This window comes from Hevea brasiliensis, chromosome 18, assembly GCF_030052815.1.
Source record: "Hevea brasiliensis isolate MT/VB/25A 57/8 chromosome 18, ASM3005281v1, whole genome shotgun sequence".
NCBI lineage: Eukaryota > Viridiplantae > Streptophyta > Magnoliopsida > Malpighiales > Euphorbiaceae > Hevea > Hevea brasiliensis.
Genome location: NC_079510.1, coordinates 39652839 through 39713532, shown reverse-complemented (window position 1 = coordinate 39713532; position 60694 = coordinate 39652839). Strand labels below are relative to the sequence as shown.

Genomic DNA, 60694 nt, shown 5'->3' with positions numbered 1-60694 from the left:
ATCTATTTATGTTAATTGTTTAATTATACTAAAAGAATATTATATAAATGTTCAAATTCAAAGTTAAATAAAAATAAAAAAATCTTTCTAAACTAAAGGCAGTAAAAGAATTAATACTGTTTTTCAAACGACAAAGCACACCGCAAAAGCAATAATTTATTTATCTTTAAATTTTTAAAATCTTCACGAATTTTTTATTTTTATTTTATTAAAATTAAACTATAATAACATGTTAAAAATGAAATAATTATAGACGATATTAAATATTTAGTTTTATTTACAAAATTCTCAAATATATATTTATGCATGATTGGTATTAATTGTTTAGTTATATTAAGAGAATAATTTCATATTCAAAGTTTTTTTTTAAAGAAATTTAAAAAATTTCAGTTCAAAGTTAAATTAAAAAAAAAACTAAAGGCAGTAAAAAATTAATAATTCAGCTCCATGAAAATCTGATACAAAAGCTGGCCAGTAAATTCCCAAACACAAGATTAATATTTGTTCCTTATTTCACGATTCACATAAAAAGATGAATTAGGATTGATAATTTAATATAATTAAAGTTATAATGTAATTATTATTATATTATATACTTAATTACGGTGTATGATATAAAAAATTAACAATTGCATAATATAATCAATAATTATTATATACAAAAATATATGTAATTATAATTACTTATTTTAATTTTTTTAATTTCTTGTCAATACTATATTTATCACCATTACCTGACTACCACTATTACCATTATCACTATCCCAACTTATCATCGCTACCACCATCACTATTACCACCACTACTATTATTAACATCATGACTTGAAACACAAGGCACAGTTCAATGACAAACTATAAAAATTATCCTTATTTTAGCTTTCCTTTAAAGGTATAATAACTTTTTTCTTCTGTCATGTAGCAACCAACCCCTAGCCCATCCAAGCATGAGACAAATTCTCCTTCCCTTAGCTAGAAGAGTGGGTTTCTCCCTCCTTATCTCTAGCCGGGATTGTATATAGTTTTGTCTTTTTTATGATTTTGACTATAGGCTTCATATTCATCGAAGAGAGATTCAGGAGACCTATTCGTGTTTCTACCCAGTATCTCGAAGCATCAAAGAGGGGTTAGGTTTTTTTTTTTTTAATGGTTTGTGCTTCTTGTGTTACCTTTTGACCAATAGGTTTTGTGTGGTTTGGTACCTCTAGGGTTACCAATGCCAGCAATAAGGCATCTAGTCTCATAATGGCTAAAAGATACTAAGAGTACCAAAAATTTTGCCTCACTGCCTATAGGTCCTTTGTACTTTAGTCCCATCTTTAGCTACATAGATGGCTTCCGATGATGACTAGTTATTGGGGCTAAGTCTTGATTGGGCTTCAGTTGCTCTTCTCATTTCTAATGGAGAGACTTCCCTTGCAACGTCTATAGATTGGCGGCACTATATTTTAAGGGTTTACTAATTGGGGCATTAGGCTTCTTGGTTTTTTGGGCTGGGTAATTTTTTTAAGATAGGATGTCACTTGTAATTGGACCTTGAGCCCTACAATGTAATATTTTTTTTAGCTCATTAATGATATTCTTTATCTTTGAAGAAAATAATAATAATGAAAATTAAAATACATATGCATATATGCATAATTATCACACCTTATCCCTCTATAAGGCATAACATGATCCCGTAGTATACCTAATGAATTACCGACTCCGTCTACCGATAATCCATTAAATATACTACAAGAGATTTTAAAACAATTTTCTTACTTTTTGAAAGTGGTGAGCATTTTTAGTAGGCCTTAAAAACATTTAATTGAAGTTTAAAAGCTATGTAAAATTTTTGTCCATTTTTATTTTTCCGTAAATTTTAAAAAAATTTCGGCAGAGTGCCAGCTGTATTTGAGAAAGCCAAAAATTTTACCTGTAGAAAACACTTCCAATATAACACTTCATCAAATCACAACTACTATCATAATTCAGATCAACACAATTTCCTCCAAACTTCACAATTCAATCAACATTTTACAACTCAAATTTTCAATTCAATTATTTCCAAAAATAGTAATAATTAATTTTATACACATTGCATTAAAGAAAAATTAATTTATATTTATCAGTCCAAAAATTTACACCAGAAAATCCAAAATAATATTATTACAAAATCTATACAACTGCTCATGGCTAATTTACAAATGTATATACAGTTACATACATCAAAATAAATATGTACAATTATGGTATAAAATTATACCCGATAAAAGGTTCAAAATAGCACCGAAATCCTCAGCAGCTCACTCCGCTGCTCTACTAATCTCTCTATCTGCGACAGCAATAAACAGTCATCGCTGAGTACTATAACTCAGCGGTGCACAACATACTCAAATAAAATCTTATGCATAAATCAATTCACGTTTATTCACATATGGTACTGAAAATGAAAAACAAATACAAAACACAATTTATAATTTTAGTCAAAACAGTCTCATTTCGGAAGTCCCAAAACAGATTTCATAAAAACTCACTGTTATATCATGCCATGAGCACAATGTTCATCTCAATAGCTGGAGGCTTATGAGGAATCTCAAGGCTAGCTAGCTCAAATTATGGGTATCCATTCAATTTCTTCCTCTACTGGTACACACCTCAACACTTCAGCCAGAGAGAGAATTATAAATTCAAAACTAATTCCTCCCACAAGGCATGCTAGTAATGCATTCAGATATATGGTCACGACATTGTGGTTTTAAAACTATCTTAACATTTTACTAACTATTTATTGACAATTCAAACACATACAATTAAATTTCCAACAATTTAAGTCAAAAGTATAATATTCATTTCAATCACAAATTTGCAGTAAAAATAAATCACAATTTATTCATCAAAATAAATTGTCAAGAGAATTTACAGAAAAATTTTTATATTGTGCACAAACCTTGTGCGAGTCGTCTCTAGGCCTTGACTCGATGTCTTGGGTTCTTTTTCGGTATTCTTTTCAACTGAAATACATAATTTTACAGTATTTCAATATCATAACGTATAATAAATTCAATAGTAAATTCACAATTACTTATGTCTAGCTCTAATATGCTTAATTTAACTTTCTTTGAATTTTGCATTTCGGGTTTACTATTCACGCACTATTTAAGTCAAATTGTTGACTTTCTTATGCTTAATATGTATGAAAATTTCAATTTCACCCACATACCACATTTTGGTTGCTTAATTTGTTGATATTGGTTGCCTCTTCAATTTTTAGGTATCCTAGGCACAATTTCAATTTTTCAATTTTGATGTCCTGTTTTGCACTGTTCCATTGGTCATGTTGTTGTGGGAATTTAGCTAAGTGTTCTTCATAGAAGTTGTTTCTTATTGTCTTAGCTTCATTCCTCTTTTTGAATCACTCCATTCAGAGTTTTGTACCTCAAGATATGGCCATTTGAACATGACTAGCTGGATTAGTTTAACCTAGATTTTCTGGGCACCTAATTAGTTCTAGCAGTTTTGGATCTCTAATTTTGGTTGGCAAAATGACTTAGTTATGAGTAGAATTTGGGTTGGTGTTCTTCATAAAAGTTGTAGTGCTATGTCATACCTTTCCAATGCCATAAAAATCAGGTCATTTGGACCTATATAGCCCAAGTTATGGCAAAATGAACAAACACTGTTTATTAGGTTATTTTAGTACAGTGGCAGTGCACTACACTCGGGTTTGACCTAATCGTTCACTATCCTAATGTCACTTTCTAGGCATAGTTTCTAAATGAAAAATGTGTAACACCCCAAAATTTCAAATTTTATTATTTTATGATCATTATTGGTATTTTAATTTTATTTAAATTTTAGAAATTTTTTTGAGATTTTTAGGATTTTAAAAATCGGGTTCGATTTTCTGAAAATATAAACTTTGATGATTTTTAAAAATTTATTTAAAGACCACGTGGCAAAACTAAAAATATATTTGGAGTCTACGTATTTTTCTGAGTTTTCTGAAATTTTTTTCGAAATTTTTGGACCTCGTTTTCGGTCCCGAGGCAGAGTAAAAATTCAAAATTTTGTATCCTGAATCGGACCGGCCGAATCGAACCGGACCGAATCGGACTGGCTCCCTTTTTCTTCTTCCCTTTTCTTCCGAGAGTCCCGACCTCCTCCCCTTTTTTCTTTCTTTTCTGTCTCCTCCTGCCCCTGCCGCCGGCCAGCCACCTCCCCCTGCCACCCTAGCTCACCGGCGCCGACCACCAGCCATCCCAGCCCACCGGCCGCCGCCCCGAACAGCCGGAAAACACGCGCAAACGCCCTCTCCTGCGCGCGCGACTCTTCGACTTCCCCGGCCAAAATTCGGCCGATCCGGCCACCAATTGGAACGGGTCATGTGTCTAAAATCATCTACTCGACGAGAGCTTTCTATAGACACCAAGAACACCGAAATCTATCGAGCGGTTTGTCCAATTTTTGCCCAGGAAGTTTTAGCCCATTTTGACTTTCGGGCTAGATTTCTCACAAACCGTGAATCCCACGAGAAAACCGAGAGTACCAGAGCTCTCCACTCGTCGAGAACTTCGCGGCAACATAAATTTCAAATTTTTCCTACACCGTTTTTCGGTGGGTCTCACGGAACTTCGCAGTGTCTTTTCGAGCATTAAATGAGCTTAGAAATTTCTAAAAAATTTATGTACTAACCCCCGTGTTGTGGGCTTCGTGTAGGTATCCTCAATTCTCGGAAATTCGACAGTTGACCGGGTCTACAAATTTCAGGTCAGACAGACCCGTTACCGGAAAAGTCTTCGAATTGAACCAAGGTTTTGGCTACCCCCCCATTGTCAGACGTCCCGAGCGCGTCCTAGAAGTCGGAATCGGCAAAGGTAGACCCGAACCTTGTTTTTTCGTAATTTTCTAGTGCTTAACTAGGATTAAAAATCCATAAAATATTCGTGATAGCTAATATTGCTAAGGACCGTGGGGCAAAGTTTTAGAATTTTTAGAGCTTGTTTGGGCAGTTTTTGCAAAAATGATTAATTATAAGGACTAAATTAAAATTTTACATATTGTGATGGATGACTGATTTGATGGGCCCAGGAGGGGCTGTGTGATGTGATTGAGTTGTGGATATATGGATTGTGAATATAAAAGTGTGTTTTGAGCCCTTTTACAGGTTGGGTAGGTCCTAGGTATAGGGGAGACTCTGCCGGATTTTCAGCACGACTTAGGACGTATTTGGTCTTTTCTTGATTGTATCGAGTCATTTATATTAAAAATTGTAATGTAATTGTCAGGTGAGCCGGGACAGCCTTCTTCCTCCTCCCAGCCGCCTCAGTGACCACCGTCAAGTTTGTGAGTAAAATATTAATTTTAACTGTAATTTCGATATTATTATATGTTCAAGCATGCCCATACATCACTTATATGCATATATTTATGTAGTTAAACTCTAGGCACGATTTATGTTGCATTGATAACTGTTAAAGTGCCATGGATGTTGTTGTGGTAATTTGGAGCAGTGTGCGTGCGTTGGCGTGCGTGTGATGTGGTGTGGACTATGGATAGGACGGGTAGTCACGGCTTGAGTTCTTCGCTGGGACCCGATCCTTCGAGAGGTAGTCACGGCTTGAGTTCTTCGCTGGCACCAGGTTGGATTTAAGAGAGCTGTATAGGGGATCAGCTCCCATATATTATGACTGATACTACAGGGTGTGTGAGTGCTCCAAATTACCTTTTTGATGTTATGATGTGAAAATATTGTTGATGTTGCATTTCACTCTACAGGGTGCATTAGTTTTAGATAGTTATAGAGATTATGGTTAAAATTGATATTTTACTCTCTGAGTCGAACGCTCACTCCTGTTCAATATTTTTCAGGCTACAGGAGGATTTTATTGTGGTTAACCTGCTTTTCTCCTTCGCAGGTTGTTTATCAATATTTGTGTAATTTTATTTACTCCTAGAATTTTCGCATGTGTTAGAAATGTTGATCTGATTTGGGTTTGTAAACTAAATTGTTATTTTGGACCTGTAAACTTAATATCCTATGTATGTTTGATGGATTGGATGAGGGAGCTGAGCTCCCATTTATTTTTATGCTGATGAGTATATGGAGGGTGAGCTGAGCTCCCCAATTGAGTATTTATTGTGTTTACAGGTCGGGTGAGTCAAAACTCCCCGTTGGTAGGTCCATTTTATGGCCGGACTCTGTCCGGTTGATTTCTTGAAATTGGGCCCAAATGGGCCTTAGAGTTGGGTTAAGTGAATAGTTGGGCTTACTACGGGCCCCAGGTCCTAGTGCCGGTCTGGCCCATAGGTTGGGTCGTGACAAAATGTGTCATTATGTGTCTACTTTTATTCCCAATTAGCCTCACACCAATTGGGTTGGTAAATTTTCAGTTTTTGTCCCTGAAAGAGACCTAAGTCAAGCTGCCAGAATAGTGACTCTAACCAATCCGAATTGCAATTTCATTCTACCAATTCAAACACACCACAATTGGTCCCAATTGACCATTTCTCACTTCAATTAGGGTCATTTGCACCAATTGACCATTTCCTCAATTTTTTAAGAGGCTTAAGAATCCTAATTACACAATTATGCAATCTAATAAAATTAAAGTTTATAATTAACCTCTATACACTCAATTCAACTTAACTAATACTTCAATTCCATCAAAATTATGAAATTTCAATACCCCTTAATGCTGGCCGAATTTCCCATCTAGTCTCCCATAATTGTTTTCTTTTAATTTTAAGTTAATTTATATGTTAAATGAACTAAAAGCACAAGTATTAAACTAGAATTTCAAATTAAACTACTAATCTCAACTTTGATTTTCCAATCATCAATTTTCTTCACTTTTCCTTCTTGGTTTCTTCTTCAATCTCCTTCTTAAGTTGAGATAACAAGCTTTTATGAAGTAATTAGGGGAAAAATTAGGGTTAAGTAAAGGATTTCAAGCTTGAAACAAGCTTTAATGGAGGTTTGCACATGAAGGAGCTATGGGAGATGGGGCTGCCGAAGTGAGTGGAGAAGAAAGAGTGAAATTTCTTTTAATTTGTTTGTATTTTATGTCTTATCAAATGTTTTTGACTTGGTCAAAAATGTAGAGAAATTAAAATTTCATTTATGATGTCACACATATGAGGTAAGGTGATGTAATAAAGTAGTTTTCCTCACTTTTTCTTTTTCTTTATTTTTCCTTGTTTTTTTAATTTAATTCCTGATTTCAAAAATTTTTTTTTTCAATTTTATTGGACAGTTAGGTCAGGAGTTACCTCTAGGGGTGAATTGACCAATTTGCCCCTCGCCGGTTCGACCCGATTTGCAAATAATCCAGTATTTCTTATGGAGTCCTGACCTAATTATTTGACCTACTTATCAACTCTTTTATGTGATTTTCTCTTTTCCACTAGGTTCACAATAGTCCTTAGGACTGCGGCGTCACATTTTCCAATTCAAAATTAGGGTTACAATGGCCTTCGTAGTCACTTTCCGAGAAGGTCACCCATCGCTGTGACTCCTGGCTCATTTAACCTTTTATGTTCTATTTTTCTATTTTATACTTAACTATCTAGCAATCACTAATTATTTACATTCAGGGCTTATCTAGGTGTCTTAGATGTGGTTCTAATTCCCTTAATTATCCGGACTGACACTGGTCACCGGAACAATAAAATATACCAGCTATGCATATAGGGGTGTTACAATTCTCCTCCCCCTAAAAATAAATTTTTTCTCGAAATTTTACTCGGTATTAGTCTCTGAATTGCTGTGGGTGCTGCCTCCTCATATCCTCCTCACGTTTCCAAGTAGCTTCCTGGCCTGAATGATGGTTCCATAGCACCTTTACCAACAGTATTTGCTTGTTAAGTAGCTGCTTCACCTCATAAGCCAGAATCTCTATGGATTCTTCTTCATATGTGAGGTCTGGATTTACTTCGATTTCTTCCACTGGTAACACATGAGATGGGTCAGATCTGTACCTCCTCAACATAGACACATGGAAGACGTTATGTATCTTCCCCAACTCTGGAGGTAGTGCCAAATGGTATGCTAAAGGACCCACTCTCTCCAGAACCTCATATGGCCCGATGAAACGAGGACTTAGTTTTCTCTTTCTGTCAAATCTCATAATTTTCTTCCAAGGGGAAACCTTGAGGAATACTTTTTCACCCACTGCATACTCAATATCCCTTCTCTTCAGATCAATATAGGACTTCTAACGGTCTGATGCAACTTTGAGTCGATCTCTGATCAATCAGATTTTCTTTTCAGTCTGCTAAATAATTTCGGGCCCAATCATCTTTCTTTCACCCACTTCATCCCAACACAGGGGAGTTCTACACTTCCTGTCATACAAAGCTTCATATGGAGGCATCCCAATGCTTGATTGGTAGCTATTGTTATAAGCAAACTCAATCAGAGGCAAGTGTGTGTCCCAACTGCCCTCAAACTCAATCACACAAGCTTGTAGCATGTCCTCCAATATCTGAATTACCCTCTCAGACTAGCTATCTGTTTGTGGGTGGAATGCCATGCTGAAGTTCAATCTAGTTTCTAGGGCTTTCTGAAGACTACCCCAGAATCTAGAAGTGAATCTAGGATCTCTGTTAGATACAATTGATATTGGCACTCCATGCAATCTCATTATCTCATCAATGTACAGCTTGGCCAACCTTTTCAGACTATAGTCCATCTGAACTGGCAGAAAATGAGTAGACTTGGTCAATCTGTCAACTATGACTCATACTGCATCATGACTCTTCTGTGTCCTCAGAAGTCCCATCACAAAATCCATCGTTAGTCGTTCCCATTTCCATTTCGATACTGGTAGTGGATGTAATAAACCAACTGGTACTTGATGTTCTGCCTTTACTTGCTGACAAGTTAGGCGTTTGGATACAAATTCAGCTACATCTCTTTTCATACCCATCCACCAGTAATGTTCTTTTAGTCCTTTGTACATTTTAATACCACCAGGATGCATAGCAAAAGGAGATTCATGTGCTTCCTTCATAATGATCTATCTCAAGTCAACATCATTAGGAACGCACATTCTGCCTTGGTGTAGCAGTAGGCCATCTTCTCGCACTAAAAATTCAGGTTTCTTGCCCTGCCAGACTTCTCCCACTAGCTTCTAATATTTCTAATCATTCTGAGTAGCCATTCTGATATGATCAATCAACACTGGCTGTACATGCCATGCAATTGCTATCTGCCCCTCATCATTAATCTCTAAGCTGGCATGCAATGCTCTCAACTCATGTACCATACACAAAGGAGAAACTCTCAGACTTGCCATAGTCTTGCGACTTAAGGCGTCAGCCACCACATTAGCTTTCCCTGGCTGATAGTCTATCAGACAATCATAGTCTTTTATCAACTCTAACCATCTCTTCTGTCTCAAATTCAACTCCTTATGAGTACCCAAATACTTCAAACTCTTATGATCTGTGTAGATGTAACACTTTTCCCCATATAAGTAGTGTCTCCAGATCTTAAGAGTGAATACAATAGCTGCAAGCTCCAAGTCATGTGTTGGCTAATTCCTCTCATGCGGTTTCAGCCGGCGTGATGCATATGCAATGACATTCCGATCTTGCATTAGTACACAGCCTAAACCATTATGAGAAGCATCACTATAAACTATATATTCTTTACCCGGGGTACGTAAAGTCAGGACTAGAGCTTCTGTCAAACATCTCTTCAACTCATCGAAAATCTGTTGGTATTTATCTATCCACTGAAATTTCACATCTTTCTGAAGCAGTTTGGTCAGTGGAGAAGCTAACATAGAGAACCCCTTCACAAAACGATGGTAGTATTCAGTTAGACCCAGAAAACTGCGAATCTCTGTGACATTTCTGGGTGGCTTCCAATTAAGGATAGCTTCTATTTTACTTGGATCTACCTTGATGCCCTCAGCTGATACTATGTGCCTCAAGAAGGATATTTTCTTTAGCCAAAATTCACACTTTGACAATTTTACATATAGTTGTTTCTCTCTTAAAGTCTGTAGTACAATCTGTAGATGTCTATCATGCTCCTCTGCACTGCTCGAATAGACCCATATATTATCAATGAATACCACCACAAACTGATCGAGGTATGGTCTAAAGATAGTGTTCATCAGATCCATAAATGCAGCTGGAGCATTAGTTAATCCGAATGGCATGATCAGGAACTCATAATGGCCATATCGAGTTCTAAAAATAGTTTTCAGGATACTTTGCTCTTGCACTTTTAGCTGATAATAACTCGATCTCAAGTCAATCTTGGAGAACACAACTGCACCCCTCAATTAATCAAACAAGTCATCAACGCGGAGCAATAGATATATGTTCTTTATTGTCACCTTATTCAACTGTCTATAGTCAATACATAAACGGAGAGTGCCATCTTTCTTCTCAACAAATAGCACTGGCACTCCCCAAGGTGACACACTAGGGCGGATAAAGCCCTTGTTAAGCAGCTCTTGCAACTGCCCTTTCAATTCTTTCAGTTCTACTGGTGCCATTCTGTATGGTGTTATAGAGATTGGGTCCACACCAGGCATGACATCAATCTCAAACTACACCTCTCTTTCTGGAGGTAATCCTGGCAACTCATCAGGGAACACATCCGAAAAGTTACATACTGTAGAGATGTCTCTCAATGTTGGACTCCCCACTTAGGTGTCTATCACATGTACCAAGTATGCTTCATACCCTTTTCTGATCATCTTCCTGGCTAATGTAGCCGAAATTATGTTTGATGGCATTAACTGCCTCTCCCCATGTATTACCACATCATCGTATAGAGGAAGACCAAAAGTGACTGTCTTCAGTCTACAGTCAATTATCACGTGATGCCTGGCTAGCCAATCCATACCCAAGATGATATCATAATCTCTGAAGGGCATTTCAATCAAATCTGACAGCAAAACATGTCCTTGGATCACTAAAGGACAATCTCTATAGATTTTGTTGACTCAGACCTCTTGTCCTAACGGACTAGTTGCTAGCACCTCAAACCCCATTTTAACACACAGAACAGCAAGGCAGCTGACTATGCTAGCACTAACATATGAGTGGGTAGAACCCGGATTAAACAAGATAAATACTTCTTAATCAGAGATTGAAAAAGTACCGGCCACAACATCAGAAGTCTCAGCCTCTTCACGCTGTCTCATAGTGTAGACTTTGGCTGGAGCACTCCCTTGTTCTGATTGGTTAACAGTACCCTGACTGCCAAAAGCATTGCCTCTTCATTTGCTAACCGGTTATTAACCTCTGGTAGCAGAACTCTGAATGGATCCTTTTGCAGTAATAGGAGCTGGCCCAAATCTATGGGCGCTGGTGCAGTCCTTAGCAAGATGGCCCATGCCCCTGTAGTTAAAATAGGCTCCTAAAGCCCAATAACATATCCCACTATGGGTCTTGCCACATGTCTCACAAGGGCGAGAAGGGTGAGAACTCTTAGACTTCTGCTGACCAGACTAAGGGGGTCTCTGTCCAGAAAATCTACCTCTACCAAACCTTCCATCTCTGCCTGATCCCCCAAAATTTCTTTCTTTTTTCAGTATTGCCACTGGAACTTGGATCCACTGCCTTTCCACTTTTCTCTTTTTCTGATTTCTCTGTCTTCTCTGTTTTCTCTTTCACTAGTGCCCCTTCTGACTCAATTCTTTCAAACTCAAGTGCTTAAAAAATGAGTTCAGAGAAGTTATTATGTCTGAATCCAACCACTTGCATCCTCAGATTGGGTTTCAAGCCGGTTTCAAACCTCTTACATCTTTCTCTGCTGGTAGATAGGAGACTCCCTGCATAGTGGCTTAAGCAGGAGAACTCCCTTTTATACTCTGCCACAGATCGATTCCCTTACTTCAGACTTAAAAATTCTTGCAATTTCTGATCTACATATGCATCTGGGACATATTTCTGTCTGAACTCTCTGAGAAAGTTGTCTCGGGTCAGTATTGGAGGTTCCACCAAGCTGTGGGGGATGGTTTTCCACCAGTCATACGCATCCCCTTGCAGCAAAGACACTGAATATTCAAACTTCAATTCATCCGAGTAGTGTAATTTCTTGAATACTGTGTTCATTCTCTCCAGCCACTACTCTACCTCTAGAGGGTCTACTGTACCTTGAATTCTGTAGCCCCATATTTCAGCAGTTTATCATACTGCTTGGCTAGAGCCTGAGATTGCACCACAGGTGTCTGAAGTGGAGCTTGAGCAGACATACTTCCAGCTATCTGTTGGAACATTGTAGCTATTTGCTGGGCAAATTGTGCAGGAAACTGCGCCATTTGTAGGGCTGGTGCCACTGAACCACTTACATTTTGAAGAGCTGGGGCTTCCTCTTGTGCCTCAGCCTCTACATATTGCTCAACTGAGCAGTCTCCTTCTTCCATTTCAAATCGGGGGTAGGATATCTCCTGAACAAATAACACAAGGAGATTTCTCTCTGTTAATTCATATTTATAATGTAATGCACTGTATGTAACAAATAAGGACATTGAGCAGTTGTACTTATCAAAGACATAGACAATTCACAAGTAAAAACATATGTTAAAAATTTGCTTTGATACCACTAAAACATGTCACACCTTCCCCCCTCTGTAAGGCATAACATGATCCCGTAGTATACCTAATGAATTACCGACTCCGTCTACCGATAACCCATTAAATACACTACAATGAATTTTTAAATAATTTTCTTACTTTTTGAAAGTGGTGAGCATTTCTAGCAGGCATTAAAAACATTTAATTGAAGTTTAAAAGTTATCTAAAATTTTTATCCATTTTTATTTTTCCACAAATTTTGGAAAAATTTCCGCAGAGTACCGGCTGTATTTGAGAAAATCGAAAATTTTACCTGTAGAAAATACTTTCAATATAACACTTCATCAAATCACAACCACCATCATAGTTCAGATCAGCACAATTTCCTCCAAACTCTACAATTCAATCAATATTTCACAACTCAAAATTTCAATTCAATTATTTCCAAAAATAGTAATAATTAATTTCATACATATTGCATTAAAGAAAAATTAATTGACATTTATCAGTCCAAAAATTTATATTAGAAAATTCAAAATAATATTATTACAAAATCTGTACAACTACTCATGGCCCATTTACAAATGTACATATAGTTACATATATCAAAATAAATCTGTACAATTAGGGTATAAAATTATACCCGATAAAAAGTTCAAAGTAGCACCGAAATCCTCAGCAGCTCACTTTACTGCTCTACTAATCTCTCTATCTGCGACAGCTATAAACAGCCATCGCTGAGTACTATGACTCAGTGGTGCACAACATACTCAAATAAAATGTTATTCATAAATCAATTCACGTTTATTCACATATGGTACTGAAAATGAAAAACAAACACAAAACACAATTTATAATTTTAGTCAAAACAGTCTCATTTCGGAAGTCCCAGAATAGATTTCATAAAAACTCACAGTTATATAATGCTATCAGCACAATATTCATCTCAATAGCCAGAGGCTTATAAGGAATCTGAAGGCTAGCTAGCTCAAACTATGGGTACCAATTCAATTTCTTCCTCTACTGGCATACACCTCAACACTTCAGCCAGAGAGGGAATTCAAAATTCAAAACTAATTCCTCCCACTAGGCATGCTAGTGAGGCATTCAGATATATGGTCATGACACTGTGGTTTAAAAACTATCTTAACATTTTACTAACCATTTATTGACAATTCAAACACATATAATTAAATTTTCAACAATTTAAGTCAAAAGCATAATATTCATTTCAGTCACAAATTTGTAGTAAAAATAAATCACAATTTATTCATCAAAACAAATTGTCAAGAGAATTTGCAAAAAATTTTTATGTTGTGCACAAACCTTGTGCGAGTAGCCTCTAGGCTTTGACTCGATGTCTCGAGTTCTTTCTCGGTATTCTTTTCAACTGAAACATATAATTTTACAGTATTTCAGTATCATAATGTATAATAAATTCAATAATAAATTCACAATTACTTATGTCTAGCTCTAATATGCTTAATTTAACGTTTTTTGAATTTTGCATTTCGGGTTTACTATTCACGATACTATTCAAGTCAAATTGTTGACTTTCTTATGCTTAATAGGTATGAGAATTTCAATTTCACCCACATACCACATTTTGATTGCTTAATTTGTTGATTTTGGTTGCCCCTTCAATTTTTAGGTCTCCTAGACACAATTTCAAATTTTCAATTTTGATGTCCTCTTTTGCATTGTTCCATTGGTTATGTTGCTGTGGAAATTTGGCTAAGTGTTCTTCATAGAAGTTGTTCTTTATTGTCTTATCTTTATTCTCCTTTTTAAATCACTCCATTCAGAGTTTTGTACCCCAATATATGACCATTTGAATATGGCTGGCGAGATTAATTTAACCCAGATTTTCTGAGTACCTAATTGATTCTGGCAGTTTTGGATCTTTAATTTTGGGACGCAAAATGACTTAGTTATGGGTAGAATTTGGGTTCATATTCTCCATGAAAGTTGTAGTGCTATGTCATACCTTTCCCATGCCATAAAAATCAGGTCATTTGGATCTGTATAGCCCAAGTTATGGCCATGTTCATTTGGTTATTTTGGTACAGTGGCAGTGCACTACACTCAGGTTTGACTTAATTGTTCACTATCCTAATGTCATTTTCTAGGCATGGTTCCTGGATGAAAAATGTGAATTATGTGTCTACTTTCATTCCCAATTGGCCTCACACCAATTGGGTTGGTAAATTTTAGTTTTAGTGCCTGAAAGAGACCTAGGTCAAGTTGCCAAAATAGTGACCCTAACCAATCCGAATTGCAATTTCATTCTACCAATTCAAACACACCACAAATGGTCCCAATTGACCATTTCTCACTTCAATTAGGGTCATTTGTACCAATTTACCATTTCCTCAATTTTTAAAGAGGCTTAAGAACCCTAATTACACTATTATGCAATCTAATGCAATTAAAGTTTATAATTAACCTCTATACACTCAATTCAACTTAACTAATACTTCAATTCCATCAAAATCATGAAATTTCAATACCCCTTAATGCTGGCCGAATTTCCCATCTAGTCCCCCATAATTGTTTTCTCTTAATTTTAAGTTAATTTCTAGGTTAAATGAACTAAAAGCATAAGTATTAAACTAGAATTTCAAATTAAACTACTAACCTCAACTTTGATTTTCCAATCACTAATTTTCTTCACTTTTCCTTCTTGGTTTCTTCTTCAATCTCCTTCTTAAGTTGAGATAACAAGCTTTTATGAAGTAATTAGGGGAAAAATTAGGGGTTAAGTGAAGGATTTCAAGCTTGAAACAAGCTTTAATGGAGGTTTACACATGGAGGAGCTATGGGAGATGGGGCGGCCGAAGTAAGTGGGGAAGAAAGAGTGAAATTTCTTTTAATTTGTTTGTATTTTATGTCTTATTAAATATTTTTGACTTGGTAAAAAATGTAGAGAAATTAAAATTTCATTTATGATGTCACATATAAGAGGTAAGGTGATATAATAAAGTAGTTTTTCTCACTTTTTCTTTTTCTTTATTTTTCCTTGTTTCTTTAATTTAATTTTCGATTTCGAAATTTTCGTTTCTCCTATTTTATTGGACAGTTAGGTTAGGACTTACCTCTAGGGGTGAATTGACCAATTTGCCCCTCGCTGGTTCGACCCGGTTTACAAATAATTCAGTATTTCTTCCGGAGTCCTGACCTAATTATTTGACCTACTTATCAACTCTTTTCCACTAGGTTCGCAATAGTCCTTAGGACCGCGGCGTCACATTTTTCTGTTCAAAATTAGGGTTACGATGGCATTCACAGTCACTTTTCGGGAATGTCACCCACCGCTGTGACTCCCGACTCATTGAACATTTTATGTTCTATTTTTCTTATTTATACTTAACTATCTAGCAATCACTAATTATTTATATTCAGGGCTTATCTAGGTGTGTTAGATGTGGTTCTAATTTCCTTAATTGTCTGGACCGACACTGATAATCGAAACAGTAAAATTATCAGGCTATGCATATAGGGGTGTTACTATAATATTATAAGATATTAATTGAATTAAAATTAAATTAGCATTATATCTAATTAGGAATGGCGACGAGGCCAGTCAGGGCAGAGATCGCTCCTCCGATCCCAGCCCCATAGGAGCTCTTGGTCGAAATGCGGGCAAGGGCAGGGCGGGTTTCCCTGTGTGGAATTTTCTTTTTATTTTTTTCACTTTAACTTATTAGTATATAATATAAATTTATTTATTAAAAAATATAATATAATTAGAAATGCAAGTCTTAAACATTATTTTAGCAATATATTTATTTATTTTGTTAAAATTATAATATTTAAATATATAAATATACAAAATAAATTATTTTTAATAAAAAAAATAATATATTACTATGCGGGAGAGGTTACGGGGTCTCGGAGTGGGGAAAAGATCTTCCCGTCCTTGCCTCACACAAATCAGGGTCTGGCGAGTTTAGGGCGAGTTGGTTCAGGTTCAGAAACTTTTATCATCCCTATGTCTTTCTAAATTTGAATAAATATATTTTAGAATACTTATTACATTTTGTTTACAGCTAGTATATTTTAACAAAATCAAATATGTTATTTTTCATGTAGGAAAAGAGTGGGTTAGCCCGCAATGCACACAATGGTGTGAATGAATTTTTACAATTAATTAAAGACTTAATTGCAACAAAATTTAAAAATTGACAAGAATTTATGATATAATTAAATTTTTAATTTTAATAATTTAGGTTAAATTAATTGTAATTTTATGTAATAAAATAAATTGATCAAAATTGAAATTAAAAAGTATTTTATTCATTAATTTTTCATTTATTATTATTTTTTAATTTTATCTGTTATCACCATCTTTTTTTTACTCCAAATTTTTTTATTTTCATTCATTAAAATTATTTTTAATTTAAAAATATAATATTATTTTCTTAATATCAGTTTTGATCAATTAATAAATTGGATAAAATTATAATTAATTTTAAATTTAGATCCCACTTACCTAAATTAAAAGAAAAAAAGATTAGAAGCTTCCTTTTTTATGTAATTAGGCCTTAATTAAAATAAAATTTTTATTTTATATAATTATTAAGAAGAAAAAATTTGGGTTAATAATACTAAATTAATGCGAAAGAAGAATCAAGGAAACTTGAACCAGAAATTTATGTGTTAGCGGTTAGCATTTCCACAACTAACTACGAACACCGTTACATTTGCCGCCAAAAGCTTGCCTCAGCAGCTTTGCTCTGAAAAACAGAAGCAAGAAAACCAAGAACATCTTTTGACAGCTCTTTCTTCCATGGCATTCTTGCTCATGCTTTTTCTCTTTATCCTTTTTATCTCTTGTTCTTATGCTCTTGCATCTTCTACTACTGCCTTTCTCAATGCCTTGGACCTCCTCTCATCCTCTGGATATCTCTCCATGGCATTAACCCTTCAAATCATTTCCAAATCTCTCAATCTTGATTCATCGGCTGCAACAATATTTGCTCCATGTGACCATGCTTTTGTAAGATCTGGCCAACCTTCCATTCTTAAGCTCCAATATCACATTTCACCAATGAGACTCACCAGGGATGGCCTCAATGCTCTTCCTATTGGCACAAGAATACCCACGTTGTTGCCAAATCATTCCTTGGTTGTTACATCTTCTTCTTGCGCCACTTTCAACACCAAGTTGTCCATTAATGGTGTTTCGATCCAAGAATTGGCCATTCTTGATAATAGGTCTGTGGTAATATATGGGATCAATCATTTCTTTAATGATTCTTTCGAGATTCCTCTTAATTTGGCACCAGCAATGGGTCCTAGTTCGATGACTGGTTTTAGTAATGAGTCCGAGAATGGATCATCTGTGCTTGGCGTTGATTCTTTTCGTCCCGCTTCAGAATTTCTAGTTTCTAGAGGTTATTCAATAATGGCCACATTTCTTGATTTGCAGCTGTTCGGGTTTAGGAATGAAACCAGATTGACAATTTTCACTCCAACTGATGAAGCAATTGAAGCATATGCGAGGAATATTAATGATTACTCGTTCATATTTCGAGGACATGTTGTTCCTGGATTGTTTTCATGGCAGGATCTGGTTTGGTTAAATGATGGAACAAGTTTGCAAACTTTTGCTGGAGGGTTTGTGATCAATGTTACTAGGTCTGGTGATGTGGTTGCTCCAAATGGGGTTTTAGTTATTTTTCCAGACATGTACTACAGTGAGGGGCTGATCATGCATGGCCTTAATGGGTTGCTTATGAAGCAGGAGAAGTTAGGAGATTCATTCTCAGCACTGAATGGGGAAGATAATCTTAATCAACCTGATTATGGTGAAAATGGAGCACTATGAATGAGCCGGTTCTTGGATGTAGCATTTGTGCACTTCTCTCTTAACATCTTGTTTACCTGCACCATCATGGGTACACGAACCATTTTCTCTGATGCAAGGATGCTGTAATTTTTGCATTAAATCTTGCTTTAACTCTTACTAGATTCAGTCTTTGTATTTCTGTGGTTAGCCACTTCAAAATTCCATCAACTTTTTGCTCATTTGTCTAGCTGATATGAAAGTCCTTCATTTAGTGTCTGCTGCTACCGACATCAATTCATTTCAAGCAGTCAATATGTTTGGCAGTAGAATTCATGTTTATATATACGTGTGGACATGCGTGTCAGAACTCGAACTCTGAGGATGGTAAGGAAATCTGCTCTTGTCACGACCCAAAATTCTGAACCGTGACCGGCGCATGATTTAAGTATTCTTAAATCATGCAAGCCTTATCAGAGTGTCTTGAATGAATATATTGTCACTTACTAATCCCAAAAATAGACAAAATCCAAATAAACAAAATGCTAAATAAACATCATAAATATCCCATAGGTAAAATGCAGAGTCTCTACAGATTTCAATAAAAACTTAAACTGTTCAATAAACTAAACTAATTAATAGCCCGAGAAAACATGAATTCGGGCATACCATGAAAATAAATCAAAGTTGTCCCTCTCCAGAAAATGGACTGAATATTTGGATTAGTTGCAGAATTCTACTGATCTGAAACAGATAACAGAGAGAGAAAAAAAACGTGGTTTGAGCTAGATGCTCAGTGAATGATAATTATAGTACACAACGGAATAGGAACAGGCAGACGCATGATTAATTTCACAATAATTTTCTATTCAATAAAATCATGCTCATGTTGTCAAAATCATTAATAAAATAACTTCATAAAACATATATATAAAAGAAATTCATTCAATAAAAATTTTATGGTAATTACGATTGCACGGTGATGATACCCACATCACCAAAGGCCGGATGGTAAGCGCTACGGATATCAGATACCTTCTTCTTCCTTCACAGATATCAATGCATATGATACTAATGCAAACCATAAACTGCAATGATGCATGACTCGACAATGCAACCTAATACCGTGATAGTCCACACGGCGGGGCCAGATAACAGAAATAGATACTGGGCACAGGTACCAATTTAAAACAGAAAATCAATTTGTACAAATCAATCAAAATCAATAAAAAATTTCAATTAGCATATAATAACTGATAGTGCAATTCCAATAGTGTATTTCAATAGTTTCAGAGAGTCAATAAAATCAAATCACTCTCAAATCAATTCAATAAAATCAAATCAATCTCAAATCAAATCAATCTCAAATCAATTCAGTAACACATCAATAAATTTTATAGTCAAATATCAATCAATATAAATACATTAAAGGCCTGTTCCCGGAATCCTAATAGGTCTAATACAGAGATAGTTGACAAAATCAATTATTTAATCAAAATCGAAATAAAATTCAATAATAATATAAAACTCTAAAAAATCATATATAAAATAATTGTTAAAATATTGATTTAAAATTTTATTTAATAACAAACTTAATGCTAAGAAATTTTAAAAGGGACTAAAACGGTGCCATGTACTATAATTACCACTCACATGAAACCTCCAAAATAATAGTTAGATTCAATAAAAGAGAGACAATTTCAGCTGACAGAATGAATATTTGAATCTCCTACATACCCAAAATATAAAGAAAATATCAAATAATAATAAAATATAATAACTTATATATATATATATATATATATATATATATATATATATATATATATATATATATATAAACGTGAACGGGACGAGGTGAACGGGACGTCGTGGGACGAGAGGCTACATAATAATAATAATAATAATAATAATAATAATAATAATAATAATAATAATAATAATAATAATAATAATAATAATCAATTATTATCCAACAGCAATTATGATTAATCCAATTCAATACTAATGATCAAGGAAATAAATTTCTAGGGTAGTTGTAACAAATCAATGAAAGAAAATAAAATCAAATTCACCAATTATTGAATAAAGAATGGGAATTTTTACCTTGAAAACAGAATCGAATGTGATGAATAAGAAGTAAAAATTTAGGGATTCTCTGTTGAGAGTATTTGATAGAAAAAGGAGGTAACAAACAGGTCTTGAGAGCAAAGTTTAGCAGAAGAGATGATTAGGGTATATATATATATTTCAAGAGTTCTATTAGGTGTAGAATGGGATAAGAGTTATTATTGAACTGGATTGTTCAGATTGCAGATATATATTTAATTTCAAAAATAATATATATATATATATGTATCTAAAAATAAATAAGCAAACCATCCAATAAAATATATATATTTTTTATAAATATATTAAATTATTATTAGCTAATTAAAATAAAATAATAATAAATAATAAATGTATATGGGTTTTCACATACTTCCCCCCTTAAAAAAAAATTCGGTCCCCGAATTTGAATAGACAAAATTCTAACCTGAAGAATCAAATAAGTGAGGATATTTGGCTCGCATTTGGTCTGCCTCCCATGTGGCCTCACTACTTGAGTGATTATGCCACAAGACTTTGACCAAAGCCACTTCCTTAGACCGGAGTTTCCTAATTTGTCGATCTAAAATCTTTACTGGTTGCTCCTCATATGACATATAATCCCTAAATTGCATGGTTTGAGGTTGTAAAACATGAGATGGATCTGGTACATACTTTCTAAGCATAGAAATATGGAAAACTGGATGTACATGTGCAAAACCAGGTGGAAGGGCTAAACGGTAAGCAACTGCTCCAATTCTCTCCAAAATTTCAAATGGACCAACAAAACGAGGGCTAAGCTTCCCTTTCTTCCCAAACCTCATGATTCCTTTCATAGGGGAAACTCTCAGAAATACATGATCACCAATCATAAATTCTACATCTTTACGCTTAGGGTCGGCATAACTTCTCTGTCGACTTTGAGCAGTCAAAAGTCGATCACGAATTAGTCGAACCTTCTCTGAAGTTAATTGTATCAACTCTGGTCTAGTAAGCCTTCTTTCTCCAACTTCATCCCAACAAACCGGTGACCTACACTTTCGACCATATAATGCCTCATATGGAGCCATCTCTATACTTGCCTGATAACTGTTATTATAAGCAAACTCCACTAAAGGCAAATGATGATCCCAACTGCCACCAAAATCCATAACGCATGCACGAAGCATGTCCTCTAATGTCTGTATGGTCCTTTCTGACTGTCCATCCGTCTGAGAGTGAAAAGCAGTACTAAAGTTTACTGGTGTTCCTAAAGCTTCTTGGAATTTCTTCCAAAATCGAGAAGTAAACTGAGTACCACGATCAGAGACAATGAAAACTGGAACTCCATGAAGACTAACAATCTTGTTTATATAGAACTGTGCAAGTTTAGCAAAGTCATATGTAGTCTTCACAGGAAGGAAATGAGCAGATTTTGTCAATCTGTCCACTATCACCCAGATTGCATTGTAACCACCTCGTGTACTAGGTAAACCCACAACAAAGTCCATGGCAATATGCTCCCACTTCCACTCGGGAATAGGCAATGGCTGAAGTAACCCAGATGGTCTCTGATGTTCTGCCTTAACCTGCTGACAAGTCAAACATTTAGCAACAAAGTCTGCAACATCCCTCTTCATGCCACCCCACCAATAATGCTCCCTTAAATCACGGTACATCTTAGTTGAACCTGGGTGTACTGTGTAAGCAGAATGGTGTGCCTCCTCCATGATTTCTCTTCTCAACTCATCAACATTGGGGACACAAAGTCTAGTGCCATAACGAAGAACTCCATCATCATTCAACATGAATCCTTGAGCTTGGCCTTGATGAATATTATCTATAATCTCACACAGCTGAGAATCCCTCTTTTGAGCAGCCTTAATTCGATCAATCAAGATAGGCCTAACTCGAAAATGTGCTAAGAGTGATCCAGCTATGATTTCAAACTCTACTCCCTGATCTAGCAACTCATGTAATTCACCAATCAAAGGCCTCATTTTGGTAGATATATGGGCTAAACTACCAGAAGACTTCCTGCTTAGAGCATCAGCCACTACATTAGCTTTTCCAGGATGATACTGTATAGTGCAGTCATAATCCTTCAGCAATTCTACCCATCTCCTTTGCCTAAGATTAAGATCACGTTGGTCAAATATGTATTTGAGACTTTTGTGGTCAGTGAAGATTTCACAAGTCTCACCATACAGATAGTGCCTCCAGATTTTCAAAGCAAAAATTACTGCAGCCATTTCCAAATCATGAGTTGGATAATTCTGCTCGTGTCTTTTCAACTGACGAGAAGCATATGCAATAACCCGTCCATGATGCATCAAAACACATCCTAAACCAATCATAGAAGCATCACAATATACTACATAACCCCCTGATCCGGATGGAAGGGCTAACACTGGTGCTATAGTTAAGCGAGTCTTAAGCTCCTGAAAACTTTTTTTCACAAGCCTCAGACCACTGAAATTTCACTTTCTTCTGTGTCAACTTAGTTAAAGGTGCTGCAATACGAGAGAAGTCTTGAACAAACCGTCTATAATACCCTGCTAAACCCAAGAAACTTCGAATCTCTGACACAGTTGTGGGTCTAGGCCAATGAAGCACTGCCTCAACTTTCTTCTTATCAATGCACACCCCATCCTTAGATACTGTATGGCCTAGGAAGGCCACACTATCTAACCAAAACTCACATTTTGAGAACTTGGCATATAGCTTGTGTTCTCGTAAGGTCTGAAGGACAATTCTCAAATGCTGTTCATGCTCCTCCTTACTCTTTGAGTACACTAGAATGTCATCGATGAACACTATAACAAATTGATCTAAGAAAGGCTTGAAAACTCTGTTCATGAGATCCATAAAAGGGGCCGGAGCATTGGTAAGACCAAAAGACATTACAAGAAATTCATAGTGTCCATACCTAGTCCTAAAGGCTGTCTTGAGTATGTCTTCTTTCTTGACCCTCAATTGATGATACCCAGATCGAAGATCAATCTTGGAAAAATACTTTGCACCTTGAAGTTGGTCAAACAGGTCATCTATGCGTGGAAAAGGATACTTATTACGCACAGTTACCTTATTCAATTGCCTATAATCAATGCACATTCTCAAAAACCCATCCTTCTTCCATACAAATAACACTGGAGCACCCCATGGAGAAACACTAGGGCGAATAAACCCCTTATCTAGTAGGTCCTGTAGTTGCTCCTTCAACTCCTTAAGTTCTGCGGGTGCCATACGATAAGGTGGTATAGATATGGGCTCAGTTCCAGGAACTAAGTCTATACCAAACTCTACCTCTCGCTCCGGGGGTAAACCTGATAAATCTTCTGGAAACACATCAGGAAACTCCTTAACCACTGCAACATTCTCCAAACCTACACCTTCTACCTGAACATCTCTAACATAAGTTAGATACCCCTTATACCTCTTTCGCAATAATCGTCTAACACTCACTACTGAGATAAAATTACTAGAGGCTATACTGCTGTCTCCCTGAAATTGAAATTCTTCCTCCCCAGGAATTTTAAAGAGTACAACTTTATTATGACAATCCAATGAAACGTGATAAGTGGCTAACCAATCTATGCCTAAAATCTCATCAAACTCAAATATATCTAAAGAAATAAGATCTGTAGCTAATTTCCTATCTCCAATGTGAACTATACATCCCCTATACACCATATCAGTGTCTATTGCGTTCCTCATAGGTGTTCATACAGATAAAGGATACTCTAACAAAGTAGGTGGTATACTAAATATCATGGAAAAGTATGGAGAAACAAAGGAATGGTTTTGCCCCAGTCTTAGCCATAAGCGTCTGTTCAGATGTCTGATTTATAGTTTGAGGTGGTACCTCCCTTGTTGGATCAAGGTTTGCACTATTAAGACCCTTGGCCCTAGCTCTTCTCTTACGTTTAACAGACTCAGGCACCTATTCATTTTAATAAACAAGTATTAAATCTAAAAATGTGAGCCAAATTAAGACAAGTGAAAAAGTATGAAGGACGCAGATATCTAAAGCAATGATAAACTAAAAAGACGTTAAGGATCCTATGCTCCACAAGTTTACTAGACCTCAGCCGTGCTCTAATACCAACTTTGTCACGACCCAAAATTCTAAACCGTGACCGGCGCATAATTTAAGTATTCTTAAATCATGCAAGCCTTATCAGAGTGTCTTGAATGAATATATTGTCACTTACTAATCCCAAAAATAGACAAAATCCAAATAAACAAAATGCTGAATAAACATCATAAATATCCCATAGGTAAACTGCGGAGTCTCTACAGATTTCAATAAAAACTTAAATTGTTCAATAAACTAAACTAATTAATAGCCTGAGAAAACATGAATTCGGGCATACCATGAAAATAAATCAAAGTTGTCCCTCTCCAGAAAATGGATTGAATATTTGGATCAGTTGCAGAATTCTACTGATCTGAAACAAATAACAGAGAGAGAAAAAAAATGTGGTTTGAGCTAGATGCTCAGTGAATGATAATTATAGCACACAACGGAATAGGAACAGGCAGACGCTTGACTAATTTCACAATAATTTTCTATTCAATAAAATCATGCTTATGTTGTCAAAATCATTAATAAAATAACTTCATAAAACATATATATAAAAGAAATTCATTCAATAAAAATTTTATGGTACAGTGCACCAGGATGATGATACCCCACATCACCAAAGGCCAGATGGTAAGCGCGCTACCAGATATCAGATACCTTCCTCCTCCTTCACAGATATCAATGCATATGATACTAATGCAAACCATAAACTGCAATGATGCATGACTCGACAATGCAACCTAATACCGTGATAGTCTACACGGCGGGGCCAGATAACAGAAACAGATACTGGGCACAGGTACCAATTTAAAACAGAAAATCAATTTGTACAAATTAATCAAAATCAATAAAAAATTTCAATTAGCAAATAATAACTGATAGTGCAATTCCAATAGTGTATTTCAATAGTTTCAGAGAGTCAATAAAATCAAATCACTCTCAAATCAATTCAATAAAATCAAATCAATCTCAAATCAAATCAATCTCAAATCAATTCAGTAACACATCAATAAATTTTATAGTCAAATATCAATCAATATAAATACATTAAAGGCCTGTTCCCGGAATCCTAATGGGTCTAATACAGAGATAGTTGACAAAATCAATTATTTAATCAAAATCGAAATAAAATTCAATAATAATATAAAACTATAAAAAATCATATATAAAATAATTGTTAAAATATTGATTTAAAACTTCATTTAATAACAAACTTTACGCTAAGAAATTTTAAAAGGGACTAAAACGGTGTCATGTACTATAATTACCACTCACATGGAACCTCCAAAATAATAGTTAGATTCAATAAAAGAGAGACAATTTCAACTGACAGAATAAATATTTGAATCTCCTACATACCAAAAATATAAAGAAAATATCAGATAATAATAAAATATAATAACTTTTATATATATATATATATATATAAACGTGAACGAGACGTCGTGGGACGAGAGGCTATATGTATATATAATAATAATAATAATAATAATAATAATAATAATAATAATAATAATCAATTATTATCCAACAGTAATTATGATTAATCCAATTCAATAATAATGATCAAGGAAATAAATTTTTAAGGTAGTTGTAATAAATTAATGAAAGAAAATAAAATTAAATTCACCCATTATTGAATAAAGAATGAGAATTTTTACTTTGAAAACAGAATCGAATGTGATGAATAAGAAGTAAAAATTTAGAGATTCTCTGTTGAGAGTATTTGATAGAAAAGGAGGTGATAAATAGGTTTTGAGAGCAAAGTTTAGCAGAAGAGATGATTAGGGTATATATATATATTTCAAGAGTTCTATTAGGTGTAGAATGAAATAAGAGTTATTATTGAACTGGATTGTTCAAATTACAGATATATATTTAATTTCAAAAATAATATATTTATATATCTAAAAATAAATAAGCAGACCATCCAATAAAATATATATATATTTTTATAAATATATATATTTTTTTATAAATATATTAAATTATTGTTAGGTGAAATTTCACGGAGATACTTTGGCCAAGACAGGTATTGATGAACAAGAAGGATGTTTACAGTAAAATGAAACTCATAATTTCACATCAGTGTCTGGTTTTTGAAGTAGAAGCTTGAGGATCATATGAGGTTTCAAGAGAGAAATATTGGTCCCTAAATCTGAAGCTTGTACTCCTACCTTCCTCGCTCTTTGAAACGCCGGAGAAACTAGCCTTCGCTAACTCCCTAAGCTTCTTCAACTCATTCTTCCGCTCCAATTTCAGTTCTTTCAACCGTTTTCCTTCCCCTGCTCTCTGCCCTGTAAGGGTTGCTCCGGCAGTTGGGGAACTTGTTATTTGAGTAACGTCCAGGCCTGGTGGTGAACCAGGACTGAGCACAGGAACCACTGTTGCAGTCATGGCACTGTATGGTTCTGCAATGGCTGCTGTTGTATCTCTTCTTCCAGATTCTATTTCTGGACTTAGAGGAGGGATGGCAGATAGGCCTGTTTTTGGTTGAGAGGAACTAGGGATGATTCTTGACCAGTGCTTTCTTGGAAGGAAAGGCAACACAAGACCCTTAGCAGCAAACTTCAACCCAAGCCTGAAAGAATTCTTCTTTGGCCGAGAGAGTCTTAAAATGAAATTTATCAGGGCATACCACTCATTTATAATTTGAGCAATAAAGGTTAGGAAGAGGAGAGCCAACATTATATATCCCTGAGTTCTTCCTTCAGTTGGATTTAAACTAGTTATAGCAATCGATAAACCAAAAATACCTATTTCACATAACAGAGAAATGCTCTCTACCACATGGACTCCTCTTCTGATGTATGGTCTGAGAGCAAACAGGTAAATGAACTGTAACAGTGTTATTACCAATGCAAAAATGCTTTCCCTTGATGTTTGAGAAGAGCGAGCTCCAGATATTATTCCTAAGCTTACTCTTCTTAAAAGATCAAGAACAATGTAGAAAGATCTAGCACACCCCAAGATTCTTCTGGATAAGGGTACTTCGAATTCTTCATAGCTCTCATCTGAGCTCAGAGCTCTCATTCTTCCTATTCCACTTTGGCCACTTTCAATCCACTTGGGTATGGTTCTTGGGTCATTCTGATCAACAAAGACAAACAAAGGAGGACCCTTTCGATCTTCAAAAAGAATTCTAAACCGTGAAAGGAAAGTTGATGGCGGCCCGTCCCTAAAAAACCATTTTCCAGTTGTTGGCCTCCCAACAAAGAAGAACCACAGCTTTGTATGCCATGACTCTGTTATATCCACATGCCTGATTTCCTTGTACTGAGCAAAACCCCCAGGAAAGATGGCAACTACAAGAAAAAGGCTAACTGATAAAATAAGTGCTGCTGGAATTACCAGCAAAAAAGCGCCAGTGATGATTCCCCACATCGTTTCCCCTGCAAATTTTCGGGGCTTCAGTTCATGAAACTATTGGGAGATGATCAGTCAAATCAGAAGGGACATTTGTAATTTCTTACCTCTCATAACAAACGCTGATGACTGAGAAATACAAGGTAATGTGAGAATTAGAAGCAGAAGCTCAAACCTGGGAACTGAAAGTATCCCGTGAGCTGGTGCTTCTATTCTCCATCTCAGGAAAAGTAATATTAGAACATGAATTATAAGTAAACTGCCTCCTCCCACCCCAAGCCAAAACAAGTTCATCTCCAAGTCTTTCCACCTGTTGCAGAAACATTATCAGAAATATAATTCAACCCAATAAGTAATTTACTAATTAAATTGCTAGTTGCGAACAGCAGTTGCTCTTTCCCATTGCTTTTATTGATATTACAGATCTCTAGCCACGTGCTAATGAAAGTGATTTTTTTTTTTCCAATGAAGTAAAATCAGAATAATTCTGATGTTACCCTTTGTAATTCTCCATTCTCTTCACAACATTGCTTGCAGACAATGGCTCTCCTCTCTGCAGTGCAGATGAATATAGCTGTAATAAAATTTGTCTGAAATAGTAATATTTAACTTAAATGTGATGATAGGTATTAGATACCAACCAAGAAATAAGTGAAATATTCTCTCGAATTGAGTGGTAACCCATATGGTGAACTTTTCATGCTCATATTGTGTTGATGAAGCCAAGGAAAGTTTGGGTCTATATCTGTAAGAAAAGGTAGTTGATCTTGTACTTTGGAAAGATCAGTTGTATTTAGATCAAACTGAGGATTGGCCATTGTGTGGTAAGGAAAGCGAAGGGGTACTATTTGGAGATTTTCTTCAGCCAAATAAAAATGGTTAGGCCATGTTGATGTGCCATCCTTTTTCCATGGAAGCTTTTGACGAGGTATGAGCCACCTCAGACCTTTTATTGTCTCCGAATATTCAATTGGATGGTTATCTGAGAACCAATCTGAGAGAACAAACACTTGAAGATGCCCATACAATCCCTGTGATGAAAAAATTCAAAAATAACTCAAACTGAACCAAAATGATTTTTCAACAAGCTATCATATATAATGAGTAGCATAAAGTTCCAAGTGGAATGATATGTTTTAATAGATTTTGGCACAACTAGCCAAGATTAGCTAATACTTACACGCAGATTCATTGATGGATTGGAAGCAACATTATTTGTATTTCCTGAGGCAAGAGTGCCCATTGAGCCAAGATTTGATGAGGAAAGAGAAAGTGCAGCAGCTGCCAGTGATGTTGCTAATACTCCCACCGTCACAAAGGAGTGTAGTGCCACTGATATTGCAGGGGTTGAGTCTTTTGCCAGGTTAAGAATCAGAAGCAGAAAATTATTGATAATAAAAGCACATAAAAATATTTGGTTAAGAACAATCAAATACATGGACAACAATAAGCACTGCAAGAAAAAAATTGATATAACAAATTGTTCTTACAGTGCTTCACTTGAAGTTGGTTGGAGGCCAAATTTTGATTTCCTGAAATGTCATTTACTTTCCCTGCAGGAATGCTGATGAAGGCCATGTCCGGAGTTGTAGCAAGGACAGTGAATGAGTACAGAGCTCTTGAAAGTTCCTGGAACCTAGATGAAGAGAGTTAAGGCAGTTAAACCGCACTACGAGCTTTTTGTCTAGTCTTCTATGTCTAGGCATTAAGAAATTATAAGACTACTATTGGCAGATGAAATCTAACATAATCAATCATATAACGAAATGATGACTTAGTGTAATTGCCATTATGTTTTTATTTAATTGCAAAATAAAAATGTAATTTATCTAATCTAATATGATGATATTTTTTTATTTTATATTTAGTTTATTTGTTGTGGTACTAATAAGCGAGTGAAAATGGCTAGTTTCAGTTACTAACCAGCTTCGAGTCAAAACTAACAATTTCAATTAGTGAAACAGAAGGCCCAAAATTAGATGGCAGAGAATCAATCGCAACTTAATTACACAGCCTAATGTGTATGCTTGTGAACTGCAGTAAGAACAGCTTTGAGAGCCACATATGCACCTGCCTTGTAAGTTTCCCTCCTTCCACTTCTACCATGGAAGCCTCAAAGCCAAAAACTGGCTTTGTGAACTCAACTATCACATTGATGTTGGATGCCTTTGTCACATTTGGTGAACTGGTACTTAGCCCTACCTGAGGCTTTGTCGAATCTTGAGGAGCACATATGAATTAGTCAAGCTATTAAACAGAATAAATGGGGGAAACTAATCTGGAGATCACAAAGCATACCATAGAGTACTGTAAGCGCTGCAACAGGTGAGACAGAAGTGCCTGTCCTGCCAATTACTAACCCAGCTTCCAGTTCAACAGTGAGGGTTTCAGTCTTTGTTACGTTCCTAAGCTACAATTTTGAAATCTATTATCATTAAAATAACAACCTGATTTTCAAGTATTTCACTGGCAGCTATCAGTAAAGGTGCAGTTCCGATGCCAATATCATTCAAGTTTAAGTATAGGCTGCTTACCTGAAAAACAAATTTACGATTCCCATGATTTCTGATCGGTGATATATTACCATAATTCACATGCAAGGCATTGAGAAGTTCTTCTGTTGAATTCACAATAGGAATGCTGAAATCCAAGAAAATTTTTAAGTCCTCCATTTTGTTAGTTGCCATAACAGTTCTTGGGATTCCATTGATCTCCAATACATATGATGGAACTGGCATCCATAAATCTACCAGCACTGGTCTTCTATCTAAAATCACAATTGAAGTAAAAACAACAAAAGGGATTCGTATGACAACTGATTCAATACACTCAAATAAGGATAATGACAATGGCAACTCACCAAAATGAATAACAGTAATGGAACCATTTGTCCTTTTAAAAGTGTTTCCAGCCTTGTCTGTACAAAAATTATCTGCCATTCGAACAATTACTCGCCCATTTATACTCTCCAACGAAAGAATTATGTCAAGTCTATATTCTATGTTAGGTTTGACCGTGTGAAGTGAAGAAGCTTGAACATAAGCTGGACCCTGTAATAATACCTAGAAAAAGAGAATTCTATCTTTAAGTTAATTAAATTTATATCCTTCTGATTATAAAACGCTGCATGCAGCCTACAGGGTAACTAATAATGTTGCATATATACTTGTAAGTTAAGACTAGAAATCCACTTACATCACAATTTGATGAGTTTACACATTTGAAGCCACCCATTCCAGTGCAAGCTTCACTGAATGTAACATCAACGGTTACTTTTACAGCATTTGTGTAATTCTTTTCGCTAAATATAGTTGCAGTTGGTGGAACTGTGTCTGAAAGATAATTATGAAACAAACAAAATATTTAGGCTCCTATTAAACTTTGGTCTGTTTTCTTGGAAGAGAGAATATATATATAGCTTTAGAATAGCAGTTGCCAAGAAGAACAAAACAATGTAAGAAGTAATTATTGAGTTACTAACCAATGAACCATGAATAAGAAGAAGAGTTTTTCTCTCCATTATGAGTTGTGACCTTGAGAAGAAAACTGTGCTTGTGATTCACAGTTAAGTTCTTCAATACTATAGTATCAGCTGGACATGATCTCAAAGTATAGCCATCAAGCTTTTCAAACATTCAAGTCAAATTTGTCAAGAAGTCAGTAAATACCTCTCATATTAATTAAAGCATTAACCCAAATTTGCTATGTACTTCTCAATTAACGTTCTCATATTAAGCTCAGAAGGATCACCTCACAGGAAATGGAACACCCATTCTTCTTACAAGCATTGGTCCCATCTAGCCTCTGTACTGAGTATCCGAAAACAGCATCAGTGAACCTTGAGTGTTTTGGAGGAGCTTTGTGGAAGTGAATGATAACAGTTGACTCAGCTGAGTCTAATGCACCCACTGCGAATGCTGCAACACAAAAAACTAGTTTAAAAAGCACTAGCAAAACCATTTCAGGAGCTGCATGTACTTCACATTTGAGCAAAAGTAAAAAAAATCAAAGAGGAGAAAGAAGGTAAGTAGATAAGCTTTTGTTTGCAGAGAGAGAAAAAAAATGAGAGCAGTAGGTGAGAGGAGAGGCAGCAAAAGTCTAATGTTCTTTATGGATTTATGTTGGGGAACCAAGGAAAAAGTTCAGGACAACTACCACAACACTATTATTGTCAGTGTAATAACTGCATACTTAAAGATGTTCACATTCCTCATCAACTACCATGGTCAGCTCAAACTTATGTTTTACTTATTATGTGATTTCCTCTTCCCAGTTTGCTTAATAAAGAGAAATCCAAGAACCCTCCACCCGGGGGAACCGAGGATAGGGTCAATTCCAGTATAATTATCTAATTCTATTTTTTTCTTCATCCCTCTTTCTTGTGTTGGTTGCTTAACAAGTATGTAACTTTTGGGTTTATGGGTAGAGCAGATTTTAAGCGGAAGGAATAGGTTAAGGCATTGAGTTGCACAAGAAAAAGGTTACCGGCCGGCCAAGCAGTGCTATTAGGCCTCGTGCAGATCACCATGCAGACCACAGTGCAAGGTGGTGGACCCTGACTATAAAGAGTCGAAATTTATGATCCAAAAACAAAGTGGTCCTCTAAAGATCGATGCTCCCATTTAATGTTTATACACAAGATAACGAATATCCATTCAATTTCAACCTTTCGAGGGACGAAAACAATTAAGCCATTCAATGAAATAAGGGCATTTCCCTATCAAGACAACAAATAACATCAGTTTCAGGAGTAGGATTAAAGCAACGATAACGCAAATCTACAGTCGGTCTACTACTAGGTGCGTATCGCGGAAGGAGACGAGCCAAGGAAGACCCGTGTGAAAAGCAAGCAACCAACCGGGCGTATTATTTAATGGACATAATTAAAGCAATCTATGTATACAAATTCATCTGAAAAAACAATTTCCTGCAAAATCACCTGAGTTAAGCTTCCAAATTGGGGTTCACATGCACCATAAGTTCTCTTCGTTATAAGTCTGTGACTACTGTTTTTTTTTTTAATCTCACCATTTCTCTTGACTAGACATTTACAGAATGTTTAGATGTTTTAATAAGCTGTCAGGAAAAGCGCTAAATCTCCAATAAAAAAAACTAGCCCTTCAGCATGAGAAGATGAGGTGTCCAACTTTTAAATTACTTGAAATTAGTGTGGTTCTGGCAGAAGGGATGAGATCCTCAGCATGCAATCCAAATTTATTATCTTCTGCTACCCTCCAGTCTGATTTAGGTCCCTGAACAGTATTAACCATGAAATTAAATAATTGCATTAATCTATAAAAGCAGTAAGCATGTGTGGAAGAAGGGCCTCAGTCTTTGGCCCTTTCTTGCAAGCTGATGTATATATATATAAATTCTTGATATATTATATTTTAACTAATAGAATCTAAATATCTTATGAAACTGTTAAATTTTAATATATAAATTATTAATAAATAATATATATTTTATATATTATTAATTACAATATATAAAATTAAACTGTTCTAATATTTTTTAAGTAATAATAATTAAATATAAAATAAGTTTAGGTATTAAAAATATCAATATGATTTGATCAAGTTTGCATATGATAATTTTTATAGGCATTTTATCCGTCATCATCTTTAAAGCTAATGTTATGTTCAAAAATAATTATACACATTATCTATATATTTTCAAAGAATCAATATTATATATTCAAAAAATAACTAAATAAGGTATAATTAAAAAAAAAAATTTTGACGGCGCTAATATTTTAAATATTTATTAAGTATATAATAAAAAAATTATAATATTTTATATTATTTATATCATAATATAATAATAAAAAGTAAGAGTCATTAACTAAAATAAAATAATATATATATATATATATATATATATATACAGAGACATGATGACAAAATAAAGATTTGAAGACCCTACATTTTTTTTTTCAATCGCATTACAAATCGGCATCCAAGCAGATACAACGCCCCCTGAAGCGAAGAAGAGCATTTTCGAAGTCTTGGCAAGCCATCAATAATACCGCCCTGGTGATTTCACACAACAACAGCCACTAAACTCTTATCTTCTGAGATCCAAGCTGTATCAGAATTAACTTTAAAAGTCCCCATGAGAGGGAGAGATCACCTAGAATGAGAATCAGACTTAAAGATATAGAAGTAGCTTCTTCCAAGAGACGCTTTAAATGCTGCAACTCATCAAGACTTCGTTTGATTCTCATAGACCCTACATTTCATTAAATACGACTCAAACAGCGAGCAAAATTGAGCCACAGCTATTACCTAACCACAGCCCCTGTTCCGCCCTCTCAGCATCCCCAAAACAATTAATAAAAAGGTTAAGAAGTTTGAATTTAGAAACCTCAAAATGTGAAAGTAAGCATATATATTAAGAAGTGATTAAAATATTCTCATCTGTAAAAGAAATTGTAGCACAATAATACAAACAAGCTTGCCAGTGCTCCATAGCAAGATGGGTTTAAGGGGTCAAGACCTTTGTTTTCCTCTCTTCTGAATTGAAAACGTTAGAAATTCGAAGGTTTCTTCTGGAGATGATAGCTATCTATTAGTTTTTGAGGTTTCTTCTTGGCCATGGTTGATTTTTAAGCCTTGCATGATTATAGTAGAAGCTTCTTCTCTTCTAGTCTCTAACGGATTACTCTGGTTCTGCAAATTCCCGATGTGGTGGTGCTGCGCTCTATTGCTCTCCGGCCGGGTGTATGTTCCGATGGGAAAGGATCATGGGCTTGCAATGATGAGCCTATATTTGGATTTGGATCGTGAATCGGACCTCAAGTTTGGAAATTGTAACCCGCACGATGACTTCCATTCAAGGTCAAGTGCAATTCAAAACTGAGATTTTAGATTTATTACTCCGAGTTGTTATCAGGGTTTGTTCTTATTGAATAAAAATAGCCGCAAATGCTTCACTTCCAGCACCACTAGTATTCAAAGAAGGAGAGCTACAGTTGCCCCAAAAAATAAATATATTTGGGCTTTTAAAAAAATATTAGGCCTTATATTTATCCTGACCGCTGCTAAAAGTTATCGGGTAGTTATCGCATAGGGTTAAGTAATCATCACACAGCCATTTAATTTTTTGAATATTTTTATAAAAATTATTAAATTTTAATTTTTTTTTTTAAATTTTAATTTCAATTTAATTTTATAAAAATCATTATAATAAAAAATTAATCTTCTGGTCTGTAAATTATTTTATAAATAAAATTAATCAACTAATGACTACTAGTAAAAAGAAATAGTTTGACTATGAAGAGAGTAGCTAAATACATTTTGTACATTTTATTTTATTTTTTTTTAAACTAATAAAATAAAATAAAATAATTTTATTTATAAAATAATTAATAAATTAATATAAAAATCTTTAATGTCTTATTATAATGATTATTATAAAATTAAATTAAAATTTAGTGAATTTTATTAAAAAAAATTAAAATTTAATATCTTTTATAAAAATACTCATAAAGTTGAATGAGCCCATAAGATATTTACCCGAAATTTATCATTGTTTACACTCCATTGTGTCAATAGTACTTAGATCTGAGAATATGAAATTGAAGCCTATGGCTGATGCAAAACATGCTGCACACTCTAAAATCAGCCCCTTAAAAGTCAAAAATCAATATTTTATATTAAAGATAACCCCTAATTTTAGCTTTATTTATCAGTTTACGCTGAGAAAACATTACTAAAGATAAAAAAAAAAAAAAAAAATCTCAACTAATGATGAACGGCCATGTGTTTCTCAAATGTTCATTGACCATCTCAAAATTCCCATGGGACACTTCCTAAAAAAGAAGTTTGTTTGCTTATCTTGGAGGTGGCGGAGGAGAAGCAGGCATTTGAGATTTCGCAAATCCAACCCACGCAACAATGCCAACAGCTAGAATTATCCATCCAAATATGTCATACTTGAGGTCACTGCTTTTCTTCTTCTTTGAACTCTGGAAAAGGGACAAAGCAACCAAGTTATAGATGCATCAACAGGAAAGGGCTATTGAGTGTTACAAGAATAGCAAGATGGCCATCAAACACGACCAATAGGCACATTAAACGTGTGCTCCCTCCCTTACCAAGCATGCCTGTAATGCATGTTCCATTTCAGGAAGAAATGCAGTGAATAGATTAATGGTACTGTTACCAAAACAAGGAAAAGGAATGTGAATTGAACCACTAGAGTGCGACATGCAACACCCAATATTTTAAACCTTGTTTCCACAACCCAAATTAGTACAAAATAACAGTGTAATCAACAATTCAATAATGAAGAAAGGCTTCCAGAGATGGCAAATAGTCTTGAAGACAAAAATTAAAAAGCTACCTTAGCACTTGATGAAGTAGAAGGTCCAGAAGCAGGTGCAGCCCCCATCACCTGTTGAGCTAAACCATGCTTATGAATCTCCATGTGTAGTTCTGGAGCCTAAACATATGAACAAATTCAATATAATGATCAACATGCACAAAATCAGAGTCTGAAAAGCAAGATACTCGCTCCAAAGAAAAACTGATAATCTTAAAGATAATAGTTTGACCACTTACAAGAAAATGGACTATGCCTAACTCTCAAAAGCTAGCACAAGGGAGTAGGATTACCCAAGTCTTTCCAAGGGACAAATTATCCACATACCTAACCGATGTGGGATACTTAACACACTTCATACTCAGGGCTAACACTGAGGCTTGAAACACTTTTGGAAGGCCCAAACAACGATTAGAAACCATCATAAGAAGATGGACAAGGCCTAACTCTCTCCTACAAGCTAGTTCAAGGGGGGAGGATTGCTAAGTTTTTATAAGGGGTACATCACCCACATGCCTAACCGATATAGGATACTTAACAACTACCAATCAGAAAAGGGATCATCAGTATTGGCCATAACTCACATTTCTCAAGAAATTATTGCTCATTAAATCCCTAGATAAGGTAGACCTATTTGGAACACAGACAAGTCCACCAAAAATGGTCAAAAGCTTATTAGCAATTGCTCAAGTGTCTCTACATCTTCTTCATATCTATCTCTCAACAAGTCTACCAACAAACATTGTGCACATAATGCAGCAGAAAGATCAACATGTATAGGATTATAAGAGCTCAAAAGACGAGAGAAACATATGCTTTGTTCAAAGGACAAATCAGTATCCAAAGAAGACCAACTTTCACTCCCATCATAACAACCAACCAGGGTTATAAACTGCAGCTGCATTGAGGACATTTCAGGGTGTCATTGCCTAAGGGTTCATTAGGCATTGTTATTTGAGTTATTGTTCAAAAAAGCAGCACCTTGAAAATATTAATTAATAATTACATGCCATTAAAGTTTGTTCTTGAGTGAAACTTAATATGTTTTAGTAATAAAAGCTTCAAACTAGCTAAATAACAATTTCAAACCACTTTTTCCAGCAGCTTCTGCTGCTCCAAAACACAATGCCAAATTGACCCTAAGTGTAATGGTCATGACAGGTAATATCTTCGTATGGAAAGTAGAAAAATGATTCAAATTCCATTCTCAATAAATAATTTACTGTACATACAATATATCAATAATCACAGTGTCTAAAATAGCCATTGATTGAAAAAATATATATACTTTTAGACATACTACATTATTAGACACAGGAATCCATTTTTCTTTGATAGTATTGCAATAAAAATAATTAAAATTGGCTATTAAACTAAAAACTTAAGAAACTGATTTCAAAATTGTTTGTTGCAAACATATAAAAAGAAGTTGCAAACATATAAAAAGAAATTGCAAAGTTGTAAAATTAAAAGATACACTTTGAAATAATTTGTATGTTACACTGAAAGTAATAACCAATTATTTCTCCCAAAAAAAAAAAAGGAAAGTAATAACCCAACTACAAGCTTGAATGAAAGCCTACCAGGCAGTAGGCAATGGGTTTTGCAAGAATCAAAAGCCTATAGACATTATAGTTTTTTCATATATAAAAAGGAAAAAAATAATGTTGATGTTCAGCATTTTGTAGGGGCTTTTAGTTTAATGTTTCCATTCAGCAGTCATGGTTATTGGCACTTATCTAGCAGCAGCAGCTCTCTCTATGGATTTCAATTGGGGAAAAAGAGAAACAAAGGTTATATCTTCTGTCTAGGTACATGCAATCCCTCTCCTTCCTCTTTGCTGCTTAAAACATCAATAATGGCAGTATCAGAGCGTATCGGTCACTTTAGGCTGATACAATTGAGATTTTGAAAAAGCAGTGCGTCAGTAGCCACTAAGTGTGTTGCATTGGTACCCCTGCTCTCAACTATGAGCATAGTTATTAAAGGCGCGCCTAAGGCAGACCTCAGGCTCAAGGCTCACCAGGCTCGAACCCTAGCGCCTTATGCGCCTAGGTATGCGCCTTTGTTCCAGGCACAAGGTTCTAGAAATGCATGCTTTCTTTATTTCTATCTTTAGCGAGCACTTTCATTAGCAAAAAGGACAATCACTTAAACTCAAACCAGCAAACCTAATTCAAGATATATGCCAAAGAAAAAAAAAAGAAAAGCATCACATTTATTTGATTTTTATGAACTTTTTAAATTTTTTACTTTTGCGCCTCACCTCGCTCAGGCGCGCGCCTGAGCCTTGCGCCTTGCGCCTAGGCTCCAGGATTCCTTGGTGCCTTAGTACGCCTTGAGCCTTTAATAACTATGACTATGAGTTGGCTGATAAGTAAAACCCAACTAACAACTAACAACATTTCTACTACTTCTAAGAACCTCAATAAAATAATTATACTACACATCCAGTGGAAAAGTTTTACAGATCAATACATCTATATACAGGTATAGATAAATACATCTGCGTGAATCTATATGTACATATAATTATGTTGTCAATGTCAACAGCATATGTCCAACAGTCAGTCATTTGAACTGCTTGTGAATGCAACCAATTAAATATCAATGTTTCCTCATTGCAACATAAACATCAGAGGAAACAAACTGCTTATTCTAAATTTTAAATTCAAGTGAATTTTTAACTAGGATGCCTTGAAGCATTCATAGCTAATAGTAAACTATGTAACTCAAATAGCCAAAAAAATTAGATTTTCTCTTTTTCTACCAAAGGAACAATGAAGTACCTTAGCAGCTACTTCTAAAGACTTGCGATAAATTTCATTATCCGGATCCTACAAGAAAGCAAAACGACCTTCATTATACATCCACAATTATTAAAAAAAAAATTACAAACAAAAAATAAACACCATATGGTTGACTTGAGGTTTCACCAGAAATACCTCATCAACAGCTTGCTTAAAGTAGACAGATGATTTTTCAAAAGACTCCTTAGCCTCATCCTGGTCAGGGATTAAAAATGCAAAGGAAGTATAAGCATTTCCTAGGCACCAAAGGGTATCATGCTTCTTTGGCTGGACCAACAATGCTTCCTCCAGCTTTGATATGCCATCTGTACAATGAAACAATCAACCAACAATGATAAATTCAACACTTCACAACCATTTAACAGATAAATAACAATTGTGCTTTCAAAGCTACCTGCAAAAGAAACTAGCTTAAATTAAAGCTGACACCCATTAGAAACAATCCCAATCATTCCTTGAGCAACTTCCTACCATGAATCCACTTCAGACTTCACATTTGTCAAGAAGTGCAAAATTTTGGGAACTTGAGAAAACTTTATAAAACCATGTTAGCAGGAGTTTTAAGTACCTTTCTGATTTAAAATTTCATTTCATTTTCAATTGTGAACTACGAAGCTAATTCGTTAAGCACCGCACCTAGTATCATTTTTTTGGAATCTGCAACATTCTGAAATTGAGCCAACTCCAGCAGAGCACCACCCCACCTCGTTAGATTCTGTAGAAAATAATCATCATAAAAAAAAAAAAAAAACATAAATTTTATGCCGCCCTAAAAAACAATAATAACAAAACCAAACAATAATTGCAAGAGAATAATTCCATTAAAATCCAAAAAATACAATACCAACAACAACACATTCGATATCACAAAATAACCATTTTACGCTAAACCGGATTAAAAGTCCCAAACTTTATTGCTCCATTTGTCAGTAACCAAACAAATTAACATCAAAATTTAACAGTAATAATAATAATAATAATAATAATACAGGAGACAGATGCAATAACAGCAATCAATCACAAAAACGAAGAAACAAACCTCGGCATCGAGAGGGTCCTTAGAGTAAGTAGCCTCTGCGGTTTTGCGAGCGTGCTCGAAGAAGAGTATCCTATCAAACTCGTTCTGCATGTCCATAATGTTTCCGATTTCTAGGGTTTTCCGATTGCTGAAGTGAAGGATAAAGAAATCTCTTTATCACTGTATAGTTAGCGACAAGGCAACTCTATAAGCTTCCTGCGAGAAGGCCCAGTTAGCTTCTCGTTCTTGACGTCTTTTTTTTATTAGAGCCGAAGATGAGTGGTGGCCCTTTTACGCGCGGTTATTTCACGTGTGGCAGACCGCTCGAGTTGACGTAGTGGCTTTATGGCTTTATGGTTTGGGAAAATTGTGCAATGTGTATTTGTACACGCGTTCCCTTGTAAGATTCTTTTTTTCGCCCGGCACGACGACGCTTGCGTTGATGTGCGATAATCTGGGAAATCAATTGGTCTGACCCGGATCCTGCAAATCCTTTTTAAATCAGGCTAGGGTCCGAAATTTTTATTCTATAATAATCAACTTTGGGTTAGAAATGGGAATTTGGGTCGCCCGAATAGGACCGTCATCTACGCATAACGTGGCCCACCCACATTATCCCATTTTAAAAAATATTTTTAAATAAAATTTTGAATTATGTAAATATACAAATTTTTTCTACTCCCTTGATTCTATAAAAATAAATCTATTTTTATTTTTAAAATTTTAATTTTATAATACTCTTAGTTTTTAAATTATTTACAATATTAAAAATATACAAATACATATATATATTGATAAGATAAAAATAAAAATATTATTAATAAACTAAAATTTTTTAAAAAATATATTACAAATATTTACAATAAAAATATAATTCTTGTTATGATATAATTCTAAAAAGATATAATTTCTTTTATATATGTGCTAAACTTACTTTTATTTCTGTCTTATTCGATTATATATAAACTATATAATTATAAATATAATAAAATGCTCAATATGATTCTTGTTAAGGCTTTTAGTCATATATATATATATATATATATATATATATATATATATATATATATATATATATATATATATATATAATTTACACATACACTGCATACAAAAAAAGTAATTTTAATTTTAAAATTACTTATAATATTAAAAAATAAAATACTAAAAATACCTATGCATTAACAAACTAAAAACAAAACAACACTATAAACACTTACAATAAAAAATAAAATTCTTATTACAATACGATTCTAAGCAGATATAATTTATTTAAATATATGCTATACTTGCTTTTTATATCATTTTTTTTTTATCATTTGCATGTAACACACCTAAATTTTAAATAAATTAATTTATATGTAGATGTTATTATTTTATTGCATTAAATATTTGAGAATTTTTTTAAAACAACATTATAAACACTTACAATAAAAAATAAAATTCTTATTACAATACGATTCTAAGCAGATATAATTTATTTAAATATATGCTATACTTGCTTTTTATATCATTTTTTTTTATCATTTGCATGTAACACACCTAAATTTTAAATAAATTAATTTATATGTAGATGTTATTATTTTATTGTATTAAATATTTGAGAATTTTTTTAAAATTTTCTGATTTTTAGAATTGGGTTTGACTTTTCGAAAATGTGAAAGTTTGATAATTTTTAAAAATTAATTTAAAAACTACGTTGCAAAACTAAAAATATAATTAGACTCTACAAATTTTTTTGAATTTTATGAAATTTTTTCAAAATTTTTGGGTTTCATTTTTAGTCCCAAGAAAGAGTAAAAATTTAATTTCGAGTATTCTGAATCAAACCGACCGAATCGGACCGGTCAAATCAAATTGATCCCTTCCTTCTTTTCTTCTCCTTCCTTCTCTCTCTCCGACACCCCACTTCTCCCTCCTGTTTCTCTCTCCTCCCTCTCCCTCCGTGCCGGCCACCATGTCATTGGCGACCTTCCCCGCCGCCAGAAAATCATGCCAAAAGCTCCCCAATGGACGCATGACGCTTCGATTTTTCGAGCAGATCTGGCCATCAATTGGACTGGGTCTTGTCCCAAAACCCATTTACACCTCGAAAGCTTTCTATAGCCACCAAGAACAAAAAAATCCATCAAGCGGTTTGTCTAATTTTTGTCCGAAAAGTTTTAGCCTATTTCGATTTTTGGGCTAGATTTCTCGCAAACCGTGAACCCTAAGAAAAATCCCAAAGTACCGGAGTGCTCCCCTCAACGAGAGCTTTCGGTAATACCTATTTCAAAATTTTCCGACACCGTTTTTTAGTGGGTCCCAGGAAACTTTGCGGTATTTTTTCGGGTATTAAATGAGCTTAATAAATTCCGTAAAAATTATTTACTAACCCTCATGTTGTGGGCTTCGCGTAGGTATACTCATTTCGCTGAAATTCAATAGTTGCTCAAATCTGTAATTTTGGGTCGGGCAGGCAGGCTACCGGGAAAGTTTCAGAATCGGGTTGAGATTATAGGCTACTCCACCATTTTCTGACGTCCTGGACACCTCCCAAGGGTCAGAATTGGCACAGGTAAACCTGAACCCTCAGTTTTCTTAATTATCTAGCGCCTGATTTCGATTAAAAATCTATAAAATATTTATGGTAGGTTAGAAAATTATAATTCATTTTGCATTAGCTTAATAATATTGCTAAGGACCGTGGGACAAAATTTTAGAATTTTTAGAGCTCATTTGGGTAGTTTTTGCAAAAGGGTTAGTTATAGAGACTAAATGGTAATTTTCCAAATTGTGGTGGTTGATTATTTGGATGAGCCTAGGAGGGGCCATGTGATGTAATTGAGTTGTGGATATGTGACTTGTGGATATGTGACTTGTGGATATATAAGTGCATTTTGAGCCATTTTGCAGGTTAAGTAGGTCCTAGGTATAGAAGAGACTCTGTCAGATTTTCGGCACAACTTAGGGTGTCTTTGGTCCTTTTTAAACTTGTATTGAGTCAAATATATTAAATAATTGCATTGAAATTGTCAGGTGAGCCGGGACAGCCTCCCTTCTCCACCCAGTCGCCACAGTGACCTCAGTTCAAGTCTGTGAGTAAAATATTAATTTTAATTATAATTTCAATATTATTATATATTCAGACATGTCCATGCATCACTTATGAATATATATTTATGTAGTTAAATACTAGGCACGTTTTATGTTGTATCTTTGGTTGATGAAATGTTTTTTAATGTTGTTTTATGGTAATTTGGAGCAGTGTGCGTGTGTGTGATGTGAGGTATTAGTTATGGACAGGACGGGTAGACGCGGCTGGAGCTTGACTCGCTGGGACCTGATCCTTAATGGATAAGTTAGGGTAGGCACGGCTCGAGATGATCTCGCTGGCCCCGCATTTGGTTTATTAAGCGAAAGTCTGACTTAAGAGATACTCACTGGCGGAGGTTGGATTAAGAGAGCTGTATAAGGGATCAGCTCCCATATATGTACTGTCTGAACATTATTGGGTGTGTGAGTGCTCTTAATTTCCTTTTTACTGTTATGATGTGATTTGTATAAAAATTTTGATGGTGTTGCATTCCACTCTTCAGGATGCATTAGCTTTATATAGCTATAGATTATGGTTAAAATCGGTATTTTACTCTCTGAGTCGAACGCTCACTCTTGTTCACCTTATTTTTTTTCCAAGATATAGGAGATTTTTTGTTGAGTTCTAATCTGCCTCTCTCCTTATCAGGAAATCTATTAATATCTGTTATGCTTGTATAATTTCACTAAATTCTAGACTCCGCATGTGTTAGGAGTATTTTAATCAAATTGAGACTGTAATATAATATTATGTTAAATTTGTAAGAACATTAAATGCATGTATGTGTGCGTGTGATTGGATTGGACGAGGAAGCTAAGCTTTCATTTGATTTTATGACATGATGAGTATGTGGAGGGTGAGCTGAGCTCTCCAAATTATTATATATTGTGCTTACAGGTCAAGTGAGTAAAAAACTCCCCATTGTTTGGTCCATGTTATGACCGGACTCTATCCAGTTGTTTTCTTGAAATTGGGCTTAATATGAGTCTTAGGATTGAGTTAAGGAATAGTTAGGCTTACTATGGGCCTCGAGAGCTTTAGGCTGGCCCAGGTCCTAGTGCCGTCCGACCCATAGGTTGGGTCCTGACAAATGTGATATTAAAGCTTAGGCTCCAGATTCATAGGAAATGTATGTCTAAAGTTTTGGGAAGAGTCTAGTAAGAGTCACATGAGGAGAATAGGATCCACATTCGTCCTTGCATTGTCATTTTTGCTTCGTATAATTGTGTGTAAATATGAGTTTATAGAGCTGTGTAATGTGTTGTTTTGAATTTTGTGAGCTAATGCTGCTGAATTTCAGAAAAATGCATAGAAGCAGAAGAGCTGCTACTGCACCAGAATGGGATGTGCCAGACGAGGTGTCGGCACAGGATGAGGCTCCTACCCCGAGGAGGTGGGGCAGGAGACCTAGAGCTGCTCAAGTAGAAGAGCAATCGCCACTAGTACAGGAACAATCTTTTATGGCCCAAGATCATATGGACTCAATGGCAGCTACCCTAGGCAGATTGCAGAGAACCATCAATATGATAGCACAATATATGATCCACCATCCATAATAGCGGCAGCCCGCCGCATAAATAGGGGAACCTTACAAACAAATAATTAATTTTAAGAAGTTGGTGCCTGGTATCTATGATGTAACTGATGATGCTTACCGGTTTTTGGACTCCTGCAAACCGGCAGGGGTGGAACTATAGTTAACTGACAGGAGATTGGTAGAGTGTGTGCAGCATGTATTGGAGTCAGTGCCAAGGCAGTGGATGACAGACTATGTACTACCTCGCATTGAGGGATTGTCTTGGACCCAGTTTGTGGAACTGTTCGTCAACAGGTTTGTGCCAGAAAGCTTCAGAGACCAAAAGTAGTGGGCCTTTGAGGCCTTAAGGCAGAATGACAGATCCATAGATGAATATGCTACTGAATTTTTGGAACTGAGTAGGTACGCTCCCACAGTAGTGGCTATAGAAAGTATGAAGGTAAAGAGGTTCCTAAAGGGGCTGGACATGAAGTATGCAATCCTAGCCATGATGTCTGATCAGTCTTTCGATGCGGTAGTTGATCGAGCCCGACAGATTGAAATCAGCTATATAGGAGATGACAGTGGAAGGACAAAGAAAAATAGAGCAGAGGGTTCTTCAGGTGTTCCTTACATGGGTACCACAGATAGTGGAGGCCAAAGTCATTGCAGAGGAAGAAGTAAAAACAACAAGAAGGGTGGTTTTAAACACAGATCTCAAGGATTCAGACAAGGGTATGAATCCAGCAGTGGTCATAGTTCGGGTTACAACAGTTCTGGGTTTGGTTCAGGATCCTCATTAGCACCCTGCATGCAGTGTGGAAGAGGGCATTCAAGACCTTGTATGATGGGTTCAGGAGAATGTTTTCGGTGTGGCTAGTAGGGTCACTTTGCTAGAGAATGTCCCATATTCAGTGAGCTACATATGGGGTCATAGGGTTCTGTTGCAAATATCCCTTGTCAATTGTATTCAGGTGCTTCCAGCATGGTGGACAGTCAATTCAGTGGCCAACAGGGCCGAGGACAAGGAGGACATGGATTCAGAGGTAGGACATAAGGTAGAAGTCAAAGTTCTGCAATGCAAGGTAGGGTTCAGGCTCCGATTTTCACCTTGACCCACCAGGATGCTCAGGCTTCCATTACAATTGTGGCAGGTATTCTTCTAGTCTGTTCCTATGAGGCTCGTGTTTTGATAGATCCGGGTACTACGCACTCATTTGTCTTCCCCATTTTTTCCATGAGATTGTGTAGGAACCTTACAACTTTAGAATGCTCCCTATCTGTAGCTACCCCTCTTAGTGACAACATAGACGTGGATAGGGTTTTTTCGGGTAGCCCAGTGGTAGTGGATGAAAGGATCCTCCCAACGGACTTGGTTCCTCTACCAGTGATGGATTTCGATGTAATTTTGGGAATAGATTGGCTGGCAACTCATTATGCCACTTTAGATTGCAGGAAAAAAAGGGTGTACTTTCATATACCTGGTGTGGAAAAATTTAGCTTTGATGGTGATAGGAGCATGGCTCCATATAACTTGGTGTCAGTAATTAGTGCTAGAAAGATGTTGAGGCGTGGGTGTCAGGGGTATTTGGCATTAGTGAGAGATACATCTGTAGAAGGTGTTGGCATTGAGAATGTTCCTATTGTCAGAGAATTTATGGATGTCTTCCCTGAGAAGCTTCCAAGGTTACCACCAGGAAGGAAAATAGAGTTCTGCATTGACATTGTGTTGGGTACAAACCCTATATCAATGCCGCCTTGTAGAATGGCCCCAGCAGAATTGAAGGAACTGAAGGAGCAACTGCAAGAGCTTCTGGATAAGAGTTTTATCTGTTCTATTTGTGCGAAAGAAAGATGGGTCCTTAAGGTTATGTATTGATTATAGATAGCTGAATAAGGTGACTATGAAGAACAAGTACCCACTTCCTCAGATCGATGATATGTTTAATCAGATCCAAGGGGCTAGATTCTTTTCCAAAATAGATCTACGGCCAGGCTACCATCAGTTGAGAATCAAGAATGACGATGTGCCCAAGATAGTGTTCAGGACAAGATAAGGTCATTGTGAGGTCTTGGTGATGTCTTTTAGACTCGCTAATGCACCAGCGGCCTTCATGGACTTGATGAACAGGGTGTTCAGGCCATTCCTGGACTGTTTGTTATTATATTCATAGATGATATTTTGGTATATTCTCGGACCGAGGAAGAACATGTATGGCATTTAAGGATGGTGTTACAGACTTTGAGGGAGCACCAGCTATATGCCAAATTTTCAAAATATGAATTTTGGCTAGAAAGCATCTCATTCTTGGGACACGTGGTTTCTAGTGAAGGCATTCAAGTGGATCCCAAGAAAATTGAAGCGGTAACTGATTGGCTTAGGCCTACAACAGTCACTGAAGTGTAAAATTTTCCAGGCCTAGCTGGCTATTATAGACGTTTTGTACAAAATTTCTCCAGGACTAAGTTAAGTTGGAAGAATGTTCCATTTATTTGGATAGATGATTATGAGGAGAGCTTTTAGAAGCTTAAGGAATGTCTAACTATAGCCCCTGTGTTAACATTACCAATGAGTGGTGAAGGATATACCGTGTACTGTGATGCCTCCAAAGTTGGTTTAGGGTGTGTTTTGATGCAGCATGGAAAAGTAGTGGCTTATGCTTCAAGGCAGCTAAAGAGGCATGAGCAGAACTACTCCACCCATAATTTGGAAATACCGACTGTAGTCTTTGCATTAAAAATCTAGAGACACTACCTGTATGGTGAAGTGTGTAAGATATACACTGACTACAAGAGTTTGAAGTACATCTTCCAACAGAGGGATTTAAACTTGAGGCAGAAGAGATGGATAGAACTTCTGAAGGACTATGACTGTACCATCCAGTATCATCTTGGGAAGGCTAATGTGATAGTAGATGCTCTGAGCAGAAAATCTTCTGGTAGCTTAGCGCACATATCAGCGAAGAGGAGACCGTCGATACAGGAAATACATGGGTTGATGGATCAAGGTTTAATCTTGGATATTTCAGATGAGAGGGTATTATTGGCCCATTTTTTAGTAAGACCTGTAACACCCCTATGTTCGGTGGTGCATTCTGCTGTTCGGTGACCAGTGTTGTCCGGACAGCTAAGATGCCTAGAATTACACTTCGATATGAGTGAGAAGACATAAAATAATGAAATACAAGAAAAGAAAATACAAAAAAAACAAAGGAAAAATAATAGCAAAGAAATGTGATCAAGTTAAGCGAGCCGGGAACCCTAGCGATGGGTGACCGCACCGGGAAGTCACGGCGTGGACCGTTGACTAGCCCTGGAACCACGGAAAACATTTTAGGACTTAAATAGACCCTTATTGAAGAATAAATCTCATTAGAAAGATCAAAGAAAATTTAAATAATTAGTACAAAGAAAAGTGAGAAATCGAAAAACAGACAAAACCGTTCAGAAAAATCGGAATGCAACCGAATGAGGGCATTATGGTCATTTGACATTCCGAATTGTCTTTTGACCTAAATGTCCATTAAAAATAAATAATATTACACTTAGAAAATGAAATGAAAAATTAAATTGGTGGTACCTAAAGTAAATAGCAAGAATTAAGGGTTTAATGTGGAATAAGTGGGAATTTAACATATTATATGATTAATTGAGTGAGTGGGCCATTAAGGGAATAAAATAAAAACAAAGTGGGGCAGGTGTACTTCCATTACACCATCAGAAACTTCATCTTCTCCAAATCACCAAACCTTGCCGAATTAAAGAACCAAAGGACCACCATTGCCGTTTGGCCTTCAAGCTCAATCCACTCCTCCATTTCAACTCCAATCACTTAGATAGCTTCATAAAAATTTGTCTACACATCATAAGGGAGAGCTTGATACCAAAATCAAGAAGTTTAATCAAGGTTTAGCAAGTTCCAACCATAAGGTAAGTTTGTATTTTGGAAAATTGCTTTGTTAAACTTTGTGTTCATGTTATGGGTGTTGGTTTTGTGAAGAAAATTTTCAAGTTTGAAGAGTTATTGAGATGTCCATTTTGGACAGCCATGGAGTTATGTATTTGATGAAATAATTGTGCATATATTTGATGAGAAATTATGTTGGTTATGGTGATTTAATGTCCTAGTAAATTATTCCATATGTATATGGTGAATTTTGTACTTGGGATGGAAATTGATGAATTGTATGATACTTTGGTATTGAGGAACATTTTCGGCAACCTTGGAACTCTTGGATAAATGTATGTGTTCATGAAGGTATTGGCAGAATATTAACATTGAGGATTGATGGATATGTATATAGAGTGATTGTGTAAAGTGTATGTAAGAATTTATAATGTTAGGTGTATATGTGATTGTACTTAGACTTTGTAAATGTGAGTTTTAATTGGTGTATTAAGGATGTTTGTAATCTGCCCAAAGTGATGTTAATGTAAAGTGGAATATGGTTTTGGTAATGAACCAAAACAGAATTGGTAAGGGAAGTGGACATATAGTAATGTAAGTGTGTAATTGAGGTATGTTTAAGCAAGGTAATTAAGGGCAGTATGCATTTTAGCCTATAACTTTAAATGTGTAACCTCAATGGGTATGAGACCAATTGGAGGTGAAACTAGGCACAAAATGTGCCAACTTTCATTGAGAAAGCATACCAAAATTCTGCTTGCAAGGTGGCATGAAAAATGACCAATTCGGATTAAGTGCAATTGAAACCTAAAAACTGACCAATTGGGCAGCAGTTAGTGTTTAGGCCATAACTCACTCAAAACAGGTCCAATTGACCTGAAATTTTAACCATGAATAGTTAAGACCCATACCTACAAGTCTTATGAAGACATCAAAGCCCAGAAATGACCATAAGCAAATCAAACAGCTTGCACAAGTTCGGGTCCAAAAACTGGCCGAACCAAAGTTGACCAAATTGACCTAAAATTGACCTAATTTGATGCCATTTGACCAGCAATAGTATAATGACCATAACTTGGTCTACTTAACTCAGAATGACCTAAAATTTTGCCTCGCGTTCCATAAGACATAGATCTACAAGTTTGTAGTTTTGACCGAAACTCGAAAACCGAGGGAACTAGGTCGTCTGGCTAGGTCAAACTAGTATCCCGGAACCCAGCAAATTGCAAGAAAATGCACTAAACAAGGAAATGAGTTTGGTAAAACGTACCAACCCTAAAACCCTATCGAATGTGTCATATTAATGACACTAAAACCTAATTTACCTAAAACGCATCGAGGGTCGGTATATTAGGTGATTGAGCAAATAATAGCCTTCAGTGAATTACTTATCGAACATTATCGTTAGAGACAGTTTAATTTAGTACTGAAACACTTCAAATTGTGTTTCTCAGTTACCAAAGACTCAGGAAAAGGAAAGGAAATACTGAGTCCAGACTCGGAGACAGTTATCAGAGGTTTGTGCACAACAACTATTTCTTTTGAATTTTTCAATTGAAATGAATTATGACTATTTGTACATTATTGTCTTAAATTGTGGAAATGTGTTTGAATGGATATTTAATTCTTGAAAAGCATTGTAAATTATTTGAAACTGTGAGAAATTGTTTGAATGATATTGATGGTTACTGATTGATTGAAAAGCATTGGAAATGGTTTGAAACCACAACTATCATGTATATTGATTGTATTCCTCGCTAGCTTATCTAGTGGGACGAATTGAATTCTCTCTCTGACTGAAGTGTTGAGGTGTGTGCCTGTTGATGACGAATTGGATGAGTACTCATATTTTTGCTAGCTAGCTATGTTATTCCTCATTAGTCATTGACTTTTGGGATGAATTGAATACCTCATTAGCCATCGGCTTTTGGGATGAATTGAACTTGGGAACATGATTAAAGCTGTGTGTGATTTATTGATATGTATTGTGAGATTGTGAAATGAATTTAAACTCTTATTGACATATACTGTCCTTTGAATGCAACCATGATCTGACTTATTGAATTTATTGTGATGTTGAGAAATGGAGTTTAAATTCTGGTTGACAATTATTGTCTTGAAATTAACTATGGTTTTAAGTATCCACTATTTATATGATTTGTGAATTGTGATTTAAATTGTATTTGGTTAATGTTGTGCACCACTGAGACATTGTCTCAGCGATAGCTTTTTATTGCTGTCGCAGGTAGACAGACAGACAGGGCAGCAGACTAGGCTGCTAGTACCTTCAATGAGAGATTACCGGGTATAATGAGTATACTAATATTTTGCATTTTGTAATGTAATGTATGTTCACTGTATGTACATATTGTTTTTGGTTTTGAGCAGTTGTAAATTAAAATTGTACATTGAAGTTGTAAAATAATTATGAGTTATTTTGGCTTGTAAAAATCGTATTATATTTCTTTTATCTCAGTCTTTGAAAAATTACTATGGATTTGAGTTGAGAAAATGTTGGAGTTGACAAAAGTTTTTAACACCTGTAAATAGTGCTCACCACTGTAAAAGAAGTAAGAAAAGTTTTTAAAATCCCTTGTAGTGTATTTAATGGATTATCAGTAAACGGAATTGGTAATTCATTAGGTATACTACGGGATCATGTTATGCCTTCCAGAGGGGTAGGGTGTGACATGTTTTAGTGGTATCAGAGCCAAGTTTTTAAATTCTGTTTTCACCTGTTACTTGAATATTCTTTCTTCATAGTACAACTGCTCAATATCATTGTTTGATACATACAGTACATTACATTATAAATATGCACTAACGGGAGGAAATCTCCTTGTGTTATTTGTTCAAGAGATCTAAAATCCTCGCATTACTATGGAAGAGGGTGATCGTTCAATCGATCAATCTATTGAGGCTGAGGTGCAAGGGGATGCCCCAGGCCTACAAAATGTCAGTGGTTCAAAGAAGACCAAATTTCACTGATCTGCAGTTTCCTGCTCAGTTCGCTCAGCAGATAGCTGCAATGTTCCAACAAATGGCTGGTAATGTGCCTACTCAAGTCCCAATACAGACACCAGTGGTACAACCACAGTCTCCTACTAGGCAGTATGATAAATTGATGAAATATGGGGCTACAGAGTTCAAAGGGACAGTAGATCCTCTAGAGGCTGAACAATGGTTAGAGAGGATGGATAGGGTATTCAAGAAACTACATTGCACAGAGGAGCTCAGATTTGAATACTCAGTGTCTTTGTTACAGGAGGATGCTTATGACTGGTGGAAAACCATTCCCACGATGCAGTAGAACCAGCAGTATTAACATGGAATGACTTTCTCAGGGAATTCAGACAGAAATATGTCCCTGATGCTTATGTAGACCAGAAGCTGCAAGAGTTCCTAAGTCTGAAACAGGGGGGCAGATCAGTGGCTGAGTATGAAAGAGAATTTTCCCGTCTGAGCCATTATGCAGTGAGTCTACTCTCTACCAGCAGGGAGAGATGCAAGAGGTTTGAAACTGGCTTGAAGCCCAGTATCAGAGTACAAGTAGTCGGCTTCAAACACACTAACTTCTCTGAACTTATTTCTCAAGCCCTAGAGTTGGAAAGAATTGAGATTGAGACTGCTCCTGAGAAAAAGAAATCAGAGAAGACAGAGAAAGAGGGAAAATCTGTAGAACAGAGTTCCAGTGGTCCTACTGGGAAGAGGAAGAACCATGGGGGACATGGCAGAGGTGGCAAGAAGTTTGGTAGGAGAAGATATTCAGGATAGAGACCTCCCCTATCTGGTCAGCAGAGTACCAGAAGTTCCTACCCTCCCCGCCAATGTGAAACTTGTGGAAAAAATCATGGTGGGATATGCTATAAGGCTATTGGAGCCTGTTATAACTGTGGAGGCACAGGACACTTTGCCAAGGACTGCACCAGTAGTCGTAGAGTTGGACCACCTCCTACTACTGCAGAAGGGTCAGTCCAGAGCCCTATCACTAGAAGTTCACAACCACCCAGGAGAGGTAGAGGTAGCCCAGCAGGCAGCCAAGGCACAGTGAAACAATCAGAGCAAGACAGTGCTCCAATCAGAATGTATGCAATGAGACAGAGGGAAGAGGCAGAGACATCTGATGTTGTGGCTAGTACCTTCTCAACTTTTAACCAAAATGTGTTTGTGTTATTTGATCCGGGTTCTACCCATTCTTATGTGAGTGCTAGCATCATTGATTGCATTGCTGTTCCATGTACAAAAATGGACTTTGAGGTGCAAGTAACAAGTCCACTAGGACAGGAAGTCAGGGTTAATAGAATGTATAGAGATTGTCCTCTGGTGATCCAAGGACACACTTTTTTGTCTGATCTCATTGAAATGCCCTTCAGAGATTATGATATCATCTTGGGCATGGATTGGTTAGCTAGGCATCATGCCATGATTGACTGTAGGCTAAAGACAGTCACTTTTGGTCTCCCTCAGTACAATGATGTGGTAATACATGGGGAAAGGCAGTTATTGCCATCAAACATCATTTCGGCTGCACTAGCCAGAAAGATGATCAGAAAGGGGTGTGAAGCCTACTTGGCACATGTGGTAGACACCCAAGTGGGGAGTCCAGCATTGAAGGACATCCCTACAGTACATGACTTTCCAGATGTATTTCCTGATGAATTGCCAGGATTACCTCCGGAAAGAGAAGTGCAGTTTGAAATTAATGTTATGCCTGGTGTGGATCCAATCTCCATAATGCCATACAGAATGGCACCAGCAGAGTTGAAGGAGTTGAAGATACAGTTGCAAGAACTACTTGAAAAGGGCTTCATCCGCCCTAGTGTGTCACCTTGGGGAGCACCAGTGTTGTTTGTTAAGAAGAAGAATGGTACTCTCCGCTTATGTATTGACTACCGACAATTGAATAAGGTGACAATAAAGAACAGTTATCCATTGCCTCGCATTGATGATCTGTTTGATCAGTTGAAGGGTGCAGCTATATTCTCCAAAATCGATTTGCGATCTGGTTATTATCAGTTGAAGGTGCAAGAGCAGAGTATTCCAAAAACTGCTTTCAGAACTCGGTATGGCCACTATGAGTTTCTAGTAATGCCATTCGGGTTAACAAATGCTCCAGCTGCTTTTATGGATATGATGAACACTATCTTTAGACCATATCTTAATCAATTTGTGGTGGTGTTTATTGATGACATTTTGATATATTCAAGGAATGCAGAAGAGCATGACAGACATCTACGGATTGTACTGCAGATTTTAAAGGAGAAACAGCTATACGCCAAATTGTCGAAATATGAATTTTGGCTGAAAGAAATCTCCTTTTTGGGACATGTTGTATCAGCTGAAGGGATCAATATAGATTCCAGCAAGGTAGAAGCTATCCTTAATTGGAAGCCGCCCAGGAACATCACAGAAATTCGCAGTTTTCTGGGTTTAGCTGGATATTACCGTCGGTTTGTGAAGGGGTTCTCTATGTTATCTTCTCCACTAACCAAACTGCTTCGGAAAGATGTAAAATTCCAGTGGACTGATAAATGTCAGCAAAGTTTTGATGAGTTGAAGAGGTGTTTAACTGAAGCTCCAGTCCTCACTTTACCTACTCCGGGTAAAGAATACACAGTTTATAGTGATGCTTCTCACAATGGGTTAGGCTGTGTACTGATGCAAGATCGGAATGTCATTGCTTATGCATCACGCCAGCTGAAACCGCATGAGAGGAATTACCCAACACATGACCTGGAGTTAGCAGCTATTGTTTTTGCTCTGAAGATCTGGAGACACTATTTGTATGGAGAGAAATGCTACATTTACACAGATCACAAGAGCTTGAAGTACTTAGGCACCCAGAAGGAATTGAATTTAAGGCAGAGGAGATGGTTAGAACTCATTAAAGACTATGATTGCTTAATAGACTATTAGCCAGGGAAAGCAAATGTGGTGGCTGACGCCTTAAGTCGCAAGACTATAGCAAGTCTCAGAGTTTCTCCTTTGTCCATGGTATGTGAATTGAAAGCACAAAGATGCCGCTTTAGAGATTGATGATGAGGGACAGATAGAGTTGCTTGGCATGTACAAACAAGATTGATTGATCGATCGTAATAGCCGCCGAGTGATGAAAAATATCAGAAGCTACTGAAAGAAGTCCAGCAGGGCAAGAAACCTGAATTCTCCGTGAGAGATGATGGTTTATTGCTACATCAGGGCAGAATGTGCGTTCCTAATGATGCTGAATTGAGACAAATCATTATGAATGAAGCACATGAGTCTCCATTTGCTATGCACCCTGGTGGAACTAAAATGTACAGAGGGCTGAAAGAGCATTACTGGTGGATGGGTATGAAGAGAGATATAGCTGAATTTGTTTCCAAATGCTTAACTTGTCAGCAAGTAAAGGCAGAACATCAAGTTCCAGCTGGTTTGTTACATCCTTTGTCGATGCAGTAGAAATGGGAACGAATAACTATGGATTTTGTTACAGGACTTCCAAGGACACAGAGTAGTCATGATGCAGTATGGGTTATAGTTGACAGATTGACCAAGTCTGCTCACTTTTTGCCAGTTCGGATGGACTATAGCCTGGAAAGATTGGCCAGATTGTACATATATGAGATTGTAAAATTGCATGGAGTGCCAATATCAATTGTATCTGACAGAGATCCTAGGTTCACTTCTAGATTTTGGGGTAGTCTTCAGAGAGCCCTAGGAACTAGATTGAACTTCAGCACAGCATTCCACCCACAGACAAATGGCCAGTCTGAAAGGGTCATTCAGATATTGGAGGATATGCTACGGGCTTGTGTGATTGAATTTGAAGGTAGTTGGGATACACACTTGCCTTTGATTGAGTTTGCTTATAACAACAGCTACCAATCAAGCATTGGGATGCCTCCATATGAAGCTTTGTATGGCAGAAAGTGCAGAACTCCCCTATGTTGGGATGAGGTAGGTGAAAGGAAAATGATTGGGCCAGAAATTGTCCAGCAGACAGAGGAAAAGATTAGATTGATTAGAGATAGACTCAAAGCTGCATCAGACCGTCAGAAGTCCTATGTTAATCTGAAAAGAAGAGATATTGAGTACGCAGTGGGTGATAAGGTATTCCTCAAAGTTTCTCCTTGGAAGAGGATTATGAGATTTGGCAAAAAGGGGAAACTGAGTCCTCGTTTCATCGGACCATATGAAGTTCTGGAAAGAGTGGGTCCTTTGGCATATCGGTTGGCATTACCTCCAGAGCTAGCAAAGATACACAGTGTCTTCCATGTATCCATGTTAAGGAGGTACAGATCTGACCCATCTCATGTACTATCAGTTGAAGAGATTGAGGTAAATCCAGACCTCTCATATGAGGAAGAACCCATAAAAATTCTGGCTTATGAGGTAAAGCAGCTGAGTAATAAACAGATACACCTGGTTAAAGTGCTGTGGAACCATCATTCAGGCCAGGAAGCTACTTGGGAACGTAAAGAGGATATGAGGAGACAGCACCCACAGCTGTTCAGAGACTAATACCAGGTAAAATTTCGAGACAAAATTTATTTAAGGGGGGAAGAATTGTAACACCCCTATGTTCGGTGGTGCGTTCTGCTGCTCCGGTAACCAGTGTTGTCCGGACAGCTAGGATGCCTAGAATTACACTTCGATATGAGTGAGAAGACATAAAATAATGAAATACAAGAAAAGAAAATAAAAGAAAAACAAAGAAAAAATAATAGCAAAGAAATGTGATCAAGTTAAGCGAGCCGGGAACCCTAGCGATGGGTGACCGCACCGGGAAGTCACGGCATGGACCGTTGACTAGCCCTGGATCATGAGGAACCCCGAAAACATTTTAGGACTTAAATAGACCCTTATTGAAGAATAAATCTCATTAGAAAGATCAAAGAAAAATTAAATAATTAGTACAAAGAAAAGTGAGAAATCGAAAACCCGGTGTTACCGAAAAATCGGGAATGCAACCCGAACAGGGGCATTATGATCATTTGACATTTCGAATTGTCTTCTGACCTAAATTTCTATTAAAAATAAATAATATTACACTTAGAAAATGAAATGAAAAATTAAATTGGTGGTACCTAAAGTAAATAGCAAGAATTAAGGGTTTAATGTGAAATAAGTGGGAATTTAACATATTATATGATTAATTGAGTGAGTGGGCCATTAAGGGAATAAAATAAAAACAAAGTGGGGCAGGTGTACTTCCATTACACCATCAGAAACTTCATCTTCTCCAAATCACCAAACCTTGCCGAATTAAAGAACCAAAGGACCTCCATTGCCGTTTGGCCTTCAAGCTTAATCCACTCATCCATTTCAACTCCAATCACTTAGATAGCTTCATAAAAATTTGTCTACACATCATAAGGGAGAGCTTGATACCAAAATCAAGAAGTTTAATCAAGGTTTAGCAAGTTCCAACCATAAGGTAAGTTTGTATTTTGGAAGATTGCTTTGTTAAACTTTGTGTTCATGTTATGGGTGTTGGTTTTGTGAAGAAAATTTTCAAGTTTGAAGAGTTATTGAGATGTCCATTTTGGACAGCCATGGAGTTATGTATTTGATGAAATAATTGTGCATATATTTGACGAGAAATTATGTTGGTTATGGTGATTTAATGTCCTAGTAAATTATTTCATATGTATATGGTGAATTTTGCACTTGGGATGGAAATTGATGAATTGTATGATACTTTGGTATTGAGGAACATTTTCGGCAACCTTGGAACTCTTGGATAAATGTATGTGTTCATGAAGGTATTGGCAGAATATTGACATTGAGAATTAATGGATATGTATATAGAGTGATTGTGTAAAGTGTATGTAAGAATTTGTAATGTTAGGTGTATATGTGATTGTACTTAGACTTTGTAAATGTGAGTTTTAATTGGTGTATTAAGGATGTTTGTAATCTGCCCAAAGTGATGTTAATGTAAAGTGGAATATGGTTTTGGTAATGAACCAAAACAGAATTGGTAAGGGAAGTGGACATATAGTAATGTAAGTGTGTAATTGAGGTATGTTTAAGCAAGGTAATTAAGGGCATTATGCATTTTAGCCTATAACTTTAAATGTGTAACCTCAATGGGTATGAGACCAATTGGAGGTGAAACTAGGCACAAAATGTACCAACTTTCATTGAGAATGCATACCAAAATTCTGCTTGCAAGGTGGCATGAAAAATGACCAATTCGGATTAAGTGCAATTGAAACCTAAAAACTGACCAATTGGGCAGCAGTTAGTGTTTAGGCCATAACTCACTCAAAACAGGTCTAATTGACCTGAAATTTTAACCATGAATAGTTAAGACCCATACCTACAAGTCTTATGAAGACAGCAAAGCCCAGAAATGACCATAAGCAAATCAAACAGCTTGCACAAGTTCGGGTTCAAAAACTGGCCGAACCAAAGTTGACCAAATTGACCTAAAATTGACCTAATTTGATGCCATTTGGATCCAATCTGGCCAGCCACTTTAGAAATAGCATAACTTGAGCTACAAAACTCCAAATGGAGTGATTCAAAAAGGGAATTAAAGTTAAGACATTAAGAAATAATTTTGATGAAGAAAATTTGACCAAAATCCCACTTTAGAAAGACCAATGGAACAATAAAAACTAGTGACCTTAAACTAAAAATTTACAATTTCTCCTAGGAAACCTTGAATTGAGTTTGGCAATCAATACCAACAAAAAGGTGACCCAAAATATGGTTTGTGGGTGTAATTAGAATTAACATACCTATTTAGTATGAGAAAGTCAATATTTTGACCAAATAGTCAAATGCATAGTAACCATAACATACCACATACAAAGAATTCAACTTTTAGGAGAAATTGTGAGAGAAATTTAGTATGCATACATTTAAGTGTTGGATTAATTATGGAATGAGTTGAAGGAATTTTGGAATGCCTTAAATTGTGTATTTTAGTGGAGAAATAAATTGGGAAAGATAAGGATAACGTGAGTCAAGGCAGAGAGGCGACTCACTAAAGGTTTGTACACAATAACTTTTCACCTTTAATTCGCTATTAGAAAATTTATTTGAACACATTTTAGAATAATTTATGTTAAATAATGCCTAGAGAATTATTGTGTTGCCTACTTTGTAAATGGAATTTGAAATGAAAATTGATTAATGTTTTGCATGAAATAATGAATAATATGATTTTGAAATTATTTTTTATTCACACTTGGCATGACAATATCACTATGTGCCTCCTCTGTTTGCGAGGTTGAGATTCGCTATTTTCCTCCCTTTCTGGCTTGCCAGTTTGAGGTTGAGATCAGATGAGTTCTCACATAGCTAACTAGCCACCTCCCTCATTGATTTCGATTAGTGGGGTTGAGATTGCTTTGTCGTGGTGTATAACACGACATTGATCGAAAATTTTGTGTCATGACCTAAGTTGTGTATGAATTGGCAACACTGTGATTTATAAATTATTTTGATAAAATGTTATTATAAAAGTTGACTTCATTCTCATAAATTATGAGTGTGAAATGGTTTAAATATGTGCTTATTGATATATGTTTTGATATTCAACATCTTTAAATTTTTATTATGCACCACTGAGTAAAAGTTACTCAGCGATGGCTTTTATTTGCTGTCACAGATAGAGGAAAGGATAAAGCAGCAGAGTGAGCTGCTCTGGTGACGGGAGGACATTTTGAGGATTTTTGTACGGGTATATTGTTTATACCCTTGTAATTACTTTTGATGTAAATATTTTTGTTCATATGTATCTTTTGTATTAGTTATGCAGTTGTACAGTAAAATTTGTAATAATATTATTTCTAGTTTTCTTTCCTTTGAACTGAGACTTTTGTATATAAATTTAATTAAATGAAATAAATTTGATGTTTATTCCAAATGTGTTGAATTACGAATTGATGAGTATTGAAAATGTATTAAGTTGTATTGATAGAAATGAATTCATGTTGTGTTGAGATTGTGTTGAAATGAGAAATGTTGGAGTTGGGTTTGAGAAAAATACATTGGAAGTGCTTTCTTTTCAGGTTTCGAAGAACTGTTTTTTCAAATTATAGCCGGTACTCTACCAAAATTTTTATAAAATTTGTAAAAAATCATAATTACCAAAATATTTGTTTATGACATAACTCCAACTAAAGGCTTTTAAATAATGCTTTAACATTACTTTATAATTTTAAAATGAATTGAATTTGTTTAAAATCCCTTGTAGTGTATTTAATGAGTTATCATATGTGAAATTTGGTAATTCATTAGGTATACTATGGGATCATATTGTGCCTTACGGAGAGGTAAGGTGTGAGACTATAAACTTAGCTGCCATGGTGGAAAAAGCTATGATTGTCTGTTTAGCACTCTTCCACGAGATAGCTCCTCCAGCAAGCAAATAGATATAGCTTGATGTAGATTTCATGTTATCTAGACTGTTAGTAGTATGCCTTAGAGCATATCATTAAGTATGTATCTTATACATATTTTTATTAATAAAAGGCATTTTCACTTTTTCATTTACATAATATATTTATGTGTAATAGGAAAGGTCCATTGATATTTTGTTAAAAATATTATTCTTAAGTTGTTAAGAATATGAGTGACAGTATTTCTAGCACAAGGTATCATAAATTGGTTCACAATCGAGAATACTTCACAATAAGGACATGACTTATCCAGAAAGATTGTAATCATGTTTGTTCCCCAGTTATTTATATGAGATGTAAATAAGATGAAATGGTGAGTCTCATGCCATATAACAAACATGATAGGTACTTATACATGATAAGTATGCCGAACCAGTGACATTTATAACAAGCACATGGAGTTTACTCTTGTCAATATATTGTCATAAATCATATTAGTGTATATAATCTTTAGACATGAGATAGCACAGTTATCTTGTATATAGGTAGTTTGAGTTTGATACTACTTTCATACTTGTACTGTGTATGGGTATATGGGCATGTGTTGGCTCCTACTAGTTATATATGAAGGTAGGTGTTGATCAAGATGAAATCTGTTACCCTATGTAAATAGGGATAAAATCCTATGTTCATTTAATTATTATTGATGTTTCAAGTTCCTGGCCAGGACAGATAGATTTATTCAGAAAAAAGTTTCTGATGAGAAAATCTTTTTAATCAAGAACTGGAATTAAAAGAGAACATAATATTCATAGCAACTGGGGTTTGACATAAACCATGACTCCAGCTCGAATTGGGATTTTGTAACAGA

The 60694-nt window shown here is 35.8% G+C and overlaps 3 protein-coding genes across 3 annotated transcripts; 1 reads left to right on the top strand and 2 right to left on the bottom strand.

The window, feature by feature from the left end:
* The first annotated feature begins 17313 nt into the window (after positions 1 to 17313).
* LOC110648855 (putative fasciclin-like arabinogalactan protein 20) lies at positions 17314 to 18354 on the top strand. Its single transcript, XM_021803216.2, has one exon. The coding sequence runs from the start codon at positions 17314 to 17316 to the stop codon at positions 18352 to 18354; it is 1041 nt and encodes a 346-aa protein (XP_021658908.2).
* Positions 18355 to 26465: 8111 nt separating this feature from the next.
* Positions 26466 to 32033, bottom strand: LOC110648854 (uncharacterized). Its single transcript, XM_021803215.2, has 13 exons — positions 31583 to 32033; positions 31314 to 31455; positions 31028 to 31164; positions 30693 to 30894; positions 30367 to 30599; positions 30131 to 30242; positions 29907 to 30051; positions 29323 to 29468; positions 29013 to 29185; positions 28474 to 28863; positions 28330 to 28385; positions 27940 to 28142; positions 26466 to 27858 (listed from the first exon to the last, which is right to left on the bottom strand). Exons 1-13 carry the CDS (start codon positions 31790 to 31792, stop codon positions 26552 to 26554), a joined length of 3456 nt encoding a protein of 1151 aa, XP_021658907.2. The 5' UTR covers positions 31793 to 32033; the 3' UTR covers positions 26466 to 26551.
* Positions 32034 to 35462: 3429 nt separating this feature from the next.
* LOC110648860 (mitochondrial import receptor subunit TOM20) lies at positions 35463 to 40371 on the bottom strand. The gene is made up of 6 exons (XM_021803221.2): positions 40007 to 40371; positions 39604 to 39682; positions 39103 to 39272; positions 38947 to 38994; positions 36179 to 36277; positions 35463 to 35801 (listed from the first exon to the last, which is right to left on the bottom strand). Exons 1-6 carry the CDS (start codon positions 40100 to 40102, stop codon positions 35667 to 35669), a joined length of 627 nt encoding a protein of 208 aa, XP_021658913.2. The 5' UTR covers positions 40103 to 40371; the 3' UTR covers positions 35463 to 35666.
* Between the last annotated feature and the right edge of the window lie 20323 nt (positions 40372 to 60694).

Bases quoted from the DNA above. Each gene is read 5' to 3' on its own strand.
- LOC110648860 (XM_021803221.2), bottom strand. From the start codon at position 40,102: ATGGACATGCAGAACGAGTTTGATAGGATACTCTTCTTCGAGCACGCT. The intron at 39,683-40,006 runs GTTTGTTTCTTC...TATTTTCTACAG, and splicing joins AGGACCCTCTCGATGCCGAG to AATCTAACGAGGTGGGGTGG. The intron at 35,802-36,178 runs GTAGCTTTTTAA...TCCCTTTTCCAG, and splicing joins CTACTTCATCAAGTGCTAAG to AGTTCAAAGAAGAAGAAAAG.
- LOC110648854 (XM_021803215.2), bottom strand. From the start codon at position 31,792: ATGGTTTTGCTAGTGCTTTTTAAACTAGTTTTTTGTGTTGCAGCATTC. The intron at 29,186-29,322 runs GTAAGAACAATT...ACCTGGCAAAAG, and splicing joins CCAACTTCAAGTGAAGCACT to ACTCAACCCCTGCAATATCA. The intron at 28,864-29,012 runs GTAAGTATTAGC...TTTTCATCACAG, and splicing joins ATCCATCAATGAATCTGCGT to GGATTGTATGGGCATCTTCA.
- LOC110648855 (XM_021803216.2), top strand. From the start codon at position 17,314: ATGGCATTCTTGCTCATGCTTTTTCTCTTTATCCTTTTTATCTCTTGT.